The sequence below is a fragment of the Notolepis coatsorum genome (genome assembly GCF_963971535.1).
Source record: "Notolepis coatsorum genome assembly, chromosome: 3".
In the NCBI taxonomy this organism is placed as follows: Eukaryota; Metazoa; Chordata; class Actinopteri; order Aulopiformes; family Paralepididae; genus Notolepis; species Notolepis coatsorum.
In genome coordinates, this window is record NC_140167.1 from 56,515,924 (window position 1) to 56,588,012 (window position 72,089).

Sequence of the window (72,089 nt, forward strand, 5' to 3'; positions counted from 1 at the left end):
GGGTCTCACTCTATCTTTACGTTACCTCTAACCACCTGGGTCTCACTCTATCGTTACATTAGCTCTAACCACCTGGGTCTCACTCTATAACTCACAGCATTTTCAGCTGCCTTGGCTCCCACCTCCCTTCGTGCCACTAATGTAAATATACCGATAAGGACACATGGGGGGTCCAGGTGGCTTATCAAATGAAGGCCTTTGTTGCATGATGTCATCCCCTCTGTTTGTCCTGTTTCCTGTCACCCCATACTGCTAACTAATAAAGCAGAAATACCTTTATTAAAATCTTAATTTAAGGACACTTGCAGGGTTAAAAACAAGACTATGGCAAGCCTAGTTAAGCCGGAATGCGCTTTTCAACAACGGGGAGTCAGTCAGACACTCACTCACTCACTCACTCACTCACTCACTCACTCACTCACTCACTCACTCACTCACTCACTCACTCACTCACTCACTCACTCACTCACTCACTCACTCACTCAGTAACCAACATTGGCTTGTATTGGGCCGACCTAACCACAGCGGCTTGGACAGAAACTTGGGACTTTTAAAGAAGTCTGAATGTAAGTAGCTGGTCCTATTGTTTTTTTGGTCAATTGCTCCGTATGTGTTTGCAGAGGGAAGAATGTGTTTCTTCGTTGGAGGTGAGCTGGCACTGAAGCGGGATATCAGAGAGCTTTGCTTCACGGCAAAGCTTTCATTCTCCCTCTGAAGTGATGTGTTGACCCTTGAGAAGTTTATACTGATAAAGCCACACGGTCCACTCAGACTGAGATAGAGTGCATGCCACAGGCAGCAGGTCATGGAAAAGTCTTGAGTTTGACTAAGTGCACTTTCTTTTGCTCACTCTGCCTGTCTCTACCTCATTCACAACGCACACGCGCACACACAGTATGCACCCACATCACTGAATGCTGAGGTAATTTTTAACAGTAGAATGGCTCATAACTAACGGCAAAAAAAGACACATGCAAGGATTTACACTGCTTTAAACGGCTATGTTGAAGAACTCAGGTGGAGTCAGGTGGTATATCAAACATTATACTCAACATCTGAATGGATTCTAACTCGTCAACATAGTGGGCGCATAGTGGGCGCTGAAGAGGGCGAGGAAGATCATGGCCGACCCCTCCCATCCCGGTCACAGCCTCTTCACCCTGCTCCCCTCTGGGAGAAGGCTGAGGATCCCAAAGGCTGTGAAAGCTCGTCACAGACTGAGCTTCTTCCCCTCAGCCGCCAGGCTGATCAATGCCTCAGGTCCCCCCCCCCCCTCTGCCCCCAAGTGACACTGGCACAATGACACTGACTGCACTGCACTAGTCCTTACTGCAACTCTGCACTTTACACTTATATATATATATATATATATATAGCACTGTTTTTTGTCCTGTGTCTGTGTTGGTGTTTGTCGTTACTGTGAAAAAAGAAATGAAAAATGCATACACTAATGCTGCAACAATTACCAATGTGTTTTACACAAATGGCTTAATAAAGGAATCTGAATCTGAATCTGAATCTGAAGACATTCCTGTCAAGTGATAAAGTTTGAATATTTAAAACAGATGTTGTGGTAACAAGCCGGCTGCCAGTGCCAAGATGAATGATTGTGGAGAGATATAATTCTGTATTTAATTTGTATTTATTTTGATTTAACCTTTATCTATTCGGTGAAGACCAGTTATTCTAATAAAACATTTTACATTATCTATCTGTCCCACTTTGTCCCACCAAAATCTTACTGTTGTCCTGCTTTTGGACTTTTTGCATCTGGTCACCCTAGCTGTAGCTAGAAACAATTGCAATACCTCCAGTTTGCTAGGCATACGGTGAAGTTTAAACACATTTCATCCCACATGCAGGCTCGATACTTTTCACCAGTCTCATTCTCACCTCAAGGAACCTATACAAACAGCACCCCCTGTTGACGCGTGGGTGCAAGGACATATGAGGGTTAGAAGTTGAGAGGTCGAGTTAGCACAACGATATGGCGCGGCTACAATCTTGCCGTTACTCCTAATAATAACGTTAGCTTAATATATAGCTCATGTGGTGGTTATGGGTTTAACCAGCATTAGATAATTCCTTGCGAAATCAGGTGATTGCAAACGGGTTCCTCTATTTCCGTGGACCAAGTCAATTGCCCGACGTGAATGTTAGCTACCAGTAGCTACGAGACATTGTAAAGGTGAGCGATGTTGTCTGTTGTTTGTTGTGAAGCACGACATAGCTAACGTTACGTTACGTGTTTGACTGTATGAAGCACACTCTCATCATACAGAACCAAGCATGTCACCGTAAAGTACGTGCATTTTATTGTGATATTTAATAAACAAACTTGGAACTTGTTAGTTTCGCAAGACGGCTAGCTTTTGGCTAAAGTTGGTGCATAGTGGAGACTGAAAGACTGAAGACTGACAGTGTGACAGCAGCTTACATCGCCAGCAAGATAACGTTTCTATTTAGTTATTATCCCTAGCATTTGGGGTGTAACGTTACTCAAGATAATCCATATACACTCTGTTGCCGTTAACGGAAATGTATTTTACTGACTGTTTTATTTAATCTGAGTTTGCTACAAAATCCACTTCACTCCACCCAACGCCACAGGTCAGTTTAGATGAGATTACAATGTCAATGTATGTCATTATACAGCACAAGTACAGTACAGTACAACGTTGACAATATTTAGGATTGTAGGAGATCCGGGGCTTAGCCCAGATAGGTGCCCGCGAAAGCGGTCACGGATTTTTTTTTAATTCGACACCACAACCTATACCACCACCTTAAAGCGGACAAAAGGCACTAGAGAACACTTGAATGCACAATTGCACACCCTGTAATTAATGAAGCAAACTATAATAATAATAATAATAATAATAATAATAATAATAATAATAATAATAATAATAATAATAATAATAATAATAATAATAATACACTGTTTGTATAGCACCTTTCATACAAGAATTGCAGCTCAAAGTGCTTCACAGCAGTACAAAAAGACAGGCATAAAATGAGCACAACATTGGCAGATCAAGAGCAATGCATAAAGTGCAGACATAAAGCATAAAATAGATAGCAGCAAAATAGACAAAGTCAAGGTAAGACATAGAACATTAAATCACATCGTTTTTCATATTAGGATCTAAGATCTAGGGTTAACTCGCCGAACTTTGAGCGCCAGGACCCCCGAAAACCAGAGTATAGTTGGGTTTTCATCGTTGTTTCTTTTATTCGATATTTCCATTCATAAAGACATGCCGGCAGCCTGTGTTATCACTGGGGATGGGTCTGAGATCTCAAAAGTCCAATACCGCCGCCTAACACCTATTGCTATTGCACTCCATTTGAAACGATGTGGCTTGGTGTCTGTAATTTTGGAAATGACACCAGACCACCCTGAAACTACTCATATTCACGACGGTATAAAACGGAAATGTATGGATGGAAAAATTATCTGTTTTTTGCATCTGGACCGGAAGTAACTCAATGACAATCGACTATATTATTAGATCCATAGCTATAATATATAATATAGCTTTAGGCCTGCAAACACAGCCACGTATCCCCATGTTAAAAGGCGCTGGCCTTTCAACAGTAACAGTAAACAGCACCACCTGGCGCTGAAAGTGTTAACACTTTGATTGCCTAAGGCTAAATTCATGATATACCATCCGTTGCCAGCTCTATTTAACATGGAGAAGTTCCCCTTCTTTGCAGGGCTATAACTTTTTAAATTCTATTGCTAGATTGCCATTATTAGGGCCCATTCAAGGTCCTATATGTATTGTTCATTGTGTAGCAACGTTAAACTTTTTCATTCACATATTCATAGTAAAATATGGTCTAGTATAAGTATGTTTTCATCTCTTTCTGCAGCTTTCTTCAGAACGTGATTTATAGCCCCAAATGCATTATATTGATGATGAAATACAGTTTGATAGCGATCGGTGCCAGATGAAAAATTTCAAATGGACGTGCTTCTAGGAGTTTCTACGTATCATCTGATGATGACCGGATGGGCGGGGGATCGTTTATAATTCCGTGGGCAACGTTATACCATTCATCTAATGTGGGTCAAATGTTCATCATAGCAGTTAGTATCGAACACGGTAATAATAAACGCTAAAACTCACCCCAGTCTCCGCGGGCCGTTGGGCGATCAGCGTAGAGAAGACAGTTTTCAATTATGGGATGTCGAAATACCGGATCTATTTCCAGGTTGTATAATAGTATATACGTCCAAATAACGTTGTTTATTGAGTTAGGGCGAGCGATCTATTATCCAGTGTTTCAAGATGGAGTCGCGGGAGCTATAGAGAGTGCCCGGAAGTAATATGGGTGATCACCACTTCATCCACATGACTTCCTGTTTGGCGCTTCTGCCGATCGGCCACCAGATGGCGCTCTTGAACCGCTAGAGGGTTGAGAGGAGGCCAGCACTGTGTCTCAGGGCTGCGGAGGAAAAATATGATTTCGATCACAGATTTTTGAAATATTGATATTAAAGACGAGTTAGGGCGTCCTCTGCAACTTTAGCATGGCTAGGAAAGACGCCTAAACACGTTTTCGGCACTTAAAGTGTTAATAGGCGTCTTTGTTTAGGGTTTGATTATCACTGATACAAAGTAAAATAGTGCAGTGCAATAAAATAGTTAGTCAAATAGAATAAAATAATGCAATAGTGCATTGCAATAAAATAGTTATCATCGTATTTTTTCGGGAGGCCGGTAAGGAGTGCATTACAGTAGTCGAGTCGGCTTGAGATAAAGGCATGGATCTGGTTTTCAGCGTCCTTTTGATTTATAAATGTCCGTACTTTAGCTATGTTTCTAAGGTGGAAGAATTATGTTTTTGTCAACTTGTTGATTGTGATTTAAAGCTTAGGTCTGAGTCTACCATAACACCAAGACTTAACTCCCTCAAATACAGTTAGCAGCTGGATAGACTACAGATGGAAATGAGCTTCTGCTAAATCTGGTGCAAACATATTTTCATGTAACAATGATTAATTGTCTTTTTTTTTTTTTTTTTCTTTTTTTAAATAGATTCAGGGCTTTTCAGAAAACATTCGGGGCTTGAGCCCAAGTAGCTAGCCCCGCCCTAACCAGAGTGCAAATGTAACAGAAAAGTACAATGCACAAGTGATTAAAATGGAATATACACACACACACACACACACACACACACACACACACACACACACACACACACACACACACACACACACACACACACACACACACACACACACACACACACACTACTGAGTGGTATGCTACGGTCCATGACCCCACCCGTGCCACAGGTCCTGAAGTCTGATCTATTTGACAGTGGAGTGAAAATAGACGCACGTTACACAGCACCTAGGATTACAATTATAACGATAGCGCCGCCTAAGTGTGCGTAACATTTATCTGTATATATTTCCATACCTACTTTTATTCATTATACCACTGGCTAGTATGCTTTACTACTACCATAGTGTAGTCATACTTGTACCACTGTATATAATAATACTATACACATCAGCTTCCTCATACTGTAGCTAGCTATACTGTTAGTATGCACTTTACTGCTACTTTGCACTCTAGTTAGATGCCAACTTCATTTTTTTGTACTTGTGTACTTGAACCTAATCTAATATGCAGGAAGTTGATAACAAATAGGGCATGGCATAGATGACAACCCTTGTGTATCAGTCTACATTTGCAGTTTGTGTTTGATCAATTGACAATGTCATACAGTCGCAGATCAATCAGTAATGTTGCACATGTGTTTTTGTTTTGCAATCGGTTCAAATCTCTACTTTGCTGCTACGCCCTGTACTAAGACAATGATAAAATAATTGGTCACTTATTGTCATCTGCAAGTTTCAATTGCATCAACAATCCTCTTAAACTGATGCTTATTTTACTGTCACTTCGATGTGGTCACAAGGATTACCCAGAGCTAATGAATGAGCTCAGGCAGATGCCCTCTCTGTTCTCCTGCCTAAACACAAAGCTCCCCCAGTGGAAACATCCATTAGCAAATTGAGCGGCTGAGCAGGCAACATCCTGGTCCTATTCCAACCTCCTGGTCCCATTCCAACCCCCTGGTCCTATTCTAACCTCCTGGTCCTATTCTAACCTCCTGGTCCTGTTCTAACCTCCTAGTCCTATTCTGACCCCCTGGTCCTATTCTAACCTCCTGGTCCTATTCTAACCTCCTAGTCCTATTCTAACCTCCTGGTCCTATTCTAACCTCCTGGTCCTATTCTAACCTCCTAGTCCTATTCTAACCTCCTGGTCCTATTCCAACCTCCTGGTCCTATTCTAACCCCCTGGTCCAGGGACCGAAACTAAAGCCTGCCGCCCGCACGGTCCAATCACAGTAGAGTGACGTAACTGGTTTCATGAGAAAAAAAGCAAATGACCAATCGGAAGCTATCATTTGGCTTGTTTACTTCCATCTGCTCTAGTCTATATCGGACCTCCAAGAGCTAACGTTACTGTTTAAACAATGACCCAGTCAACTATTCACTTTTAGTTTAATACATGACGAGGCATTGTCTAACAGTATCTAGCTGGCTAGCTACTGATAGCTGCTGATATCAACAAATGCTCCAGCAATAGTCTACTCGAGTGCATAATACCTCCGGTCCCTCGTTAGCTAGCTTAGCTAGCTCACGTTGATCCATCTACGTTGATCCATCTGTCCCAGTAAACTAAATTGTCTTAACGTTATCTACCGGGCTAGCAGTAGCTACAGATAGCTCCTGATATCAATGTCTTATAACATTGATTGAATGCGTATTCTAGCTGAGGGCATGTTGAATGTGATTTGACAAAAGAACGGTAACGTAGCTGAATATAGGGTCTAGCTGCAGGGCCGGAGAATCCTTGCTGGAGCTGGAGGCTACTCAAGTATACACACAGACAGTGGAGCTGTTTGCAGATAGCAAGCAGACTTTTTGACTTATTGCGTGGTGGCGATGTCTCGCAGATAATACAACTACAAGTATGATTATATAATATATATTTTATTTAAATTTTTTTTTATATAAAATATATATATATATATATTTTTAATAAAAAAAAATGTGGCAGGTAAGAAATATGCTTGGCGGGTAGACTCTTCCCATCTACCCGCCACTGGCCGGTGAGTCAAAAAGTTAATTTCGCTCCCTGCCCTGGTCCTATTCTAACACCCTAGTCCTATTCTAACCTCCTGGTCATATTCTAACCTCCTGGTCCTATTCTAACCTCCGAGTCCTGGTCCTATTCCAACCTCCTGGTCCTATTCCAACCTCTGAGTCCTGGTACTATTCCAACCTCCTCCAACCTCCTCCTATTCTAACCTCCTGGTCCTGTTCCAACCTCCTGGTCCTATTCCAACTAGAGATGTTCCGATACCATTTTTCCCTTTCCGATCCGATTCCGATACCTAAGCTTTGGGTATCGGCCGATACCGATATTTATCCGATACCAGTGCATACATTTTTTTTTTAAATTATATAAATTATAATTTTTTTTTTTTTTTTTTTCAGATACTGTTATACTGTTTTTTAGTAATAACTAGAACGTATGGTATTTATTCAACAACAGGTGATTGTATAGATTTGTATTAGTATCATTAATCAATGAGTATGGGCTGCAGCACTGCAGATATACCCTACTCCAATGATCCACACGGACATTAAACGGTGTTGCACTCGCTACTCAGTGGCTCTGCAGATATACCCTATTCAGTCTGTAAGCTAGTGGCAGATAGAACGTTCATGTTGTGATTTTTGATGCAAAATAAATATTCAACATTCTCTTTTGAAACTCCGCCTCAGACTCTTATCCTTTGGCACTTGCTGTACTTTGCTTGCAGGTCTGCAGCCATTATTGCTGGATTATGTGAATAGCACCAACTTTAGACACGGTAACGTTATCAAGCTAAGCTAACTGACTAGCTCGTCTTCCCGCATTGACATTAAGATAACGTTAGTAATAGTCAGCTAACGCTAGTCCGTAGCTACTTAACTTAAATACAATTCACCGTGGGTGCATTATTGTTGATAGACGGTCACGGACAGTGTTAGGTCCTGGAGAAAGGACAGGCGATCATCTGATTTGATGTAACGTTAAAAGCGGATGTTGTTCCAACTAGCTATCTTTCCAGCTAATGCTATAATAACACCAGCCAAACACATCCCGATTCCCGTCCGAGCTCCCCGTCACACCGCACTGTCGGGGACAATGGAATTTAAGAAAGTGTATCTGCTGTTAAAATGACACAGCATCACACTTTAAAACATGTTCATTTTATAATCCTCACTCTCCGCAGGACTCGGCAGGAGATAAATTACATCATGGGATCGGAGGCTAGAATTTACGTGTACTCGCCGATACCGATACCAGCATTTTAGGCAGTATCGGCGGCATTTCCGATACTAGTATCGGTATCGGAACAACTCTAATTCCAACCTCCTGGTTCTGTTCCAACCTCCTGGTTCTGTTCCAACCTCCTGGTTATGTTCCAAGCTCATTCATATTAATCGACATGCTATTGTTGTTAACCTATCGGACATAAATTCCAACTATTCACAAATGACAAGTTGGATTAGGGGAGGCAGAGATTTACAGCCCTGGCTGGCTGCCCTGATGAGGTCCATGGCTGAACACATTATATGGAGACAGGCTCTACATTGGACCCATTCTCTTTATGTCCTCAGCCAAAAGGCTGGTCTGATGTAAGCCTTCTTGAAGTCTCATCTGAAAGGGAACTTTGTTTGAATGGTCTTGCTGACCCTCTGCAAAGGAATACTTTGGATAATTGTATAGGCTTTATCAGTGACAGTCAGAGATTATTTGTTCGATACATTGTTTGCCTGCCCATTGCGTCACTGTTAATATAGTTGAACTGTAAAGGAGATCCAATGGAAAACATGCAGGTAATGCCACCCATTTAAAATAATTCACATTATGTACTTCCTGTGTCCCAGGACAGGTCAGTTATTATGTGAACATGCACCACTCTCCTAAAGGTAGAAATCAGAGACTGAACCCTCTAACTGAATGTAAAGTCTGGGGCTGCTCCATAAACAATAAATATGGCTCTGACTTGATGAGGCCATAATATATTTGTGTGAGCTCTTAACACCCAACTGAGGTTTATAATCTAGCATTGCTAGATGGTCTGAACCAGAATTAAAAACCTAATTTGGGTGTAAGAGCTCACACAAACAATTGTATGGCCTCATAAAGTCAGAGCCCCAGTCATTGTCTATGGAGCATACCCAGATTTTAAATGCCAGCAGTGACATCACTGATTGGATAGTTCTCTCTTAGAAATCATTGTAGATCATCATTTAATTTCAAACCTTTATTTTAACTCGAAAATCAGTTTAGGTTGCCCTCATTTGCAATGTTGTTGAGTTACATGCCATTTAAAAATAAATCATTAAAACAGATTAACCCATCTTTCGCCAATGACGGATTCAGACGTCATTCCTCGCCATGCTTAACCCTTTAATCGCCAAGGACGAGTTAACACGTCATTCTCCGCCATGCGTAATCTGCCAATGACGCCGTAACACGTCATTGAGATCAATATTTCAAAAATCTGTGATGGCAATCATATTTCACCCGCGGAGACTTGAGATCTCCTGTTGATCTCCTCTCAACTCTCCAACGGTTCAAGAGCGCCATCTGGTGGCCGATCGGCGGATCGCCCAAACAGCAAACCGGAAACGGAAACTGGTGCTCATCCAAATTCGGTCCGGCCACTCGCTATAGCTCCCGGGGCTCCATCTCGACACACTGGATAATCAATCGCTCGCCCTAACTCAATAAACAACGTTATTTGGACGTATATAGTATTATACAACCTGGAAATGGTTCATCTAGATCAACATCCCACAATAGAAAACTGTCTACTCCAAGCTGATCGCCCAACGGCCCGAGGAGACTGGGGTAAGTTTCAGCGTTTATTATTACCGTGTTCGATACAAACTGATCTGATGATCATATCACCCACACTACATGAATCATCTAACGTTGGCCACGGAATTATAAACGACCCCCCCCCCCCCCATCCGGTCAACATCAGATGATGAGTAGTAACTTCTAGAAGCACGTACATTTGAAATTTTTTATCTGGCGCCGATCGCTATCAAACTGTATTTGATCATCAATATAATGCATTTAGGGCTATAAATCACGTTCTGCAGAATGCTGCAGAAAACGATAAAACATATTTATACTTTAGACCATATTTTAGTATGAATATGTGAATGAAAAAGTAGAACGTTGCTACATCCTAAACGATAGATACTTGACGTTGAATGAGCCATAGTAATGTCAATTTAGCAATACAATTTAAAAAGTTATAGCCCTGCAAAGAAGGGGAACATCTCCATAGACTTTCAACAGTGGCAGATAGGGGTATATGATCAGAATAATCCCTGGCAGATAAAGGGTTAATCTGCCAATGACGGATTACGACGTCATCGAGATCAATATTTAAAATTTCTGTCATGGTATTCATATTTCACCCACGGATCCTTGACTGGTGCTGTAGGACTCCGCTCAACTCTCCAGCGCTTCAATACCGCCACCTGGTGGCCGATCGGCGAGTTGCCAAACCGGAAGTGGGGCCGGAAGTGCTTGGTGTCACCCCTATTCCGTCCGCCACTCGCTATCGCTCGCGGGACTCCATCTGGACACACTGGATAATCGATCCGTTGCCATAACTCGATAAACAACATTATTTGGACGTATATAGTATTATACAACCTGAAAATGGTTTGCCTAGATCAACATCCCATAATAGCGATCTTTTTGCTCCAGTATCATCCCCCATCGCTACGAGGAAGCTGCGGTGAGTTTCAGCGTTTTTGATTATTATCTATACAAACTGCTATGATCTATATATCACCCATACTACATGAAACATTTAACGTCAGTCATTGCATTATAAACGTTATAAATATCTATATTTAAAAACATTTTAGTTATCAATAAAATTAGGCATCAATAAAAACATTTAAATAAATACAAGCAAAACACAGATATCAGAAATCAGTTAAAACAGTTACACATTGTACCATGCAGGGAGGTTAACACTTGCAATTCCAACGACGAGATATCTCGTTTGTTCATGCCGACCGTTCATTGCCAACGACGAGAGATCTAGTTTTTTTTTTTTTTTTTTTTTATATTAGCGATTTGAATTCATATTTCATCAATCTAGCCTCACGTTAGTGCTGCAAACTCTCTCTGAGCTCCATTGGGAAAATACCGCCCCCTATCATCTCTCCCTGTGGTACTGCACCCCTTTGGAATGGATTGAATGAAACACATGGGGGGAAAAAAATCCTGCTTCCTCATTTTACTTCTCAGACAAGTCACCCGAGACAATCGGATTCATTGCCGAGCCCCAGAACAGCGTGGAATACATATTTCCAGTACCCAGCGTTGGATCAATAAACGCAATCGATATTTGGAATGGCGATCAGGAATTGGAATAATCTTTTTGGAGAACATCTGATCTGAGGTAAGGAATCTATTTTACCAGTCTTAGGATAATCAGAGCTTTTTTCACAGAGATATCAACGTGTGCCCTGTGCGTGTGTGTGTGCTGATCAGGAAATGAGAGAATCGATTTTTCAGCCCGCTTCTCTAGCGTGCATAAGTACACATATACTATCGATAATCTAGCGTTTATTTGAAAAGATTCATAAATAGGCCGAAAAATGACAATGTTTTTTGTGTATTCCAGAATATTCCAGAAAGGGCGTTTATCACAGAATCTTTATATTTTCCTGAAACTTTAAAAAAACAAGCGTTTTTCAAAGTGGTATAAAACGGAAATGAACTGATTAAAAACAAAAAACAATATGTTTGGAAAATGTTGACTGCAAACAAGTCATTGATAAGCGACGGCCAGATTAGACACAGCCATAATTTAAGACATAGTTTATGCGTTTGCAAATGAGAGCTCTATCATTGAAGTGGGTGGTGGCATTCAAGGGGGGTAAGGCGCACCGCATGGCTGGCAATGAAAGTGTTAAAGATCATGGCCCTAAACTGATTATAGGTCATCAGAGAATCAATTTTCAGCTAATGCTGAACCATATTTCAGGAAGTTCGTGCACTAATACAAAAGGCTGACTTTCCAAGTCCAGACTGTGCACAAGGGACCTTAAGCATAAGCCAGTCATTTGAGCGGGTTAGATAAGGTCCAAAGTTCAAATCTAGCATTGTTGCAATATAAGGTGGTAGCTTTCTGATAATAGCGGAGAAAACTAAGCATACTGTACAATGGTGAGTGCCATAGTATCACCAGTAATAAATCTGAGGGCAGAATGATAGACCATGTCCAGGGGTTTAAGAGTGAAAGGAACAGTATTTCTATAAATGACATCCCATAATCGAACACTGATGGGGAAACTGCTTCAACAATAATTTTTCAACTAAAGATGGGGCCAGTTTTTTGTTGCAGTTTGCTGACAAGATCATCTAGGCCAGGGGTTCCCAAACTTTTCAGGCCGCGGCCCAATGCACATCGTCAGGCTTTTTTATTTTTGCCAGGTGACCGATTTTTTAAGCCAAATATCACTTCAATCCTATTAAGTTAGTTCAAGTTAGTTATTAATTTATATGTGCTATTTATGAGAGGGCTAACTTGTTGCAAAATAATAATGATAATAATAATAATAGCCTCATTAAAATACTATTGTTGCTTCGGTTGTTTTCAGCATTTTTTTTTTTTTTAAACTTTGACCAGTCAGCTGGTTCTTTTAGCGTTTATCGCTTTTTCTGGTCAAGCATGACCGACAGAAACAGGTTGAATGGGGTATAGATCGGGGGAAAGACACTCTGAGTAAATACGGCGAGTCCGGGAGTCGAACTCGTGTACCCCAGATCCGTGACGCGCACGGTTGTCCCCGACGCCGAAATAGCGTCCGAGGTACGCGGTGAGCTACTGGAGCTCCCCCTGTTTTCAGCGTTTTATGTGCATAATCTGTTATTTAGTTTGAAATGTTCGTTGAAATAAGTAGATTTTTAATTTTTGTTTATTTATTAAGTTAATATAAAACCATATAGTCACATTTTAGAATACAATAGAATAGAATTTTAGAATACAACTAGAAACACTGTCCTGGCCTGCTTCTAAGTTCAGTGGCCTGAATTTATTTATTTATTTTTTATTTTTTTTTGGAAATCATCTCGCAGCCCTCCCGCGGCTGCTCGCGGCCCACCTTTGGGTCGCGACCCCGACTTTGGGAACCACTGATCTAGGCTATGGTATGATTTAAACGTAAACTTCTCATCAAGCCAGATGCCAAGATATTTATATTCAGTAACTCTCAATGATCCATTTCTAGTGGATATATGCATACTATCATAATCAATATTGCTGGCTCTAGTAAACAGCATAAACTTTGTTTTATCTGCATTAATCACCAATTTAAGACTAATAAGTGCATCCTGTAGTGTAGAGCATAAAAGGAGAGCTGCAGGTTCTCAATGGCTAGCTATACAGAATCGGTAATACAATACACAATAGTGTCGTCAGCATAAAGATGGACTTGACACCCACTCGATGAAGAGACAATATTTTGTGAAAAGTACAGGACCTAAATGTATCCCTGTGGACAGGGCTGTACGTTAACTTTTTTTGCACATAGATAGCACTGGTGCTACAGAGGTTGATAGTTTTGTAGCACAGGCCAAAATCTTGTAGCACAAGTATAAAACGTGTTATATTTGTAACAGTCACAAATGTGCCTATTGTATTTGTGTTATTTAGTTGCAGTGCCATGTTTGGCTGTCATTTTCATGCTGACAAGTTGACGTCACACAGCCAGACATGTTACATGTAAGGAATTATGGGATTTGGTGTTGGATGTATGGACTCTACTAGGGGTGGGAATCACCAGTTTCATCACGATACGATACGATATTGATTCTTTGGACAACGATACAATATTTGCCGATATCTGCCACGATACGATACGATGCAGACTGTGCCTGCAATCGATATGAGACGATATCATAAGCCCATTTAACACATTTAGATCAACTCAAAAAAGGTAACGAAAATATCACTTGAAAATTATTTAGCTCACACACACACACACCAGGGTTTCCGTTAGAAAAAATTGTTGCCGGTCTCAGGGTCCGGTAGATTTAAATCTACCGGTCAAATAAGAGAAATTCCGGTCAGAGTTTATTGAGCTTAAAAACAATTGATAGGTAGGCTATATAAAGAATGACATCCTCAAGATTTATAATATTTTAACTTAAAACTAGGCTACTTTTGCGTATAGTCCCGAGACTCCGTGCTGCTGCAGACTTTAAATCAAATAGGTGTCTGTGGGCAGTCGCCCGACATTAATAAACAGCAGTCTGTTATAATCACATTTTTATGAGTTAACGAATTCCGTTATATTGGACATTTGTATTAATTATATCAAGCGAAGAACTGAGAAATTTGGCAGAGAGAGACGGCAACATTATCGTGGTTGCGTGATGACTCTCTCCACCTCCCAACAACTTATTTGCGGGAGTATGGCGCTGCAGAGCAGCAGATTCAGCTGTATTCAGGCTCTATCTTGGGACCGCTCAACAGCGCCCCCCACCCAACAGCTGAATTGGAGTACTGCACTCTGCCGGTACAGATGGGTGGGTTATGGTGGATTCTGCGGCTCTGCAGCTGCATGCAGTCGCAAATCTAGCAGGAAGTTCCCGCTCTATCTTGGGACCGCTCAACAGCGCCCCCCACCCAACAGCTGAATTGCCAATGGCTGAATTGGAGTACTGCACTCTGCCGGTACAGATGGGTGGGTTATGGTGGATTCTGCGGCTCTGCAGCTGCATGCAGTCGCAAATCTAGCAGCAAGTTCCCGCTGACACAGCGGTGTCATTATTATACCTGCTTGGTGAAGCAACGATGAAACAAATGTAATGATTGTTTCTTCATCGCATAGGCTATTTAATTTTAGCCTATTTTAATAAAATTCAAATAATCAAATTGTGCTTAGAGGGAATTATTTTAACCGGACATTAAGACCGGAGAGATTAAATATGTCGGACTTCAACAGATTTTGCCGGTCAAATACCGGTAATTACCGGCTAACGGAAACGCTGACACACACACAGTCAGAAGCACGGACTGGGCGGATATGACTCGACGAGTTGCCACGGGATTTTCAAAATAAGAGTATCGATATGAACCGAACGTTGCTAGCTGCCGGAGCCATAGATATTATAGCTGGAGCTGCGCTTGGGGCGGAAATTAGACCCGCCACAGGATTTTCAAAATAAGAGTATCGATATGAACCGAATGCCTATCGCACCAGTGCTACTGAAGTAAATCCATTCATCGCACAGATCGATGTTGCTGTACATGGCACATGCAACATATATCTCGCACTGTACAGCCCTACCTGTGGAACACCCTTTGTTACCAACAAGTTCAGAGTTCAGACTGGGCACTCCCGGACTTCACACACTGAAGTCTCTCAAATAAATTATTCTGAAACCAATCACAGGCCTTTCCATCTAACAGGGCTGTACGCTAAGCTTTTTCACTAGGGGCACACTTGCCCCTAAATGAGAAATTTAGGGGCAAAGAATATTTTTTAGGTGCAAATTTTTAAAATAACTATTTTACCATTATAGTAGGGCTGGGTGATATGGCCTCTAAATGATATCGCAATATTTTTTGGCCATATCACGATACACGATATATATCGCAATATTTTGACATTTCCTCTAAAGCACTTAAAAAATGCTTGATTTAACCCTTTGATGCATACAGTCACGCCAATATGATGATTATAATAAGTCCCTGCAACATATGTTTGCATTATTAAACCATGAAGATGCTTTAATGAAATTTAATGAAAATGTACTAAGAGTAGTCTACTGACACACTAATAAAAAATGTATTTACATCTAAGACCATTTATATAAAAACTTTTGGGTGCCTTTTTTTTGCACAGTACTGTGTTTTCTATCCACTTTAGCCAAACACACACACACACATATATATATATATATATATATATATATATATATATATATATATATATATATATATATATATATACACACACACTACTGTGAGAAAATAATAATCACACACACAAAGGGATAATGGCTTATAGCAGACTTAATGATTTTAGAATATTTTAGATAATGAAATTAAATGTTTATATCATCAACTATCCAGTTAGTATTTATACTGTCTGTAACGTTTGGCTACTTTAAATCATTGAATGTAGAGAGAGCTGTACTGTATTGTACCCATTCTGCAATCTGTTAATAAAGTTTTCAATCAATCAGAGCGAGAGAGAGAGAGAGAGAGAGGGGGCGAGAACGAATGAGAGAGCCAGCCCCCCCCCCGGGTTTTGTTCTAGGTTCGCGTTTTGATCGTCTAAGCTGCCGTAGGTGATGACGTCACACTCGAATGTAAACCGGAAGCGTTTAACAGACGGAGATGGAAAGTGGATGATATACAGTAACAGAAACGAATAACCAATAAATATGAAGTTATGTTTAAACTTCTGTTGTCAAGCGTTGTCAATATAACCCACCCCCTTTCCTCCCGAATGGAACTAGTGTTGTGGAGTCCGCTTTGACTGGTGTCCAGGGTTAGCAGCAGCTAACGCTAGTTAGCTTAGCATAATCCTAATGGATACCGTGGATAGCAGCTAACGTTAGCCCATTGCTCGTGTCAATCAAATTGCATGTTATTAAAGGTCCGCGCTGGTCTGTCTAATGAAATTACAACCGCAACATTATGCCCTGGTTGTAGGCTAATGTTTTATCCAATTTGTATGGATTAATTTAGGAGTGAAATGCGAATGAAGGGTTGCAATCACTACTCGCAAGCTTGCCCCCAGATGATATTTTCCACTCGCACCGGCCAGATTAGGGGGCAATTTGCGACGAGATGATCGCAGTGTACAGCCCTGTAATATTACATAACCATAACCTACTTATATTATTTGTAACCAGTGTAATTGCTGAAATAGTGCTTTGATTGGCTCTGAAACCAGATTGGTGCAGACTTAAAACAGAGTGACTAGAAAGAAATGCCTTGAGTTTGTTGTTTAGTAAATCTTAAAAAATACACGCACATCCCAATACCCAATATAGGATGGATGGGTGATGGATACAAATATATATGTTAAGATAGGAACAAGTAGATCCGCACACTAAATAGCTCCTATTGAAGGCATTTTTTTGTTTGCAGTAACATGGAAGTGCCTTGTTGCTCCGAACAATACTGCAAAATAAAAAGTATTAGGTGTGTGGATGTGGATCTACTTGTTCCTATCTTGAGTTAGTTGTTTACTAGAGATTCCAGGATTTTAGCTAGGCAAGATAAGAAATGGGTCTCTGTAATTATTTAGATCATTTCTATCACCACCTTCATGTAATGGAAATATGTGTGCAGGGAATATGCTTGATAGAAAGCTTGAATATGTGTTAAATGCTCTGTGATAAATGGAGCAGCCAGTTTTAAAAAAATAAATAAATAAAAAGCTTCCAATTTATCCTCTCCAGTTGAGCTCCTGGAATCGCTTTATACATCACTAGTAGAAAATGGCTGAAAGGTAAACTAAGCCAGTGTATTCCTTGTCAAATGAATGCCCAGCATTGACAAATTGTTAGTTGAAAGCTAAGCAAACCTCCTTCTGATCAGAAATTAAGCAGTCCCCACAATTAATGTGTGTAGGTAGGCAAAGGGTAGTTTTGTTTTAATTCGTTTGTTTTATTATTATTTGCTTAACTAAAAGGGGTTGGAACATGGAAGTCTTATCGTTCTTTCCACTCATGGTCGCTCAGCTCCTCTTTCGTCGATTAGGGACGCGTCACGCATACATATTTATATCTATTATAGTATATCATTATAGTTCTATGGATGTGTCTCAAATAGTTTTATGGAGCGTCCTTCCTTCCTCTTTCTATTCCCGTCTCCGCCTCCAGGCGGATATGGTGTTAAGTGCCTGGTTGCTCTCGGCATAATTGATAGGCGCAGGTTAGGGGGAAGTGAGTGATGAGGTTGCTTATTCTAAGTTCATTGAGATGCACCAGTCTCCTCCCCAGTGTTTTTTCTTTCTTGGCAGGGTGGAAAAGCCACTGAAGAAACATAATACTCTCATAATACTAAAAGTCGCCATTGAAACCGGTACAAATGGCATTCTTTCAGGCGGGGGTGAAGCCTTTTAGGTCGTATGATTTACCCTGCTTATTCATAGGGGAAACTCTAACTGAGGTGCATCTATGGTCTTAAAAGTTTGTCACACATTAGTAATTTTTTTAATAAATGTCCACAGAGCCCCCTAACACACGCACGCAGAGCTTGAGCTGAATGTTTTGCCTGGACATGGTGACCTCTAAACTCAGCGTTGCTCTGTGTTGATGTCTGGTCTTGCCTTGCAGGAAGGAATGCAGGAGGGATTGCCAGAGAATGCTGTCTCGGACTTAAGAGCACGAATACTTGCATTGCGGTTTTGGATAATGTTTTGGTGAAATGCTTTTGTGATCGTCATTACTATGGTGATTTCAATAAATGTTTAATCGACCCCAACGTTCGAGACTAAATCACATTCTCTAGTTGTACTACTTGCATTCTGTATGAAAACAAGCATGTTTCCATTGAACAGCACTCTAAATAGTATCCTGGGCTGGTTGGAAGAAAAACAGTGTCATCATAATGGTAAATTAATTCATAATTCCATTTACTTTTCATCTCGTCTCTAGGTGTGTCTGTCCCATTGGCATGTATGCTTTCTACAACGCAGTTGCGTTTCCGGGTTGCTCTGATTGGCCGCTGACCCCACGTGACCCTACGCTATTACGCCCCCCTTATCTGACGCTCTACAGCTCTCCGTAACTTCCTCGCAGAACAGCTGCTTCCGTATTTATAATATTGGAAACGCTGCGCTGTGATAACAACATTAACGACTGCTGTGATAACAACATTAACGAGACTCGTGTCTATTCTGCTAACGCTAACGTTACCTCTCATTGTGTTTATTCTACAAGCTTTAACGTTACCTAGGCTCTCGCGTCTATCTGCTAACGTTAGCAGCATTAGGTAATAACTAGTGATGCACGATATATCGGCCGCCGATATAATATCGGCCGATATGGCCGTTTTTTTACACATCGGTATCGGTCCGATATCAAGATGGGGCCGATATCCGATATAAAAAAAAAAAAGAAAAATATTAATATTTTTTTTTCTTTTTACATGTTTTGGCCTTAAATAGTTTCAAAAATGAGTCATTTCTGAAAATAAGTTACAAAAGTAAAAAAATTATGCGTTTTGGAAAATAGCTCTTTATTTGATTATCATAAAAAAGTGTTTTCTATACAGAGATATCGACATCGGTAAATATCGGTATCGGCCAGAACAGCAATATTAATATCGGTTATCGGTATCGGCCACAATTTTCACATCGGTGCATCACTAGTAATAACCGGTTTAAAATGGATGGTGATTACCTCACGTTGTGTCTATTCTACTAGCATTAACGTTACTAGTACAAACAATCAAACCAAAACATTGACATCTAACTTATCTTTAGATATTTACTCAACCTCTATTATGTCTAACTATGAATGAACACAACACTCTAACTTAACATCTTTAGCTAATAAAGTACTCAACCTCTACTGTCTTTAACTATGAATGAACACAACACTCTAACTCACCATCTAGATAATAAAGTACTCAACCTCTACTGTCTTTAACTAGAGTTGTTCCGATACCGATACCAGTATCGGAAATGCCGCCGATACTGCCTAAAATGCTGGTATCGGTATCGGCGAGTACCCTCTAATGTTGCGCTCCGATACCATATGACGTAATTTATCAACAACACTGCGGACGTTGGGCTCTGTAGATATACCTTACTCGCTGAGTGAGCATTATAAAACAAATGTGTGCTTAATCAATTGCCATTTGTCATTTTAACAGCAGAGCAGATACTTTCTTAAAATGCCATCGTCCCGACAGAGCGCTGTTGACGGGGAGCTCTGATGAGTTCGCTTGGTGGCTGGTGTTATTAGCATTGAACAGCTAACCGAAAGCTAGCTTTGCCTTTGACGTTACCTTGGCTAAAGTTGGGGCTATTCATAATCCAGCAATAATGGCTGCAGACCTGCAAGCAAGTACAGCAAGTTGGCAAAGGAGTATTCCAAGTTAAATCACAATGTCACCAGTAACGTTAGTCTTTCCATATACCGGTAGCTCATGCTAGCTAACCTAGCTCACGGTAACGTCGTCATTGCACAATTGCACATCGCGTACACAATTAATGACATGTTGCGGACAGCCATATCGGCGACAATGTTTAGCTTTTAGTGCCAAATGATAAGAGTCTGAGGCGGAGTCTCAAAAGAGAATGTTGAATATTTATTGTGCAAAAATCACAACAACAGATCCTCTGCTAGTTAAACGGAGCCTTCTTGTGGAAGCAAGTGCAGCAACGAATAATGTCCGTGTGGAACTAATGTGCCAACAACCTTTCCGTGGGTGAACTCATTGAGAGAGTTTTCCATTACTGATACTAATACTAATCTATACAATCACCTGTTGTTGAATAAATACCATTACTTTATAGTTATTACTACAAAACAGTATATATAAAACAGTAGCTGTATTAAAAAAAAAAAAATTATAATTTATATAATATTTTTTTTATTTTTTTATTTTTTTAATGTATGCACTGGTATCGGATAAGTATCGGTATCGGCCGATACCCAAAGCTTAGGTATCGGAATCGGATTGGAAAAAGGAAAAAATGGTATCGGAACATCTCTATCTTTAACTATGAACAAACACAACACTATAACTTACCATCTTTAGATAATAAAGTACTCAACCTCTACTGTCTTTAACTATGAACAATAAAGGAATATCTTATCTTATCTTATCTTTCACTACCACACTACAGAAGGTTAACCTTTCACTACCACACTAGACGGTTTAGTGAAAGCAAAGGGTTAACGTCTACTCTAGTGGTTATGAAAGGGTTAACACCTTTGTTGTGTGGCAGTGAAAGGGTTAACCTGGATTGTCACAGTGAAAGGGTTAACCACTTGGTAGTGAAAGGGTTAACCTGTATTGTCGCAGTGAAAGGGTTAACCCTTTGGTAGTGAAAAAAGGGTTAAAGGAATGTTCTCCCAGCAGAATGCCAGCAGGAGCTGCAGCCTCAGTAAGAGACTCTGGGACTGTTCTGCAGAGCTGAGTGATGTTTATGGTGGACATTTAGAATATCATATTCTTTCCTTCAGAAATTGCTGTACAAGTAGAGGTTGAGTACTTTATTAGCTAAAGATGTTAAGTTCGAGTGTTGTGTTCATTCATAGTTAGACATTAGAGGTTGAGTAAATATCTAAAGATAAGTTAGATGTCAATGTTTTGGTTTGATTGTTTGTACTAGTAACGTTAATGCTAGTAGAATAGACGCAACGTGAGGTAATCAGTACCATCCATTTTAAACCGGTTATTACCTAATGCTAACGTTAGCAGATAGACGCGAGAACGTTAGCAGATAGACACGAGAGCCTAGGTAACGTTGAAGCTTGTAGAATAGACACAATGAGAGGTAACGTTAGCGTTAACGTTAACGTTAGCGTTAGCAGAATAGACACAACGAGAGTCTCGTTAATGTTATCACAGCGCTCGTTAATGTTGTTATCACAGCGCAGCGTTTCCAATATTATAAATACGGAAGCAGCTGTTCTGCGAGGAAGTTACGGAGAGCTGTAGAGCGTCAGATAAGGGGGGCGTAATAGCGTAGGGTCACGTGGGGTCAGCGGCCAATCGGAGCAACCCGGAAACGCAACTCCGTTGTAGAAAGCATACACGCGTCCCATTGCCGTGTGTGTATGTGTGGGAGAGAGTGCTCATCAGCTTGTTCCAGCAGACACCCAGGGGTGTGTTTGTTTTGTGTGCGTTCTGCGTTGGTGGGGCATAATTGTGACAATTGCGCTGAGCCAGCGTGTTCCTCACCTCATCATGCCTCACATTTTCCGTTGTTAAAATCAACAACCCTTGAACCCCTATCTCTCTCTCTCTTTCACCCCCCCCCCCATCTCTCTCACACACACACACACACCACACCTGTGTTTTAAATGCACCTTCAGCTAGTTGGTTTGCATGCTGCAGTAATGTTGTGTCATGGTGCTGCGGTTGCCAAGCGTGTCACTCGTCGTCATGACTACATGGTGAGGGAGAGCGGGCCAAGCTAAAAGGCTTAGTGCAAAAAATGACAGCACTAATTAACACTTTGATTGCCACGCAGTATACCCATCCTTATACCCAATGTCTGCCACCACTGTAAGCCTATGGAGAATGGAGATGTTTACCTTCTTTTCAGGGCTATAACTTTTTAAATAGTATAGCTATATTGACATTACTATGGCCCATTCAACATCGGGTATCTTTCGTTTCGGATGTGGGAACGTTATATTTTTTCATTGTTGTGTTAATACCGTCGAGAATATAATGTTTTTACAGTAAGCTTTTCTGCTGTAATTCCAAAAACGCAAGTTATAGGCCCTGAAGCATATGATAGATTATCGATTGGCGTATCTTTCCTATACACGCTATATTAAAAATGTTTAATGTATATGATCGGTATACATTATGCTTCATCATGCGTGAAGGAAAGGGGGGGGGGGGTCGTTTATAATTCCTTGATCGTCAGTAATGGCTTTATTTAGTATGGGTTGATATGTTGACCAGATGGATTGCAAACAAAGAAATGGACAATCAAGCTGAAAATAACGTTATATTCCTCTTACCGTTCGCCGATGAGGCTGGAGGAAAAATATTCCAATTATTTGACGTCGATCTGCTAGATCCATTTCCCGTTTGTATGACGCAATAAACGCCAAAATCATATAGATTATTGCATTTAGAAGATATTACTGCCGGAGGGATTTCCTCGATGCACCAGCGCCACTTCCGGTTTGGTGTAGAGTGTAACTCGCCCGATCATCCACCAGGCGGCGGTATTGAGGCGTTGCAATATCAGACAGGGTGCCACTGCAGTCCCGCAGGGAGGCTGGATGAATTCAGATTCAGATTCAGATTCCTTTATTGAGCCATTTGTGTAAAACACATTGGTAATTGTTGCAGCAATACAGTGTATGCATTCTTTCTTTTTTTCACAGTAAACAAACACCAACACAGACAAGAAACGAAAACAGTGCAGTGGGGGATTAATCAATAAAAAAAAAAAAAAAAAAAAAAAAATTATGAATGCCATGGCGAAAAAATTAAATATTGATCCCAACAACGAATTATCACATTGTTGGCGTTCACCGCATGGCGGGCAATAATGAATTATGATGTTGTTGGCGACCAATGTGTTAATAGGAGTGAGGGGGGGGGGGGGGGGGTTGATACAGCAATATATTGCGATATTTTGCCTGCCAATATTATATCTATACAAGTATCGATATTTAAAAAGAAATACATTATTTATTTTAGCTTGACTCCCATTTTACTGCAATAAAAATGAAGTTACATTTACATTTTGTCATTTAGCTGACGCTTTTATCCAAAGCGACTTACAAGTTCTGCTGAGTAACAATGTTCATCAAAGTGTTGAGTGCTACAGTGTAGGTTAGTATATTAGTGCATGACAAGGTTAGTTAGGGTTAGATTCTTTTATTAAAACTTTTTTCATTTCAGATAGTGGTTGAAGAAGTTTAGTCGAAGTGAGGTGAACAACAGACTGAAAACGTAATCTTATTAGATAAAACCGATGCCGTATATATATATTTTATTGCAGATGTTAACAAACTTTTCCATTAGGGATATTTGCAGTTCAAAAAGGTAATCACAATATTACAATACCGTGACTCTAGTATCGTGATAATATCGTGTCGTGGGGCCTCTGGTGATTCCCACCCCTAACACACAGCCTCCTTATCCCAATCTCTTTATCCTCGCCCACACACACACACACACACACACACCCCCATGCCTGTGTTTTAAATGCTGCTGTGAGGCCTGTGTCACAGGGCTGTGGTTGCCAGGCGTGTCACTCGTCATCATGACTACAGGGTGAAGGAGGGAGCGGCCCAAGCCGAAGGCTCAGTGCCATCAATCACAGCACTAATTAAGGTGGATGAGCGTGGATCTGAGTTAATTTGAGGGGCGATCAAAACACCTGCTGGATGGAGCAGCTCCCTGTGGCTCCAGCTCCTAATCCGCACGTCAGCAAGACCAGGGCCCTAATCAAATCTAACATAACCGGATCTCCCTTGTTACCCACTCTACACATCATGGGGCTTGTTAGTAAGATGATGATTCTAGACTTTAGGTTAAGTTTGTTGGTAGCATACTGTTTCGTAAAGTTTCTAAAATTGTTGGTTGACTGCATCAAAATAAAAATGTTCTCTGAATTTCACTACCAATTCCCAGTACTAAACTTGGTATCGACCAATCTAATCGATCAGTTTTACAGAATAGTATAGGCTAGATTTAGACCATCAGTTTGGGGTCATTGGACATTTATTCTCAAAGATTATTGAGGAAAAATGTTTCTCTATTCAAAAGATCTTTTATAATTATTACCCATTCTCACTGTAGAAACTATTCAAATGCTGACATGTTTGTTTTACCTCTGGTATCTATGTAGGCTTTGAAATGAGGTTCTACCTCGACAGGCGAGGATGTTTGAAGAGCTAGATAGATATGAGCGAGGATGTTTGAAGAGCTAGATAGATATGAGCGAGGCTGTTTGAAGAGCTAGATAGATATGAGCGAGGATGTTTGAAGAGCTAGATAGATATGAGCGAGGATGTTTGAAGAGCTAGATAGATATGAGCGAGGATGTTTGAAGAGCTAGATAGATATGAGCGAGGATGTTTGAAGAGCTAGATAGATATGAGCGAGGATGTGGAAGAGCTACATAGATATATGAGCGAGGATGTTTGAAGAGCTAGATAGATATGAGTAGGGAATGCACCAATATGAAAATTTGCCACCGATACCGATTGTTCAACTAACACACTCGGCCGATACCGATATTTGTGGCAAAAAAAAATATATATATAATTTCGTTTTTTTTGTTATATAATATATATATATATTTCTTTTATGAAACTACTGTATATTTGTATGTCTCTAAATGTTTTGATGAATTGAAAATGGAGGACCCTTATGTAAAAAAGCCGAAAGTCATTTTTTGGTCTTCATCCTCCAGTCCACTGAGCTGTACTGTATTGTACTCATTCTGCAATCTGTTAATAACGTTTTCAATCAATCAATCAAACAAATGTATAGAAAAGCGAGGACGTGGAAGAGCTACATAGATATGAGCGAGGATGTGGAAGAGCTAGATTCACAGGAAACAAATTTTACTTTTTGACTTACCAGCCATTTGGCTGGTAGATTTTAAAAACTACCAGCCAGGCAGATTTTTTACCAGCCAAAAATTATAAATAGCTTTTTAGTATATCGCCATGTGTTATTATTACTATATAATACTCTCATATGCTATTTTCAATTAATATAAACAACATAAGGAATATTAGCATAATTTTGAGTGGACTGAAGGAATGAGTCAGCGTTAATAGTTTTAAATGCAAATAATTTATTGAAACAGAAGTGGGGTCGGGACCAGTGATGGGAATAACGGCACTATAAGTAACAACGTTACTAACGGCGTTAGTTTTTTCAGTAACGAGTAATCTAACGGATTACTCTTCCAATCTTAATAACGGCGTTACCGTTAATTCAAAAAAATGCTGCACGTTACTAGGGCTGACCTTCAAAGCTTTTTTTGGCAATCGAAGCTTCGGGCCGAGCTTCGATTTTAATTCGAAGCTTCAAGATTTTTTTTTTTTTTTTTTTTTTTATTATTATTTTTTCTTATGTTGTGGGACTTGTACAGCACTTTGGTAAACTTTGTTGTTTTTAAATGTGCTCTATAAATAAAGTGGATTGGATTAATGAATTAAGTAGCCCCTTTCGTGACTGTGACGCAGCCAACAAGGTTTCACTCTGCTGTGTGATTTAATTCAAGGTGGATCGCTGTTGTCGTTTGAACAACTTCAGATTTCATGGGAACTACCAATCCCCCAAATCAAGAATGTTTAAGATTAATGAAGTAAGATTTTGATTATTTGAAATATGGCCTGTGTAGATGTAGACTAAACTATGCACAGAATTATGTCCGTCTACAAGGTCCGGATTCTACATGGTCCGGCAATGTAGACCTTGTAGACTACAGACCAATTATCAGTGAATGTTCATGCATTTTTAAGAAGGGCTACTTCCACAAAAAAACAAAGAACTCACCAAAACATCTCAGTAGCACCTTATCTAAATGTTCTATTTCATATATGGAGATTCATATTTATTTATGTATTGCATGCATTTCTAAATTTTATTTCCTATTTTGTTTATTCATCCCAGTATCTTTCTTTCTTATGTGTGGAATTCTACAGGGCATGTAGGTGTATGTGTTTGAGGATGATATCCTTCAAACAGGCAATAGTGATGATATAATTTGGGCAGTGCTGAGCTGGGTTACTTTCCTCCAGTGTATTTGTCCCCCGGCCCCACACACACACACACACACACACACACACACACACACACACACACACACACACACACACACACACGCACACACACACCGAAGTAAAAAAGAAAATTGAAAATTTTAAACTTCGATTTTTTTTTTGATGTTCGAAGCTTGTGCCATCGAACGAAGATTCGAAGTATTTAAGACAGCCCTACATGTTACTATGAATGAACCTGTTTTTTTTCATCAGACAGATATCTGCGCTGAGAGGGATCTGTTCTTCCTTGTTTAGTGGGCAGTGCGCGAGACAAGCACAAACATGCTGACGATTGGCTGAGGTTGAGTAAAATGTCATGGTAAGCCAATCAGAGGTAGAGGTGGGCGGGTGCCTCCAGAGTCTGACACACAGCCACAACACGAGCGATTCAGTCAGCGTGAGACTGCGGGTCCGTGTAGTGTACGTTTTGAGCCCAAATAATCCAAAACGAATCCAACGGAACAACACAAGCGAGCAATCAGTGTGAGACCGCGGGTCCATGAGCGTTTTTTGTTCACTCTTGTTGTGTTGCAGCGCAGGGCACTATACAGTAGTGGAGGCTACTGCTGACGGGCTCAACATAGTGCTGCACTTCCTGGTTTAATAGCACAGTCTGGTGCGCAGAGATATATATCTGTATGTCATGCATGTCTTAAATGTCATGATTAGATTAGTTTAGATGATTCGATTAGATTCTTATATCTGTATGTTGTGTATGTCATGAATTGAAAATGGGGGACCCTGATGTAAACAAGACGAAAGTCTTTCTCTGATCTGCATCCCCTTAACAATTGTGTGTATTGAGCCGTACTGTATTGTACCCATTCTGCAATCTGTTAATTAAAATGTTCAATCAATCAGTATATATTTGTTATTTATTTTTGGTATAGTGCTTAACAAGCATAATTTAATGTTGCCCAGTTGTGGCCTGTTGAGGGGCAATACATATCAAAAGTTCCAAAACATCTATTGTATTTGTATGATCCACTATATAAACATAGTAATTATAATATCTACATACATGGCATTTGATTGGAGGCTAGTCTCACTTTGTCCCACAGCAACATTAAAATAGTTTAGATTTGTGTATGTTGTTTATGTAAAAAAAAATATATTGAAAGTAACGGAATAGTTACTTTCTGAAGTAACTAGTTACTTTTATAATTTGTAACTGAGTAAGTAATTTAGTTACTTTTTGGAAGAAGTAACTAGTAACTGTAACTATTTACTTTTTAAAAGTAACTTGCCCAACACTGGTCGGGACGCCTATATTCTTTTGTATTTTATTTTTTTATTATTTTTTAAACAAACATATAAACAAACATGACAACACACGATAAGATATACAAGCATTAATTGTCAGGGCACATCCAATGAGATCACCTTTTAGTTAGTTGTCTTATATAAGATATACCCATAATACCTGTTATCTAAAAAAAAAAACCTACACACATATGCTCAGCTCGAACCCCCCCCTCCCGGACCCCACCTTGAGAAGTACCTCCACTATCCCTCGCACCTAACCAGACACTACCATTATAAGCTAGCTTTTATTCTCTCCACCACTTCTAACCACATTGACATTTTGGATTCATTGAGACCCAGAATTCTTGCTGTAGATATTTCATGGTAAATTACATCGAGATATGTAAGAAACCAAACTTTACGGCAAATTTTTTCCGGTTGAAACCAGCGTGATGCGATCAGCTTTTTGGCTACTGTGATACCCGATAAAACCAATCTCTTTAGCTGTGGATTCACTGCAAACTCAAAAACATCATTCAACAGCAATACCGAGGGGTGTACAGGTATATTCCAAGATACGAGTTTTGATATTTGTTGGGTCACATCTTTCCAGAATGCCTTAACTGGTGAGCAGTCCCAATACATGTGCATAAATGTCCCTTCGTCCCCATTTGTACATTGGGTGCATTTGGAATCTTGTTTGAGCCCCATTCGGCACAGTCTTATAGGAGTCAAGTATGTCCTGTGAATATAGTTAAGATTGATTTGTTGATGATCCGGGTTCCTTGATGTAAGTCGGACATTTGCCCAGGCTCCTTGCCAATCAAAGTCATTTTCCAGGTCTGGTATATCCCTCCTCCAGACGGAGTCAAGTTGGAGGGTTTCATACGAGGACGTTAGTAATTGATGATAAAATTCTGAAACAAAACCTCTCGATGTCTCTCTTGCGTAGAAGAATTTGTGGTATCTGTGGTGTTCAATTGGTCTGTCTAATGGAACACCGTGAGACTTCAAACATAGCTCTAACTGTTTGTGAAAAAGCCATGTGGACTTGGTGAGATAAATTTTTTTGCGTATTTCTTTATCACTACAAAAACCCTGTTTGTTAAAAACATCCCCTAATGAGTGTATGCCTTGCTCTTCCCATATAGGGAATCTTATAGGTCGTTTTAGGGACGCCTATATTCTAATACCAACGCAGTTGTGCGTTTTGCTAATCTGATTGGCCACTGACGTTTCTGGTCATGTGACATGTGCACCAATCGTGTGACGGCAAGTTCTTTCGACGGTTAAGCTTAGGCACTCTTTCGAAGTTGGTTAAGGTTAGAGTTTGTCTTAGAGCGTGACGGCAAGTTCTTTCGACGGTTAAGCTTAGGCACTCTTTCGAAGTTGGTTAAGGTTAGAGTTTGTCTTAGAGCGTTTGATTGATTGATTGAAAACTTTATTAACAGATTGCAGAATGGGTACAGTACAGTACAGCTCAATACATACAATTGTTAAGGGGATGCAGACCAGAGAAAGACTTTCGTCTTGTTTACATCAGGGTCCCCCATTTTCAATTAATCGTAACATATATGACATACAGATAGACAGTACTGCTACATCTATATATTTATGACATACCATTATTTGTAAATACTAGGGATGTACCGAAATTTCGGCACCGAAAGTTTTCGGCCGAAGATGGCAAAAAATTTCCTTTCGGCTTCCAGCCGAAAGAGTTTTTTCACCGAAACAGAAACAACCTAACAACCTCGCGTGTTGTTGTGATGCTGTCGGGAGTCGCGCTGTTTCTATGCAAACTGCGCGCAATGCTTCCAATAAATGCGTCTTTAACATGCTTTATATCCTTATTTGCTATATGCCGCGGTTAATCACTGAGTGATCTAATATGCATATTATTCGCGTGTTGTTGTGATGATGTCGCGCTGTCGGGAGTCGTGCTGTTTCTATGTAAACTGTGCGCAACGCATCCAATAAATGCGTCTCTTTAACATGCTTTATATCCTTATTTACTATGCTGCGGTTAATCACTGAGTGATCTAATATGCATATTATTCAGAGCGAGAGGGGGGGATTGTGTTTCTGCCTATGTTATGTAGTTACCCTCCCTCGTCCCCGCTGTTTTACAGTCTTCGTCCCTATGTTTGATAACGTAATGTTAATGTCTCCATATATAGGGCTCTACGCTAACCTTTTTCCCAAGGAGCACATGTGCTCCTTGTAAGAGCCGAAGCTATATATATTTCGGTTATTGTGTAATATTGATTGGATTTAGATAAAGTCATTGAACCGTCGTATTTGTCATAATAGGGCATTTTGGAACCTAGAACCTTCTAGAGCGTTGTGGTGATGTCGTAATAGACTTTCTAGAACATAGAACATTCTGGAACCCTAGCGTGACATCATGATAGAACGTTCTGGAACATTCGTGATGTAGCTGTATGATGTCATAACCGAACATTCTAGAACGTTTGGGTCTCTATATATAGCCACGATTCTCTCTCTGTGGCAGTTGCATTTTCGACCAGACTGGATGGACCCGAAAGGATGGACTCAACAAGGACCTGAAGTCAGAATCCAGCAAGTAGATTTACGGCTGGCGCACTACGAATAAAATGTTAATAAATAAAATCTAAATACAAATTTAGGAGCACACAAAGAAATTTAGGAGCACAGTGACAATTGTTCAAGTAACACACACACGATGTGTGACATGGCTTGGTTTCATGTTTTGAGGTACCTTCAATTATCTAAATAATACATACATACTCTTATCTAAATAGATTAAATATGATTGTCCCTGAGGGCAAGTTGTGTTGTTGTCTTTATATATCTACAAATAGCAGACGAATAGCCGGTTGCCTCTGGATCAATGAATGTCTAATATTGAATAATATTATTAGCTATTTTATTTTTAACATCCCTAATTCCAACAGTCAAGAGGCTTGTTTCAAATTGATACATGTTTGGATTAAAATCATCCCGAAGACAGCACTGGAACGTTTGAGTATAGGCTCTGGCCAGATCTATCAATGAAATACGTTGCGCGCCCAGCGCTGTGGAATGAAGGAAATGAGCATCGGGATCGGATTTGGATGTTATTCTTTGAAGTTGTGTTACAAATGGAACGGTCTTTCCCCGCCGAACACAAGTTACTTAACGTTACACAGGTCGCGCTATGCAGATGCTTAGCTTGCTAACGTTAAGATATCAGTGTAATGCTTGATGAAAGCAGAGCTCTCCCCCTGTCTGCGTTGCACCTCTCAAGCACCCTGTAACACGCAGCGGGCCCCGCCTCCCTCCCTCCTTGCATTCCACCCAAAAACTGAATTTCAGTCCAGTTTCTGAACTATTAACAGCGGAGCTGTTTTGTAATCTTCACTCGTCTCGCACACTGCAAGTAAATTATTTTTCCGGTTCGCACACACACATATTATTAGGGGCAAATACGAGGGAAATGCTCGCACTGTAGAGCATATATACAATTATATATATAATTAGTAAACTGTCAGGGGCTTTTCTTGCCCCCCTTAACTGATTTTCGAGGGCATTTGGTAAATTTTCGAGGGCATTTTGCCCCAAGCCCCCGTTAATTTCGAACCCTGGCTGGACCTGTACTTTGTGACGTTATGTTATTTCGGGCATTCATAACATTATTTCGCGCGACTGTACATTGTAACGTTAACACAGCCCAGCTGTCAACTGTACTTTGTAATGCTATGTTATTTCGGGCATTCATAACGTTATTTCGCGCGACTGTACATTGTAACGTTAACACAGCCCAGCTGTCAACTGTACTTTGTAATGCTATGTTATTTCGGGCATTCATAACATTATTTCGCGCGACTGTACATTGTAACGTTAACACAGCCCAGCTGTCAACTGTACTTTGTAATGCTATGTTATTTCGGGCATTCATAATTCATAACAGATGTCCGGTGCGCAGCCAGAGAAAAGATGGAATTAATGTACTGTATGCATTCAGAAGTGCTGAATAAATGTTTTATGGACCCATAATAGTGATTATTTATTATTTAAGTAAAGTTTTGCCATAATCATATATTTTTCCATAATCATAATGTTCCACAACATTGGTAAAAAAAAATTCTATTCTATGAATCATTTTCGGCCTTTCGGTTTTCGGCCAACTGTTTTCTATTTTCGGTATCGGTTTCGGCCAAGAATTTCCCATTCGGTGCATCCCTAGTAAATACAGTACTGTTTGTGATACAAAGAGAGCCCAGAAAAAGAAAAAGAAAAAGTATATACATTTGCCGTAGACACTGTACATTGGATTGGGTGGGGGGGGGGGGGGACTGTACATCGGAGGTGGTTGGGTGGGGGGGGGGGGGGGGGTTGGGTAGGAGTGTGGGGAGGGGGCCACTGTACAACTGTACAAACAAAACTGTACATTGGAATATTGACAAGACCATACTTGGTAATTTACTGTACATTGGAGGGGGTTGTGTTAGGACATTTACAGGGGCCAGTTTCGAATTGCAGTCTCCCGTAGGTGTTTTTTGAGAGTGTTGACGGCAAGTTCTTTCAACGGTTAAGCTTAGGCACTCTTTCGAAGTTGGTTAAGGTTAGAGTTTGTCTTAGAGCATGGCGATAGAACGCCAGGTAGTTTGCAGGCTGTTCGACGTGGAAATGGGCAAAGACACAGCTCGTCACGCGATTGGGCGCACATGTCACATGACCAGAAACGTCAGTGGCCAACTGCGTTGGTATTCGCATAGACGCAGTCGGGACGCACACACACTGTTTCAACTCACCACCCCCGCATCATATTGTAGTCTAGTCTGTCTTCAAACTTCCACTCCTCTCGAAACTTTTTTATATTTGAATATCAACATTATCTGTCCATCCTCAGTAATCCTCAGTTTACTATAATATACTCCTGTCCTGAGTCCTGTAGGGCTGTCTTAAATACTTCGAAGCTTCGAAGCTTCGTTCGATGGCACAAGCTTCGAACATAAAAAAAAATTCGAAGTTTAAAAAAAAAAGAAATATTCAAATTTTCAATTTTTTTTTTTTTACTTCGATTTGTGTGTGTGTGTGTGAACTACCCATCCCAGTTAGGACAGCCGAATCCTGTCCAATCTTTCGCCGTCGACTAAAGACTCACTTCTTCAACCATTATCTGAAATGATAAAAAAAAAAAAAAAAAAATCTAACCATGACTAACCTTACTGTCATGCACTTGTCCTAATAAACTAACCTACACTGTAACACGCAACACTTTGATGAACATTGTTACTCAGCTGATAGAGTTGTACCCTTCTTGCTGTCTTGTCGTACAGAACTTGTAAGTCGCTTTGGATAAAAGCGTCAGCTAAATGACTAAATGTAAGTGTGTAGGTGTGTGTGTGTGTGCGCGCGCGCGCACCTTGTAGAATTCCACACATAAGAAAGAAAGATACTGGGATGAATAAACAAAATAGGAAATAAAATTTAGAAATGCATGCAATACATAAATAAATATGAATCTCCATATATGAAATATAACATTTAGATAAGGAGCTACTGAGATGTTTTGGTGAGTTCTTTGTTTTTTTGTGGAAGTTGCCCTTCTTAAAAATGCATGAACATTCACTTATTGGTCTGTAGTGGAGTCTACATTGCCGGACCATGTAGAATCCGGACCTTGTAGACTGACATAATTCTGTGCATAGTTTAGTCTACACAGGCCATATTTCAAATAATCAAAATCTTACTTCATTCATCTTAAACATTCTTGATTTGGGGGATTGGTAGTTCCCATGAAATCTGAAGTTGTTCAAACGACAACAGCGATCTACCTTGAATTAAATCACACAGCCGAGTGAAACCTTGTTGGATGCGTCACAGTCACGAAAGGGGCTACTTAATGAATTAATCCAACCCACTTTATTTATAGAGCACATTTAAAAACAACAAAGTTTACGAAAGTGCTGTACAAGTCCCACAACATAAGATAAAAAAAATAAAAAATATTAAAAAAAAAAATTCGGAGCTTCGAATTAAAATCGAAGCTCGGCCCCGAAGCTTCGATTGCCAAAAAAAGCTTTGAAGGTCAGCCCTAGAGTCCTGACTAGTGACTTCATCGTCTTTCCAAACGCACGCACACACACACCCCCCCCCCCATTTCCCTTTCCCCAGTCCACACTGTCTGCTGTTCTCTATGGCTCTGCCGCTGATCAGGATTAGCTTGTTGGCTTACGCTAACGTAACGTTAATTTCGGGCGATGTGGGCATAAAGGAATGGCGACGATGCAAAGCATGTTAGATGCATTTGACCCGTTGTGAGAAAAAAACACCACAGACTTATTTCGGGTAGCAAAATAGGCGCACTGCTGTGTAGCCCTGCTCCTCTGCTTGACCGCCCTGCGCCACACAGACATTAGCACGGACTGGGCGGATATGACTCGTCGAGTTGCAACAGGGTTTTTCCAAATAAGAGTATCGATATGAACCGAACATTGTTAGCTGCCGGAGCCATAGATATTATGACTGGAGCTGCGCTTGGGGCGGAAAGGAGACCTGCCACGGATTTTCTAAATAAGAGTATCGATATGAACTATTTTGTTACACGCCAGGTGGCGGGCAGACCTCTCATTGTTACTCGCCAAACCTTAAATCTGCCCACCATTGGCGGTTGGCGGGTACTTATTTTGTTCCCTGGCTAGATAGATATGAGCAAAGACATGGAAGAGCTTGATGGATAAGATAGTAGGAGTGGCAATCGCCAGAGATCTCGCGATACGATACTATCGCGATACTTGAGCCGCGATACGATAGTATCGCGATACTCGATATATCGCGAATATTGCGATATATATATATATATTTTATCAAAAAAAAATTGTTTTACTGCAAAGTAAAACTCAGCATGTTTTAGCTAATAAAATAAAGTTCAGTCTGTTCATCTCACTTCAATCATTTTTATTGCAGAACATGGTATTTTCTCAAGCAGACAGATGTAAACACTGTAATCTGTGTTGCATGTACCTGACAAACTAAACTGTTTGTATTACAGTCATATTCCAACTTAACTGAATGCACATGTGTGTGTGGACTACTGTACTATTACAGGTATTGAAATGAACAATGCAACTTCCTTATACAATTTTTTTTTATATAATTAAATATCGATACTTGACGTCCCTGTATCGATACAGTATCACCACGCAAAGTATCGCGATACTACTACGTATCGACTTTTTTCCCCACCCCTATAAGATAGGTGCAGATCTTGTTTTTCCACTACTCTTTCTCGTGAGAATGTCGATGTGTCACTGAACGGGCTCGGCCCTGACCTTTTGTGAATTACATTTAAGCCACTCTCCTTCAAACTGTTGATTCAGTGACTGCTCACCCACAATATGTCACCGGCAGTCAGTAACATTCCCCTATTTACATTCCGCACCTTGGAATGTCTGCCTAGATTTTTCCACTGTTTGTGGGGAAATTCTTTCGGGAGTGTACAACCGAACACCACAGGCTACGCTACGCTATTGATGAGAATTGAGAACCATTGATAATTCTGTTCGTCTCACGTTACCTAGCCTCCCCGAGTCCCCACCTCATGAGACCCTTGAATTCCTCAAATGATCACCCCCTCACATCACGTCTTCAATTCAAGCTACTGAAGTCACAGTTAAAATACTGTTTATTTCATTTAGCCTATGTCCTATCCATACCATTCCATTACATCATCACCCCAGACATCTCGGGTGGTTGGTTGTGATCAAATTACAGGTGATACTCATTAAATGAGAACCGGGGCCAATGAGTTGGATCGTGCACACACTACTTACACACTGTGGTCACTGTATTACAATTCTAATGAGCTAATTCTAATGAGATATTTGTGCATATACGATACACTCACTGTGAATATTGTATTATTAACACATTCAGAGCCACGCCCTTATGACCATATTAGGGCTAGCGTGCCAACACTGAAGTCAATGGGAGGACGGGGAAATTTTAGAATGCTTAAACTATATCTTAAATTATGGCTGTGTCTAATACACAACCGTCGCTTATCAATGACTTGCTTGCAGTCAACATGTACGAAACGGATTGTTTTTTCATTGGTACATTTCCGTTTTATACCGTTTTGAATACGAGTATAGTTTTGGAGATGTCTAGTAATTCCAGAGAAATTCCGCGATAATAGCTCTTTAGTGGAATACACAACATGTTGTCATTTTTCGGCTGATTTATGAATCGTTTTCAAATAAATGCTAGATTATCGATAGTATGTGTACTTATGCACGCTAGAGAAGCGGGCTGAAAAATCGATTATTCATGTCGTCAGTGCTAACGTTACGCGCGCACACACACGCTGCGATGGCGGAGAAAAAAACATCTGATTAACCCAAGACTGGTAACATAGAGTCCTTACCTCACATCAGATGTTCTGCAAAAAGATTAATCCAATTCCTGATCGCAATTCCAAATATTGATCGCGTTTATTGATCCAACGTTATAGTCTAAAACACATAATCGAAAGCTGCTCCCAGCCTCCCCAGTGAATGTGGTAACAGCTACTGCTTGCCCGAGAAGGGAAACCCCGGGGCCGGAGTTTTTTTCTGATGCACAGTCCCACCCAATCCAATCCAATGATGTGCAATACCATCCGGGAGACGATAGGCGGCGGTATTTTCCCTTTTCGAGCTCAGACCCATTCCCAATGATAACGTCAGGCTGGATGGATGAAAAATGAATGGATATTGCTAATAAAAGAAATAACGATTAAAACCCGAGTTTTCTCTGGTCTTGGCACTCAACGCATGGCGAGTTAACCCGACTAATCTCGTGGTTGGCACTGAATGGGTTAATGATAATAATACACTTTATGGGGCGCCCTCATGGCGCATACCATAGTGCCTCGCGCACCTACGCGGGCGACCCGGGTTCGATCCCAGCTCCCGTCGTTATTTGTCGCATGTCCTCTCCACCTCTCCTCCCGTTCGCCCTCTCCTCTGTCGGTCCTGCGTGACCAATAAAGCTGTAAAAATGCTAAAAAAAAGAACTAAAAAAAATATATAATACACTTTGTATTGCACCTTTCATACAAGAGTTGCAGACCAAAGTAAGTGCTACACCGCAGTAAAATGGACATAAAACAGACATAGGCATAAAATGAGCATAGAATTTACAGAATGAAAGCAATGCAGAGAGTAAGAAAAGGGTAAAAACAATGGAGATTAGTTACTTCTTCACACCCAAGCCTGATATGGAATTCTATTTATTTTATTTAGCCTTTATTTCAACATACACACATAGACATTACAGATAAAAGTAACGTTACAAAATGGTCAGATAAAACATTTGCACACAGAAAACGTGGTTACAATAGGCTTCACCATAGCCTTAAATACATTCAGTGTTACCAAACTTTTAATCTTCAGCTCGGACTGGAGATTGTTCCATGCAGTAGGTGCGGAAAACCTAAAAGCTTTCTTTCCCATTTTCTGTTCGGACATTGGGAACAGCAAAGTGCATAAAATCCTTCAAACGGAGATTGTAATTTCCACCATTCAACTTTAAAAGAGAATAATGAAAAGCCGCTTCATTCTATTATAATGAGATACTATTGGAGCCCCCTGTAGTATTATTGAGTCACTTTATTGTCTTGCCCAGCTGCTATTCTATGCCATTAAATATTTAATATCATTAGATTAGATTAAAATTTATTGTCAACAACATACAGCACAAGTAGAATACACCAAAAAGAAGTTGGCATCTAACCAGAGTGCAAATGTAACAGTAGTAGTGCAATGGCAATATGCAATGTACAGGTGATTCAACTGGAGTATGTATGAGTACTACAGAGTAATAATGCTAATCAGATGCATGTACAGTGATACAGGTATAAAGACACTATTGTAGTCTGTATACCGGTCATACTGACCAGCAGTATAACTAGTAGGTAAGGGATGTACAGGTGCAGCTCAATAAATTAGAATATCGTGGAAAAGTCAATATATTTCGCTGTATTGATGCAGTAATTTGTGCAAAAGGAGCCCCAACCAGTACTGAGTCATACATGAAATTTTTTTGGTTTGGCTAATATTCAAACTTTCGGGCTTTAAGCCATAATCATCTAAATTAAAACAAATAAAGTCTTGAAATATTTCACTTTGTGTGTAATGAATCTATAATCTATGAGAGTTTCACTTTTTGAATTGAATGACTGAAATAAAATAACTTTTCCACCATATTCTAATTTATTGAGCTGCACCTGTATACAGATATAGATAGATAGATAGATAGATAGATAGATAGATAGATAGATAGATAGATGGATAGATATATACTTTGCTCCCCTTGGGGAAATTCAGGTAGCTCATCAGTTGACACACATTAAAATAGACATAAAGGGACACAATAAAATAGTCAAATTAGTAAAACAATGTGTGGTGAACAAACAATAAAGTAAAACATTTGAAAAAGATAGCGTCAGTAAAATAGTAAATGAGAGCACTACTTATTGCATATTGTGTTAAAAATTGCACATTAACTATTGCACATTGTCCAATGGGGGGGGGTGTTGGATGGCTATGGGGACATCATATACTATATATATGTATAGTACTGTATATACAGGTATGTAAAAAGGATTATATGCAGGTATATTTGCTAAATATATATATACTTATACGGTGTATACAGTATTATGTTGCCGCTGCAGGGTGGAGCAGAAGCCAAAGGGTCTCCTTCTCTGTGCTGCATCGTGTCATATGGGTAGGAAAGGCCAGACTGCTGAGCGCTTGACCCTAACGCCCTGTCCTTCCTCCAGCTCCTCTCCCCAGACATGGCTGTGTCGGTGCGGGGCCTGTACTTCGTGGTGACTCTGTTCCTGGGGAGTTTCTTTGGCAGCATCTTCATGCTGGGTCCCTTCCTGCCTCTCATGCTGCTGTCTCCCGCCTGGTACCGCTGGATCACAGACCGCGTCGTCGCCACCTGGCTCACCCTGCCCGTGGTACGTACGACAGGGGGTCGTTTTGAAAAGCGTCTTATTGAACCTGAATTCCAGCATGGAATCTGCTTATCAAAATCCCAATCCATTCAAATCCTTTTCTTGAAACTTTTTAGGTAATTATTTGAAGGGGGGTAGATTTCACGAGAGGATTTGTTTTACTAATTTGGAACCGGTTCCAAAATTTACCAGGTCAACAGAACCCTATGTATGTCAGTTTGACCGGCAACATCACCTCCTGGTTTGGGAATAGCACTGCACAAGACCAAAGCAGACTACAAAGAGTGACACGTTCAGCCGAACGCACAATTGGAGGGGGGCTCCCCACCCTCCAGAACATTTACTACAAGCGTTGCAAGGGCAAGGCTAAGAGAATCATTAAAGACTCCAGTCACCCGAACAACTGCCTCTTTGAACTGCTGCGGTCAGGCAAGCGATACAGGAGTCTCAAGGCGAGCACAGAAAGACTCAGAAGAAGCTTCTATCCCCAGGCCATCAGGCTGCTAAACGAACAATGAATGAACACTACACAACAACAACCACCAAACGCACATAGCACACACATCCACACGCACACACTCACTTTAAACAAACACACTGTAGCACCCACTCCACACACTTATAGCACACACCCACTTTAAACAAACACACTGTAGCACCCACTCCCCACACTTTATATTTATGGATGAAGGATTGCACTACAACTCGTACACCTTACTGTAAATTGTACCTAAAATTGTACCTCATCCCATTTCTGCTTTGCACTAGATAGTACTGTACATTAGTACACTGCATAGTATTGTGTATTGTATATTATATGGTAACTCAGAACATTGTACATATGTCTATACCGAACACTGTGACCTCATTTTCTTCTTCTAAATTCATGCTATATTATGTTATTATGTTATTTGATACTATCTTGTCTAGCACAGTCTCTGGAGCGTAACAGTAAGAAGCATTTTGTATGAAAGTATTCTGTACTTCTGTATGACAACTATTAAAGAACTTGAACTTGAACTTGAGTTCAGCAATCAATCTTCATCCCCTTAGCCTACTTGAAGTCTGTTTATACAGTCCTCAGTTCATTGATCAGTGATCTAGGCTACTTTGTTTCATCCCATCATGCAGATTCAGAGAGTTTTATTTGCCACATGGAAGTAATATAAATCATACAGTTCTCATACAAACACATCAATCCAGTTCTATCATGGGCAAAAGGAGCAGGAAGAAGAAAAAATCTTATAATTACCTGCCCCCTATTCCTGAACTAAACAAGTAATACTTGATGGTCGGCATACAACCTAATTTACACAAAATAATAATTTAAGAAACAAACAATTCACAGATTAAACAAGAAAAAAAGGAAAGAAAGAAAATATCTCACTATTCAGATTCATATTTGATAATGACTAAATATTTTATTTTTATAATTCTTTTTTAATTGACATATTATTACACCCTTAACTCATTGACCGCCGGGAATTAGACGTGTCCCGTTCTAGCACTGCCACGCTTTAAAAGATAGGAGTGCGTCACCTTGTTTGTAGAGCTATAACTATATTCTATATTATAGCTATGGATACAATACTATGGCCCATTTGACATAAATCAAATCAAATTTATTTGTAAGGCCCGACAACACACGTTAATGTCCCCATGGGCTGTACACTTCTTCTTTAAACAAGTCAAGTCTCTCTCTCATTCTCGCTCTCTCTTTCTTTTCCCTCCTTCCTCTCTGGCCAGGCGCTGCTGGAGCTGGTGTTTGGTGTGAAGGTGGTGATCACGGGCGATGGCTTCATCCCCGGGGAGCGCAGTGTGATCATTATGAACCACAGGACACGTCTGGACTGGATGTTTCTGTGGTGCTGCCTGCTCCGCTACAGCTACCTGCGCATGGAGAAGATCTGCCTCAAGGCCGCCCTCAAGGCCGTGCCTGGCTTTGGTGTGTATAGGCACACACACACAGACACACCATCATAGTAGGGAGGAGTCCTGGAATTGGCAGTTACAATGCCCCTGTTAGTGACAGGGACGGCGTACAGTTGCTAGTGCCGTCCTTTGGATGAGACATTAAAACCGACTCACAATGGTCGTTAAAGAACCCAGATTCCCATTCAGGTCTGTGAACTGAGGGGTCATCCCTCTCTGTAATTGGCTAATATCAATCCTATGTGGAACCCAGGAAGACATAGTGGCTACCTCGGTAGCAACTAATGGGATTACAATAAACAAATAAATAAACAAACCTGACTGCCACACGGATCTATACACAGCCAAAAGAAAAGAGGAAAGCTGTTCTCGTATTAACTTGTTGTTCTTGTTAGTTGTCTCTTTCTGTCTCCTCCACATGGCTATGGTCTTAAGTGCCTGCTTGATAATTGATAATTGATAGGAGCAGGCTGAGAGGAAGTGAGTGATGAGGTTGCTTATTTAGCTGCACCAGTCCTTGCCCCAAAAGCCACTTAGGTCCCAATTGCATTTTGTTTTCAGAATAGACTAGAGGACGTTGGGCTTTACTTCAGGATCATCGATGGTGCTCGTCGGTCTGTGCTACATTAAAAGCGTCCCTTTCAAGTAAATCAAGTACACATGTGAATTTTCCAGGCTGGGCCATGCAGGTGGCCTGCTTCGTCTTCATCCACCGCCGCTGGGAGGACGACAGGAGCCACCTGGAGAACATGCTGGAGTACTTCTGTGACATCAGGGAGCCCCTGCAGCTCCTGCTCTTCCCCGAGGGCACAGACCTCACCGGTGAGTAACACCGTCCCCAGGTGGAATGTATGCCACAAGAATGTTTAATGCTAAGCAAAAGAAGAGCCTGGGACAGGCCCGGACTGGCCATCGGGAGCACCGGGAGTTTTCCTGGTGGCCTGGCCTGCACAGATTAAAAAATAATAATAATAATAATAATAATATAAATTTTTTTTTTTTTTTGCCAGGCCGTTGTTTCTAGTTGTGGCGGCGGCGCGGCGCGATAGTTAGATAACCTAGGTGGGTGGGGAACAACCAGGATTTCACTGTCTGCGACAGAGTTGGAGAACTATCTGACTCTCTCCCTCGGATCACACACACACAATGGAGCCGTGCTGCCGCTTGTGATTGGTGGAGGCGGGACCAGGCGATACAACTGATTGACAGTGGAGGCGGTGAATGGAATGGCAGATGGCACTCTGCAGAATACTGTAACAGCCAGGCAGTGAGCCAGGTCGTTTTGTAATAATGAAAGGTCTGTTATTTAATGTTTGTGTAAAGGGCTATTTTAACTGTTGATGGGTAGTGCATCAGTAAAGTGAATATGGTATTGTGCTCTTGCTCTGTTTGAATAGGTGGAGAGAGTGGTTAACTGTATTATAATAGTAAATAGAAAAATATGTTGTGCTCTTGCTTTTTTCTTTTTGAAGGTGGAGAGAGTAGCATTGCTAGTGCCACAACAGTTTTATTTGAGGTTCATAACAGTACATTGTACTAAGCAATTGTTGGCTCATTAGTTTGTGATTCACATGCACTAAAATTCACCAGAATGCAGGAAATTAAGTCTTTGTAACAAACAATTTCCTGGTGGGGGACCCCCAGACCCCCCGCTTAAAAAGTGGCCTGACTGGGGCTATATTTCACGCTATATCTCCCGGTATGAATTATTTCCCCAGTCCGGCCCTGGCCTGGGAGGTATAGTAACCATAATGGCATTGGCCCACATCCCAAATAGAATGTTTCCCAGATATGCTTCTGAGTCTCGTGCATGAGTAAACATTGCCCTGAGTCTTGTGCATGAGTAAACATTGCCCTGAGTCTCGTGCATGAGTAAACATTGTCCTGAGTCTCGTGCATGAGTAAACATTGCCCTGAGTCTTGTGCATGAGTAAACATTGCCCTGAGTCTTGTGCATGAGTAAACATTGCCCTGAGTCTCGTGCATGAGTAAACATTGTCTTGAGTCTCGTGCATGAGTAAACATTGTCCTGAGTCTTGTGCATGAGTAAACATTGCCCTGAGTCTCGTGCATGAGTAAACATTTGGGTCTCATTCACCAATGGACTTAAGACAAAAGATCAGACAAAAGACATTTTCTGGCCGATTTTGGGATTCACGAACGGTCCCTTCTCCTGGATTCGGTCTTAACTAGGAGCAGGATTTAGGAGCACTGAAGAGCAGTCGTAAGTTGGACAGACTGGTATTCACCGTGTTCTAACAGATCTTGCGCCAACAACGAGTTTACTCGTTTTTATGATCGTTATTTCCTTTATTCGCTATTGGCATTCATAATTCATCCAGGAAGGCTCCGGGAGCCAGCTGGACCCTGACTGATATTTCAACGCCTCAATACCGCCGCCTGGTGGATTTCGGGTGAGTTGCACTCCACTCTAAACCGGATGTGGCACTCTGTGCATCGGGGAAAATCCTCCGGCAGAGATATCTTGTAACGTGGATCAAGATACACACTCGAGTGCATGGGATCGCTTTCGAGACGCAAGAATCAATATGCTTTCGGCGTTTATTGCATCATACAAACGGAAAATGGATCTAGCAGATCGACATCAAATAATTGGAAAATAAATTCTCCAGACGCATCGGCCACAGGTAAGCGGAATCTAACGTTAATTCCAGCTCGATTGTCCATTTATTTCATTGCAATCTATCCGATCAACGTATGGTGTCGTACTAAAGAAAGCCGTTAGTGACAATCAAGGAATCATAAACGACCCCCCCCCCCCCCCCCCTTTCCTTCACGCATGATGGAGCATAATGTATAGCGATCATATGCATTTCAATTTTCTAATATAGCGTGTATAGGAACGAAACGCCATCGATTATGTATAATACGCATCAGGGCCTATAACGCGCATTCTAGGAATTACTGCTATCCACTCTAAAAACATACTTATATTCACGACGGTACTAACACGACAATGTATGAATGGAAAAATATAACGTTCCCACATCCGGAACGATAGATACCCGATGTTGAATGGGCCATAGTAATGTCGATATAGCTATAATATTTAAAAAGAAGAACTAAACCTAATTGGATATAGTGGAATAGACATAGACTGTATTAATATTCCATATTTATACCGTCTTGTTGCGTGCTCCTGGCCAACTGTTCAGCACGCACACTGTATAGCCTACGTGTGTAATGAATAGGGTTGGGCATCATTTGGATTTGAACGATTCCGATTCTCCATTTCGATTCCTGTTATTTTTTTTTTATTTTTTTTTAATCTTTTTCCCCCTCCTTTTTCCTCCGATTTTCTCCCATCCCAATGTTAGTCGTTATGCCAATTCCCAATCCCCTTCCTGGTCGCTGCGCACTTACCCCCCACAGTCGGTCTGGGAGAGTGGAGGCTACCACGTGCTTCCTCCGACACACGTCCAGCCAATCAACCGCTTCTTTTCACCTGGCAGCGCGGATTCTCACTGAGAGGGCGTAGCGTGTGGAAGGATCACACTATCCCACTTAGATCCTATCCGCGCTTAGCAGGCGCCCCGACCGAACTGTAGGAGTCGCTGTTTACAACGACCCGGACCCACCCCGCCAGCTTCTCCCACCCTCTAATACTGCCAATTGTATTAGTGTGAACGGCCAGCCAAGCTGGTGACAACCCGGAGCTGTGAGCTAAATTCTAACAGGCGAATCCAGCTGCTCCGGGGTTGGTGACGAACGCAATCTCCGTTACGCCACCTGACCGCCTCGATTCCTGTTCTAAACGATTCTCGATTCCGATTCTTTGAGGTGCAGGTCAAAACAGGTCACAGCTTATTTTGCAGGAGATTTTTTTTTTTTTTTTTTTAAATCCTTTTTTTCCATACTATTCACTATCAGTTGACTTGATACAGTTTAATTTGGTTGCTGTACTATAACTAGGGTATTCAATTACGTAACTTCAAACTTCAATAACTAACTGTAAAACTGAAAAGGCACATAATTGAAACTCTTAACTTAATACTTAATAAACTGAAACCTGCTGAAATAACATTGCAAGTTGGCAGCAGTCTAAAAAACAAAGAGCTGCAGCCCAGGTGGGTGTTGAGATATGAAACAAAATAAAACAAAGTCATGTGACAAATTAATTAAAGATTTAAATAAATAAATAAAAATACAAATTCGGTTCCGGAACCAGAACCGGTTCTCGCTGCCCAACCCTAGTAATGAATGAACAGTAGGCTTATATTATTCTAATTACTTGTTTCATTAGGAGATGGTAGATACTGTACGCGCTGCCCTATAGTAGTAAGTACAGTAACAGTAGCATGACCTCTTAACTCATTCAGCGCCAAACACGAGAGAGTGCCAAACCTGAGATCCTTTTTTCGATTTTCCCATTCTAAACACTCGTGCGGACCTGCCTGTGTCTCCCTGGCACCGCTCCCTATGTTATAATTGCAATGGCGATCGAATCCCGACAGGTAGCAGTATCGCCTACATTTTTAACTGGATCTCTCAGTGCCTCAGTGTCTCCGGCTGCAGGAATCGCCTCCCCCTCAAAGTGAAGCAGCACACAGCCATCTGTCGCTGATTTGCTCGCCTGAAACCTATTGTTTTCCGTATTATAGCCAGGCCCAATGCACACCAGTAATGGCGATCGCGATGGAACTACTGGGATTATTCATTTTGAGTACCTTCTGACAAAGGTGAGGTCTATTTTACCGAACCTAAAACATGCTTTTGTATTGATCACAGCGCCGTATTTTACCGAACCAAAAACATGCTTTTCGTGACTTTGTGAAGAAACATCTATATGGTATAGGGTTGTCCCTGACTAAGGATTTGGATAGTCGACTATGATAGGCCAAAATTTGCCATTAGTCTACTATTAGTCGACAAAAAAATTATAATAATAATAAAGTATAATATATATATATTTTTTTTTATCATTCCATTTGGGCTGTGGGGGTGCTTAATGTCTGAAGGAGTCGACTGAAGGCTTCTTGTCCTCTGCAAAAGCATGCAATTGGTCCACTGATGGATACATCTTGATATTTGTCTAGTCTAGTGTGTTCATTAGATGGGTGAAATCCTCTTTCAGTGCCTCTGTGCCTGTTTTCTTAGGCAGTTAGCCTCTGGTATGCGTGCCATTTAGCGTTAGCCACGCTTCTAGGCCTCTTTTCTTTTGGAAAGAATGATAAAAAATAACGATTTACGCATAATGCACATAACACGTCATAAAGATTGAAAAACAGCGTGGCAGTAAAAGAGTTAAGGCCGCCACACAGTTGGGCGTACTGTGAGCGGACCGGACTCTGCGCGGCATGTCCACAATCGTTTGAGTTTTCATAGTCATGCGTACCACCGCTTACCAATTTTCTACATTTCTCATGCCAGTTTACATTTAATGCAGGTCGATGTCAACCAACACGCCGAGCAGCCTTTTGTGTTACACCGGTGCGCAACGCGGAGTCCACGTGTACTGTAGTAGAACTACTATAGGGCAGCGCAGTATCTGCGATCTCCTAATAAAACAAGTAATTAGAATAATATAAGCCCTACTGTTCATTCATTACGCACGTAGACTATACAGAGTGTGTGTGCGCACGCTGCGGCAGGTGGCCAGGAGTGCGCAACAAGACGGTATAAATATGGAATATTAATACAGTCTATTCCACTATAGCTATAGTGTGCTGTATGATGACAATACATTTGAATCAAATTTTTATCAGTCGCAAAGCGCTTCCGCGCTACCGTTGATTACGGGGATCAGCACATGCAATGCAGACCCTTGTTTTGCACACGGCCCTCGCATTATAATGAGCTGAAGGGGCGTGTCTGCAAATTAAGTATACAAGAATGCGCACCCGGGGGTTCGCAGCTGTGATCATTTGGCAAGTTAAGATAACCTCTCCACCTGTTGGTGAATCCGGGGGTAATTGTCGTCTGCTTTCTCTTACAACCTTCCAAGGAGGTTGTCGTAAGAGAAAACTTAAGACAATGTTGGTGTATGAGGTCCATTGCCCTGAGTCTCGTGCATGAGTAAACAAGCCAGATTCCAGAGATCATTATGGTTATTGGGCCCAACAGTTTGACCTACACCTGCCTTGGGCTTTTGCACCAGCAGTGATACAAACTGATTCAAAGTAATGGGGTGTAGTCGTCAAATCACCACCAGGTAATTTCCAAAAGAATAACCCTCTGATCTTTCAATCTAAGCAGGAGTGAAACCAGCATCCAAATCCTTCTATAGATCCCAGCTAAGCCAGCCAATGCCTCGGAGTGGTCTTATCTATATAGGGGCCAACTCCTCTTTAGCTAGTATGACGTCGGGTGTAGCCAATCATTGATGTTATGTCACAAAGGGCAGCGGTTCACACTTCTTTTTATTTTTTCCAAGGGCTTTGTCGCTCTGGGGACTGTATGTATGTGTGTGTGTGTTTGGGTCTTAGATGGTTATTATTTCTTCATCAGAGAAATATACCTCTTCTCCGCACAAAACCTCAGGGTTCACTTAATCCCTTTCCCCTAAGGATTTCCTCGACCATGGCCCTTGTGGATCAGGGGAAGCCTTATGAAATGGTGGGGGATTAGGCGTGTGAGACAGAGTGATGGGTCCTTGCTAGAGCAGGTGGAGACCCCCCCCCATGGCCCTCTGTTCTGCGAGTCTGTTACATAATATGACTGAGTTATGATATAGTTTTCATGTTCCTACAACAAGTACCTGAAGAATGTTTGGTACATAAACAGACATCTCTCCTGTGTCCCGCGGTGCGAGTGTTGTTTCATAAGTGTCATCCTCGTCCAGTGTTAGTAATCCTTAACCAACATCCGAGATGTTCTCGGGATGAGTTTCCAGGTTGAACCGTCTGTGACTTTGGAAAATAACTCTGTACTTATTACTGGTCGGACTGAGGCTTAATCCAAAAAGGCATACTATAAGCCAGTGGTTCTCAAACTGTGGTACGCGTACCACTAGTGGTACTTGGTGGTACTGCTGGTGGTACTTGAAAACATTTCCAAAAAAGCTAAAAAAGAAAAGAAAAAAAAAAGAAAAATGTTTGCAGTCAGGCCACTGAACTTAGAAGCAGGCCAGGCCAGTGTTTCTGGTTGCGGCGGCGCGATAGTTAGATAATCTAAGTGGGGAACAACCAGAAGATCACTGTGACAGAGAGTAATGCAGTCTAAACAGTCATAAATCTTTAATTCAACTTCAGCCCTGATCATAACTATTTAATTTTAGATTTCTTGTAATGTCAGATAAAACATTAAATACTCCCACTTTTCTGAAAAGAGTTGGTGTTAAATCTGACATTACAAAAAATCCATCAAAATATGTGTTGCTGCTAATCATTGACACATGCCTAGCCTGTAATAATCCCCCCCAGAAAAATGTACTTTGCATTTGATATATTGAAAATATTTTACTTTTTGTGTTTTTTTTAACAATAATTTGTGATGCCATCACACAAACTGGCATTTAAAGGCTAAACATTCAAAAATTTATTGAATATGTGTTTTCTTTTCTTTTTTACAATAATTTGTGATGCCCATCACAAACACTGGCATTTAAAGGGTAAAATTTCAAAAATTCCTGCACCAGAATGCACGAAATTAAGTTTTTGTAACAAAATAATTGTGTGTGAGAGAGAGAGAATGACGGACAATTGCTTGCTGTGTGAGAGAGAGAGAGAGAGAGAGAGAGAGTGTGAGAGAGAGAGAGAGATAGATAGAGAGAATTAAGTACATTTGCTGAAATACAGTTGTTCTTAATTTTCTCACTTGCTATGTGAGAATGTTAGTTATTATGTTCTCAATGCCCCTTGCATTGTATGAGTTGTGTGGAAGCGTTTGCTAGTTCTAGTGCTATCCCTTTGTACATTGTGGCTGTGTCTGACTAAAGTTAACAATAAATAATGGTATTAGGAATACATTTGCCTCCTGCGTGAACTGTGCATAGCTGAATAGACTGTATTTTATTCATTCATATGGTGGTACTTGGAGAGCCAGCTACGTTCTCAGGTGGTACTTGGTGTAAAAAGTTTGAGAACCACTGCTATAAGCTATCCAATGGAAATAGTTTAAATTGTTTAAGAGTTGATTGGATAAAAGCTGATTTATATAAGACTAAATACTACGTTATTCAGTAGGGCTGTCTCCTCTTAGTCAATCGGATCAATCAGTCGGTTCTGTCTTAGTCGAGTCCACTGAGACCTTGTTAGTCGATAGGTAGATTTTCTTTTATGCTTTTTCCCCCCCTGAAAGAGATCCTAGGCTAGAAGAGGTCCATCCATTGCATGTGAAAAACTAAAACTTTACAGATTTGTGGTTTAAATCTATGACTGTTAGTTGACAGTGAGAGTAGCCACCTGCCACACGTACATGTGACACAGTTCACTAGTTCTCAGATGACTTACGCCAGCAGTCTAGCTGCCAGATTGTTATCCTGTTCCTTTGTCTGTTGCAGAAAACACCAGGGCAAGGAGCGACGACTTTGCCGACAAGAACAACATGCCCAAATACCAGTACGTGCTGCACCCCCGCACCACCGGGTTCACCTTCATCGTGGACAAGCTGCGACAAGGTCAGGGGTCACCCAGATAAGTGGGCGCTTCACCAGCCTCTGTGGATTGTCTTCTCTTTATTGTTTTTAACAGGAAGAGTGTTCCCTAGTTAGAATCCTCTTGATCCATGTGCATTTTCATTGCTTCATCAATTAATGACATTTTGCCACTATTGTGTTGCTTATTCATTTGTAATATCATCATTCTTGGAGCTCAAACTAAAGAACATTACCAAACATTTAACATTAACAAACGGAGCGCATCGTCCATCACAGAAACGTAACGCTCACCAGGGAACAATGGTTGTCCAAGCATGATGATGTTGGTTATTCCTATGACGGCTTTATTTGGGCGGACAGGATCATGCCATGTTATTCTCCAAAGTCTCAGACAAGTGCTTCATCCCACTGCCTGCCATTACATTACAGCAACCCATCGCCAGTGGGGCTCATGTTGCTTCTGTGAGCTAATCCTGGCCACCTTCCAGAGGTCTTAAGTACCACCTCTGGCCCTGCTGCCCTGCTGCCGCACCACACCGCACCACCCTTCCCCGGGGGCTCGCGGCGAGCATTGGCACTAACTCTCCGAGCAGGTGCTGTGAATCAAAGTGATGTCACCGGACTGTTCCCCCTGTCGCGCTGTGATGACTTGTTATACAGGTGGTCCTTCTCTTGAGTGTTGTGTGCCCCTCTCTCTCTCTCTCTCTCTCTCTCTCTCTCTCTCTCTCTCTCTCTCTCTCTCTCTCTGGCTCTATTTATACCTGAGTATACACAGTAGGGTTGTACAGGAGAGCCATCCGGCCAGCTTGATATGTCACTCAGCTGCCATTGTGTTCCGTAAGGACACGGAGGCCAGGATTATGTAAGGCGGGCCAACAATGATGATGATGGTGTTGATGATGTAGGGGCTCCGGGTGGTACAGATGATTCATGCAGCACTAAAGCCCCTGGTTAAATTAAATGTGTAATGGAGTTGAGAGTTGAGGTTTTGAACAGGCGCATGAGATAATCCCCATTGCTGCGTTTGGGTCATGGAAAAGTGATACGACTACCTGATGTCTCAACGTCTCTCATTGTACCTCAGGCTATACTGTACTGTGAGTTAGTACATTTCATATATTGGAGTTTTAATAATTCAAAAGTTGTTTCCCCCTCTGTCTTACTTGCTGACATCATCCTGTTGCATTATTTCATCAGCTTGTACGAGTCCTTGCTCACTTCTCCCCTCTGACCCAACAGGAGACAACCTGGACGCAGTCCATGACATCACAGTAGCCTACCCCCAGAACATCCCTCAGACGGAGCGCCACCTGATCCTGGGCCTGTTCCCGCGTGAGATCCACTTCCACGTGCGCCGCTACCCGGCCGCATCCCTGCCCGGCTCCTCGGCCGCCCTACAGGTCTGGTGCCAGGAGCGCTGGGCCGAGAAGGAAACCCGCCTGCGGGACTTCTACTCCAGCCAGCCCCGGGCCTTCGACCGGGAGGGCCTGTCCCGCGTGCCGCCCTGCAAGACGGAGCTGCGAGTGGCTCTGATCAAGGCCGCCTCGCTGCTCTACTGGAGCGGCTTCATCGCGCTGTGCTTCGTCGGCCTCTGGCTGTGGACGCCACTCAGGCTCTACTTCGTGGCCATGGTGGCGGTGTTTGTGTGCGGCCAGCAGAAGCAGGTCGGGGGGCTGGAGGTGCTGGAGCTGGCCTGCCACCGCTACTGGAAGTCCGTAGCCGTCGGCGATGCAGACGAGAAGAACAAGTCGCCGGAGGGGAAGATGCAGTGAAGATGGCGGGGGGACATCGCCGCTGGACGACCTCGACCTGTGTCCACCGGTTCTCAACGGAGACGCTGAGGACCAGTGGCTGGGGCTCAGTCCAGAAGGGTCCGCTGCCCGGACCCCATCCTCCTCGTCCCCCAACACAGGGAGGAGAGAGGCCACCTGCTAGCAGTGTGCATGACTTCAGCGAGAGAGGAGCTTAACCTTGCTGTGGAAGAAGCTGGGAGAATGTGGAGGAAAGAAGGATGAATGTTCCGCTCTCACATGGGCCTGGACAGAATGGCTGAGCTGGGTTCAACCCATCAGTTATCTGTGCTGGTTCCCTTCTGTATGTGACACGCTGTCCGTAGTTAAAGATAGGAACACTGTTTATGTTGTTTTCAATGTTTTAGTTTATCGTTTGTTTACTCGCATACCACATTTCATGTCATAGGACATAATATTTCGTCCAAATTGATTTCATCGTCATATGTTTCTCTTGGGTTTCTGTGTATTTTAAGTGATGGAACAGAGCCATATTTGCAAAGCACTTATACATATGACGTGACGACATTTCAGTACAATATCGTAGCCAGTACTGTGTTTAGCCAATCTAGACCATTGACTAGTCCAGCCAAATGAATCACCATTTCCACTAGCAATCTTTTCACAAGATGTTAGAATGAAATGCATTTCAGTCCATGAGCATAGTCAAGATGTGTCTATTGTTTACCTGCACTGCGTCCCAATACCCTCTCACGATACACTATGGCAACTATTAACTTTTATGTTTTAGTCCTTAAGAGATGATTTATGCAGAGTTTATTTGAGTTTTTAGCTCCTGTAGATTTATTTTTTATTTGTATGCATATGCTCGCTCCTGAAGTACCTTTTGCACATGAAAAGCCAAAGGTGAGAAAAGCTATTTGAGATGTAAACAAGTAACCAAACAGAATGTAGTCTGTCTCGTTAGGACAGGGCAGCTTCATACATCACTGGTGCCAAGGGTGCTGCTTGCAATCCGGAATGAAGCAACTCTTGTAAATCATCCACTCCCCACAAAACGGATCAAACGCCTGACTTGAGATATTACTATAGGAATAGATGAGCTTTCTGCCCTTTTCTGGGAACGAAGGGATGTGGGTGGTGCGGGGGGGGGGGGTTTGGGGAGGGGGGGGGTGGAAGAATGTCCTGTTGGGACAACATCACCCCTCGTGTGCAGGGTGGCACACAGGACCAGACTTGGAGTGGAAAACTGGCCCTGAACTCGACCTAATCCGAAAAAGCCCTGCAATGCCCACCTCTCCCCGTCTCTCTCTCTCGCTCTCTGGGAACTGGCATTGATGCGCCTGCTAAACTCTTTAATTGGAGAATGACAGCTGAGAAAGCTGCACCGATTGTGCCAAAAAAGAAGACGAGAAATGTAACCGTTAGATTGGAGCCACTGAACCTCCCTGCCGCTGCTCCACTGAACCCTCCCTGCCGCTGCTCAGTGCCGCCTGGAAGAAACCACGCCATATTCAGAGAGACGCCAACACAGTCTCCGCCTCTCTCGGGACAATCGACAACTGTTTTTATTTAATAGGACACCGTGTGTCTCCATCTCACTGACCACCTCAACGGCTGCAGGTCAGGGTGATCCTGTTGTGGAAAAGGAAAGTAGTCTTTGTCCCAGTCGGCCGCAGTAGAGGACCGGCTGAAGTGTCTTCTGTTCAATAGGAATCCGAGGCCCCTGGAGTTAAAGTGTAAACGAGGGACTTGTTCTAGTTGGTCACTGAGGAGCCGTGTTAAACATTATCTGATCAGCACGTCAATAGTTTACTAAACATAACTTCTTACCCCCCCCCTCTCTCTGTTTGTGTTGTCTCTCTCTCTCTGTATGTCTGTGTGTGTATCTCTGTCTTTCTTTCTCCATCTGTGTGTCTCTGTCTATCTGTGTGTGTGTCTCTTTCTCTTCCCACATTGCATTGTCACAACATCACAATCACCTGCTGATGCTGGAGCTCTTTACAGTCAATGTCCTCAGGTAAACACACTGTTATCACTCACTCTTAAAAGGAAATGGCTCTCAATAAATACATTGTTTCAATCCAAGTTGTCTGTGATTTTTGTTGTTGGTACGAGTGTGAGATGTTGACTTGTTGTTATGACCGATTACGGTAGACTGCTCCCTGTATGCCACTTAGCTTTGTAGACGGTCAACCTTGACTTTGGTCATATTAAAGCGAACACTGCAGTGAAAGATTTCTCTTGAAGTGCTGCTAGCACGGCCCCTAATCTGGGGCTGCTCATATTATAGCATTCAAGACACTGCAGTGAATGAGTCAACAAGACCCTGAATACTCATGTTACACGACATCACTTCATAGTTTGCTCTGGTTTTTACACACACACACAGAATCATCCTCGTCTGCTACACACAGACATAGAGGTCGGAAGATTTGAAGGTGAAGTAGCGTTGCCATAGCAACAAATGTTGACTCCCCCGTCTCCCAGCAACGGGATGTGGAGTGATGTCAATGGAAAGCATGCTATTTTCTATCTCCCGCCGACAGAATTCTGTCATTCCTTTGTTTGTGTGTGTGTGGTCGGAAGGGTTTATTCCGATGAGCTATATATCTGCTTGTGAATCTGGCCTGATGATTTAAAATCACAAAGCTCCTGAAGGGACAGCTCTGGTGTAACGTGGACGGGGGGGGGGGGGAGACAGACAGACAGACGAGGGACCGTGTATAAACTCAAGGTTGATAAGAGGCTCTAAAAAAAGAAAACTACCTGGGAATTGTGAATCATTGGCAAATTATAGATTCAATTATGCTGCATTTTCTCTTCTCTCGACATCCTCTACATCTGAATGGAGCTTCAAGATCACTGACAGGTTTGACGGTGGGTGGGCGGGGCGCCAGGGAGAGTGATGCATACAGATTACATTTGTCTCTAGGCTGTAAGAAACGCAACATGTCTGTATGACTTATCCACAGAGCTTCTCTTTCTATTATTAGATGGGTTCCTAAAAAGACTGACCGCTGAGCAATTATTGACCATATTCACATGGTGACCATTTTGCTCTTGTCATGCTCAGGTTGGGTTCCTTCTTTGGATTTTTGTTTGTTTTATTAAGTGTTGCTCTTATGTGATGCTCAGGTTGGGTTCCAAAGGAGCAACCTGGCCACCGTGTGATTATGAGCAATGGGATGGACCTTCCGTCAGAAGGTCAGACAGACAGATGGATGTGATTAGTGGCCTTACCCCTAAAACAGACTGGGAGTGGAGGCAGGATGGTCGGACGTGAGAGGCATATTCTGGTGCTAGAGCAAACACACCAAGCACCCCCCACACTCGTATATTTCTATGGAGTCAGAGAATAGCCTGTGTTTCAGCAGTTAAGCAGCTCCAGTCTATTCTTGTTCAATTAACAGTCTTAACAATAGCAACACAGAAGCTTCACACACACACACGATCTAGCTACATCTAAATGCGCACCATGTCTATTCCACTGCATGCAGACTAAGGGGATGAGCAGCAAGGTGGTGTCATTAAACTTCTCTAGCCAGATGGCCTTTTCAGTAAAGATAGGCACCGTAGCCGCGCAGACCCGGGGTGACTCTGGGACAAAGTCAGACACTGACATGAAATGAAAAGAAGACTGTATGGACTCTGAAGATAAGAGTCACGTTGACCCTTTTGTAACTGTTGTTTGACATTCATAAGCTTCTCTAGAAGATATGAGCCAACAATCACACTCAAATCTAACAAACGTCCCAGGATATCTCAGAAGAAAACAAAAACAGGTTAAATGGAAATATATATAAATGAATGAAAAATGTATTTAACAGATTGCAGAATGGGTACAATACAGTACGGCTCAATACACACAATTGTTAAGGGGATGCAGACCAGAGACAGACGTTTGTCTTGTTTACATCAGGGTCCCCCATTTTCAATTAATAGACATTTATGACATACACAACATACAGTACATGACATGACCTTTATGGCATAGGGATATACATGATATACAGGTATATACTTGTAGCAGGGTGGATTATCCCTGCTTCGTGGGAACAGGTGGGCACAATCACTGGGTAGACACAGTAGAGCTCTGTCTGACTGCACCTCCGTCTTTGAGTCTGGAGCTTCAACTGGAGGCTGGCAGTGTGAGTGGATGGGGCCCGGGATTTACCAAACTTGTCTGGTACTCTGGTCTTCCTCCCCGGCAGCAGGGCGGTCAGCAGTACTCCCCAACACGCTCCCACTTCCCCCAATTACTCCTGTAACCCTCCCACACCTAGTGACTGAATTGTAAATAAATAACTTGGTTCCCCCCGCAAACAGTACCCTCCCTCAGTGACACTAGAAACCTTACAATAAAAAGGGAAAGGTGGAATAGGAAGGGGTTCATTGTATTAACGTTACCCACACCAAAAGAGTTGTTAAACGGCTCATGAATGGACACGCACACAGAACTCCCATCTAATTCTTTAATGCTAATTATACTGGTCCGTTACAATGATTTAATAAGAGTGGTCAAATGGACTGAAGTCCCACTATAGTTCCGTTTGTAACTCAATACCTCATAAACACGTATATTATACACCCACCTCTGGGTTAGTATCAGGGATAATATACTTCAATGTGTTTGACTCATCACCCACGTCTGGGTCAGCACCCTGTATAATACCTCTGACAGGCTTTAATTATACGGCAAGAATAATACCTCTCTAGGCTTTACTTATGATGCACCAGGTCTGTAACCTCCCCACAGGGAAAGGGTTAATTAGATGGGAAAATATTATTAAAGAACAAACACGTTATCACACTTAAAGGAAACCAAAAATATGGGCCCACTTTACCAAACAAAAGTCCTATGCTAATGCCGGCATGTAATGTTTGGGGTACCCCTTATGAACTGTAGTTAGCAACCATTAGCTTTGCCCGCAGGCTGCACCACACTGTGTACTGTGTAATAGATCCGGAGCATTGATGCTCGATTGTACTCAACCAAAATGGCGGCCGCGCCGCACCACCACCGTCCGGGTGGCAAGATGGCGTCGAACGCTCTCGTCGCGGGTGCTAGCAAGCGGGGCTGGAGCAGAGGGGCAGTAGTGAGCTGAGAGCGTGTGCTGGGTGTTGGCGACCTCTGCCGGTCGGGACGACCTCCCGTGTTGGCCTGAAGACAGCCGGTGCAGAACGGTTGTAGACAGCCGGTGCAGAGTCGACGCGCATCCACTTGCCCTCACTCACACTGAAGCTACACTCTGGGTCCCAAACAGCCCACCTGCTACACGGTTATACTGTGGCGCAACGTGGTTGACTATACCACCGGTCTTCTTCAGCGCCTCGCGCTCGGCGTGCACTGGAGTCGATATAGCCGTTAGCAGCATGCTAGTTATACCGTCACGCTGCTACTATAACCCGATAACTATGGACGTCAGTCCTGGGGCTCAGTCTCTCTTACTCACGCACTATCACGGATAGTCCTAGGATAACCCGTTGCTCGCTCCGGCGGGGCTCTCTGGTGGTTCTTTAACGGGGCTATAACAAAGCACCTCCCGTTGTAGCTGCGACCGTTCGCGGCTCCATCCCAAGCTGAAGAGGACTTCCGGTTCCTCCCTCCTCCAGGTGATTCCCTCTGCCTCGTTGCCTGCCTCTCTCCCATACACTCTCTGCCTGCCACCGCCCCCTGCTGGTACCGCCTACTAGTCACACAGGGAAAAGGATGGTGAATATGATCCAGCGATACTGTGTATAATCCATATTCCAGCCGATAGAAGAAAGAGAAGCTTGCGTCATTGTTCGTGAGAATATCAATGGAAACTAGTCAACATGTCTTTGTGCACAAAGGGGAGATAAAAGACAAGTCAGCACTTCTGAATAATAGGCATATTTTCAGGGTGCTACATACTGTTACATTTGTGACATATACGATATGCAAATATACAGTACTGTTACCCATAGATCCTAACAGAGAATATATACATATGATGGGGAGGAGACTGTACATTAGGAGGGGGTGGGTTGGTGGGAGAAAAAATATACATACGGTGGGGAGAGAATACATACATACATACATACGGTGGGGAGGAGACTGTCTAATAGGGGGGGGGGGTGGACATTTATGGTGGCCAGTTTCGAATTGCAGCCTCCCGTAGGTGCTCTTTAAGAGCGGTTTTGAATGTGGGTAGGGATTCACATCTTTTTACGGCTGTGGGTAGGGCGTTCCACATTGTTGTGGCATAGTTGCGAAATGTGTTTAGTCTCTTGTTTGTGCCGAATCTGGGTTGCACAAGATTTGTGGAACTCCTGGTGTTGTCGGCGTGGTATTCACTGACCTTTGGGAAGTATTTCGACATGTACATGGGTACCTGTGTGGTGTAGTGTATCTTGTAGACCAGGCCCATTGCAAGTTCCTGTACTCTGTCATCTACTCTAAGCCATCCTAGGTAGTCAAAGTGGGCAGGGGTGAGATGGGTTCTAGGAGTAAGGTCAAGTAGTAGTCTGACCAGTTTGTTTTGTGATGTTTGTAATCTTGTTTTTATCGCCTTTGAGGTGCTTTGGTACCATGAGGTGCAAGCATAGTCGTAGTACCCTTTGTTAACAGAAATGGCTATGGGGCGACAATAATATGTACATGAGGCATGGTTTCCGTCTGTGGCCTTGCTCTGCTGGCAGCGTTTTATTCACATTGACTCATACACAACAGCTCATGTGTGTTCCTCTCCGGGAGAGGCATTTGTAGGAAGAAGGAAAAATAGGAGGGAGCCAAGTCTTATATACTCCCAACCTGGCGTAGACTGTAGAAGCTCCGCCTATAGTGCCCTCCAGTGGACACAGATATATATGCAGTCATGGGAGCAGTAGAGGACAGTTACAGTTAGTTACAACCATACATACACCCTCTAGATTCAACACTCCCACTTATGGTTACTTAGTACACTGTATGAACTCTTCAAAACAATTTACAAAGAAAATAATAGTCTTAGAACATCAAAAAGAGTATGGCAGTCAATATTTACACACCAAACATGACCTCTGCAAATCTCCTCTTGGAGCAGGCTTCGTCATAGCGTCTGCTACCATGTCATCTGTTGGACAATAAACCAGTGTCATCCTTTCTTCTCTGATGACAGATCTTATGAAATGGTACTTTATATCCATATGCTTACACCTCTGTCGACATACAGGGTTTCTCGCAATGGCAATAGTACCCTGGTTGTCCTCATAAACAACAGTTTTCTTATATACATAGTTATCCATCCCTCCGAGCAGTTGTTCTAGATAAATACACTCCTGTATCGTCATGGCCAGAGCCATGTATTCGGCTTCACAAGTTGACAGTGCCACTGTGGGCTGCTTCTTTGTTTTCCATGAAACCAGTGAGCTGTTTGTGTTTAAACTAACACAGTATGTCAAGTCAAGTCAAGTAATTTATTTATATAGCACATTTAAAAGCACAAGAGCCAACCAAAGTGCTGTACAATCAAAGCTTAAAATCAATGTCCTAATATAAAATACACAAATACAAAAATACAAAAAGGCACAGCAGGACAAGACAGTACATTCAGAGAATAGGACAGTAGGACAACACACGGATAGGGGAACACAAAGTACAGTAGCACACAGGGGACAGAGGAGCATAAGAAGAGATACAAGAGGGAGGGGGCAGGATAAAATTACATGGGAGTGTGTGAGTTAGGGTGTGGGAGAATCAGGGTTTATTGAAGGCCAGGGAATAGAAGTGGGTTTTTAGACGGGTATCCAGTTGTACTCCTTCTATCTGTGATGTCAGCAGCCCAGTCTGCATCACTGTAGGCTTTAAGCCCTAAGCCTCCGCTGCTCTTTCTGAAACAAAGTAGTTTATCTACTGTACCTTTGAGATAACGAAAAACATGTTTTACCGTGATCCAGTGTTCCTCTGTGGGATCAGCAAAGTGCTGTGACAACTTACTCACTACAAAACATAGGTCAGGGCGGGTACATGTTGTTAAGTAGATGAGGCTACCCACGGCTTCCCTGTACATTTTTACATCTGTCAGTTTCTGAGCATCCTCCTGATAATCAAGTTTCTGATCACATGGTGTTTCCCTTGTTCTACATTCCTGCATGTCAAAACGTTTCAGGATCTTTTCCACATATCTCTTCTGGGATACAGTTACACAATTTTCTGACTGCTCAAAGTCCATGCCTAGGAAATGCTTTAACCTGCCAAGGTCTTTCATTTTGAATCTGGTGGAGAGCATACCTTTCACCTGATCTAGGTTCCTAGAGTTGTCTGCTGCGATGATCAAATCATCCACCCAAATGACTATTATCACTTTTCCTGACTCTTTTGACTCCCTTGAGTAAACACAGGGGTCTACTGGATTCTGTAGGAAGTGATCCTCGATGAGGCATGTGTGAAGCATCTCGTTCCAATTTCGCCCAGACTGTTTCAGGCCGTAAATGGATTTTTCTAGGTTGCACACTAGCTTTCCCCCTTTCTTTTCGTAACCTTCAGGTTGTTCCATATATATCTCCCTATCTATGGGTGCGTGCAGATAGGCTGTCTTCACATCCATCTGATGTAAAATCAGATTGTCCTCAGCTGCTTTCTGAACCACTACCCTTACACTGGTCAGGTTGGCTGTGGGGGAGAATGTTTCACCATAGTCTATCCCCTCCCTCTGACTGAAACCCTTAGCTACAAATCTCGCTTTGTACTTTTCGTGGCCTTCGATCCCTTCCTTGATTGAGTACACCCACTTCCCTCCCACTGTCTGTCTGCCCTCTGGCAATTTTGTGAGGGTAAAGGTGTGGTTGTCCTCTAAGGACCTCATCTCCTCGTCCATCGCTCTCTCCCACTTACTCGACTCTGGGGACACTATGGCTTCCTTAAAGGACTGAGGCACGCCACACACCACTCGGTAGCAGTAATCAATACTGGCGAGTGTACTGTCATCCTCGTCACTACCCCTCCGGGCATAATCTTTCAGATATCTTGGGGGTTTGTGTTCCCTTGAGGGATATCTCCCACTGCATGGGGCACTTGACGTCACCCTCGGGTGCTCCTCGTCATCGCCCTCTGGGGGTGTCTGGACGTCTGCCTGCACGCCTGTGCTCAGTACACTAGGCTGTGGTGTCTCTGTCGCTCCATACCTTACCCCGGAGTCCAGCCATGGCTCCTCTGTCTGTGTCTCGATTTCGCACGTTGTCTTGGTGACAAATTTCACTAGTCTGTGCTTTTGCACCTTCCCTTTACAGGGATAGTAGACTAGGAGTGCGGGGCTCCCTCTGTCGTGTCCTACAAAGAGTCCTTTTTCACATCTGGACTCAAGCTTGCCTCTGTCCTGCTGGTAAGCATAGCACACTGATCCGAATTTGTGCATTCTGGCTAGATTACATCTTTTCCCTGTCATTGCTGTATATGGGGTGGTGCCTGTATGTTTGTTAAAACACCTGTTTCTGGTGTAGGCGGCTTCTTGTACCGCATAATGCCACAGGCTCTTCGGTATGTTACTATCGTCTAGCTTACACCTGGCCATTTCAAAAAGAGTGCGCCATTCCCTCTCGGCTACCCCGTTCTGATGTGGGGAGTAGGGACATGATGTCTCATGTCTGATCCTGTTTTTTCTCAACAGTGATTGGAACTCTCTGTTTGTAAACTCGGTCCCGTTGTCTGACCTCAAACATTTTACGTCCCCATAGGGGGCGACATCGGCAAGGAACTTCTCCGTGGCTTGGAGTGCATCACTCTTTGCTTTAAGGAAATAGACGAACACTACGCCTGTACCCACATCTGTAAAGGACTGTACATAGTTAAAGCCACCTATGGACTTGTTCCTTACTGGACCGGCTAGGTCGGTGTTAACTAGCTCCAGTGGTCTCTTTACCTTCTCTGTAGGGTCCCTGTTCCTTGTTTGAGTAAACTTCCCCCTTATGCAAACTTCACATTCTTTGTCAGGTCTATGCTTTTCACCCTTAATGTGCATACCGTCTGTTACTGCTTGTAGCTTTAGTAAATCCTCGTGATTACAATGACCCACGTCTGGATGTCATGACTAACAGTCACATTACATTTATTATTATTATTACACTCCGTTTGTAGGTAATACATTCTTCCATATACGTCAATGTTAAAACCTGTACCATCTTTTTCTACAAGAACATCTTTACCTTCACTGAAGAACACTTCGGCACCGTTAGCAGTAGCGGATTTTACAGAGAATAGTTCTTGTGGGAACGAGGGTATGTAGAGAGCGTTCTTTAACGTCACTGTACACCGGCGCCCCCCACTGTCTATGAGGCATACCTGTGCGTCTCCTCTCCCCTGCGCCAACCCGTAGGTGCGTTTCCCATCCGCCAGCTCCATGCTGTGTCCCTCCGGCTCGAAGGACTTATCAAAGTTCTTGAAACTATTCCTGTCGTTGATGATGTGGGACGACGCACCTGTGTCCACGATCAGTCCCCTCCTCGGGAACAGCTGGTGCTGCGTTGGCCGGGCGACGACCGTAGTCCGCGACCCGAAAACGAAGTCCTCTCGTCCTGCCGCTCTCCGGGCGTCATCTCGACTCGCCTCACGGTTACCGTCGCCGCCATCTCGACCATAGCCGCGATCTCGTCCATCGCCGCCATCTTGTTTGTGGCCGCGACCTCATCCGTCGCTGCCATCTTGTCCATAGGCGCCGCCTCGTCTCTGGCCGACATCTTGCCCATGTGCGTATCGGGCGCTCTGGTCTCGTTTCTTTCGGCACTCTTTGTCTGTGTGCCTCGATGATCTGCAGAAGTTGCACCAGACCGTCTTGTTGCAGTTATCCCTCCGATGCCCATTCTCTCCGCATCGCCAACACATCAGCTCCGTCGTGGGCCTGGCCTTCTCCCTCGGTGTCACTCTGGCTTTCAGTGCTATCCCCCCCGCTTCCGCTGCGTCTGGGTGGATATCCTCTGAGGCCTCAAAGTTCCGCAGCTTGGCTTTGAACTGCCCCAATGTCATGTCCGTTGAACCGTGGGTAACCAGTAGCGCAAACGGCCTGTACAACTCCGGTAGTCCTCATCACCATTGCCATCATTAACCCCTCGCCGGGTGCCTCTCCCGCACTCTTGAGCGCCGTCATGATCTGCTCCAGCTCGGATGATGTATTCTGTCATCGTCTCTGTGTGCCCCTTCTTCAGGGACGTCAACGTTACGTAGAGGGACACTACTCTGGGCCTTCCCCATCCGATGTAATGCTCCCTCAACACTCCCAGGCTTTCTCGGCCTTTGTCCTTCGTGTCGCGGAATATCAGCCCCAAGCTTGTATCGTCGAGCAGCGGCGCCAACTCACAGTATGCGTCCGCAATCGCATTAAGCTTGTCGTCTTGGGCTTGTTCCTCCGCCGTCAGCGGTCCCGCGGGGGCCGCCAAGATCACCGCCTTGAGTCCCGCGCCGTGCATGCAACATAGCATGTGCTCTTCCCAGAGCTCATATCCCTCCGCTTTCCCATTAAATGAGGGCCATTTGCTTCTTCCCTTGGTCGCCATCCTCTTTCTTGGTGGTTGGTGTAGCTTAAGCTTCGTTGGCCTAGTACGCTAGCCACGCGGTACTCCCGGTGCTACTCTGGCCTACACGTCAGCTAAGCTAGCTACCCTTATTATTTCGCCCCTGCGAGATCTGAGCCCATAACCTGTTAACAGAAATGGCTATGGGGCGACAATAATATGTACATGAGGCATGGTTTCCGTCTGTGGCCTTGCTCTGCTGGCAGCGTTTTATTCACATTGACTCATACCACAACAGCTCATGTGTGTTCCTCTCCGGGAGAGGCATTTGTGGGAAGGAAAAATAGGAGGGAGCCAAGTCTTATATACTCCCAACCTGGCGTAGACTGTAGAAGCTCCGCCTATAGTGCCCTCCAGTGGACACAGATATATATGCAGTCATGGGAGCAGTAGAGGACAGTTACAGTTAGTTACAACCATACATACACCCTCTAGATCAGTGGTTCCCAACCTTTTTCCCCCCAGGGACCCCCAAACATCTCTGATGAAATTCGCGGACCCCCTCCTAATAAGATACCATAAAATATTTTTTTTTTTTCATTTTAATAACAAACTGCTTATACACAGGCATATGCATCACAATTAGACCCACTATGCTTCTTTGACTTGTGCCTTCAATCAACAAATCTCATCTTGCACCATATGCATTTCAAAATGTTTGGCCAATATTCAAATGCTGTATTCATCCTCTCAAATCAGGCCCTAATGGTGAACGGTTTGCATTTATGGAACAAATCAATGCAACAAATTAAACTAAATATGAGACAGGAAATTCCAATCAGTAGCAGAGAGAATCTGTCCTAGCTGGGTTTAATACCTTTTTTTTGTCATTTTAATAACAAACTGCTTATACACAGGCATATGCATCACAATTAGACCCACTATGCTTCTTTAACTTGTGCCTTCAATCAACAAATCTCATCTTGCACCATATGCATTTCAAAATGTTTGGCCAATATTCAAATCCTGTATTCATCCTCTCAAATCAGGCCCTAATGGTGAACGGTTTGCATTTATGTTGAATGAAGTAAGAATCCACTGCAGTAAAAATATCCTCACCTCGAGTGGTGGTAGTAAGGTTGACTGACATGAGAATGTCCTGCTTCAGATCCTCATTTTCGATATATTGCACATAAACGATGAGCACAGCCTCGTCTGCGACAGTTGTAGTTTCATCAAGTTGTATGGCAAATGGACCCTTTCTAAGCTTTTCTGACAGCTGCTGCTCGCAATCACTTGACATCTTATCAATTCGGTCTTTCACTACATTGTTCGAGAGTGGTACTGATTTTAGTTTATCCGCCACCTGTGGGCCGCACAGTTTCTAAACCATTTTGATGCAGGCTGGTTTGATGAGCTGCTCGCCAATATTGTGCGGTTTCTTTGCTTTTGCAATTAAAAGCGAACACTCAAAGGAGGCTTCGGTAGCCTTCTGTAAATCACTGCCACCCCTGCTCCACGCTACTCTAACATCAACAGGCTTGTTCGCCTTGAGAGACTGTTCTTTCCTCCGAAAAAAGTCTGGATCCTTCCCAACGGTTTCTGGGTGCTTAGATGCCTGATGTCTCTTCAGCTTGCTGGGCTTCAGGCTCGAGTTTGCCAACTTTTCTCCACAAATCACACACTCAGGTCGTTTGTCTGGTCCCTCAGTGAAGCCCATGGTGATGTAATTTTCGTGATTGCTGTAGGTCCTAACTTTTTTTGCAGATGAGCTGCCGTCATCTCCTTTTCGTTTGTCACACATTTTCGCCTCTGGCGGCTGACTGCAGACGAGCCGAGAAAGTTAACTAGCGTGCTAGGCTAGCTACAGAAAGTGATACAGTCAACTGATTCGCGTTTTAGCGGCTACCCGGTAGCCTACTGTTAACGTTCAAAAATCATGTCTAGATGTTTATTTATTTATCTTTATTTTTTATTGTAGTGGAGAGACTATTCATGCTTCTGATGATAAAAATATAAAAAAAAAAAAAAAAAAATCAAATCATCTGTGGTCTGGCGGACCCCCTGCGCCCCCTGGCGGACCCCCAGGGGGTCCGCGGACCCCAGGTTGGGAATCACTGCTCTAGATTCAACACCCTTGAATGAGTGCTCCTGCCAGAGTCTTCAGGGTATTCTTGTTTACCAGAGAGGAGATACAGTACAAGAATCTAGTTCGTGGGTTGACTTTTTTTATTACATTGGATGCCATTTTGTCACAGGAAAGATTTGCCTCTAGGATGGAACCCAGGTATGTAATTTCATCTTTCCTTGTGACAATATTGTCACCCACTGTAACTGAGAAGCCGTCGCCTTATATATATATATACACACACAGTATATTAATTCTGTTCAACAACCTTATTGATGTCATGTCTAATGTGTTTTGTGGTCAGAGTGACTGCAGCAGGACAAACCTCTTGTTGATTCCACCACTGTGACTAAGAGACACTTAAAGAAGCCGGACCAACAGGACCAGCGCTATAAATAACTCCACGCCCCAACACTGCAATATTAATAGGTGGATTAAGGAGTGCTTTGTCATTCCCTCTTAATGAGCCAATATCACACATAGCCAGATGTCCTCATAATGGGGAACCGGTGGCCCTTCCTGGTGAGTCAAAATAAAATTGTGCATGTCTTTGTCTTTTGTCCGCACTGCGTGACTTGCTCACTTGTAACCAGATTACCAGAATGTCATCCACACAATACAAGTGTGTTTAATTGTAAGTTATCTGTGAGTGCATTTCTTTTCTCTGCTGAAGAATAAAACATTTAAAAAAAGATTCATGATACGGATTTCCAAACAGTAGTGAAGCCATTCTCTTCGGTTCAAATAACAAACTCAGCAAGGCCGACGGCTTCTCAGTTACAGTGGGTGACAATATTGTCACAAGGAAAGACCACCTCCAATGTACAGTCCCCCCACCGCACCTACCCAACCTCCTCCAATGTAGTTTCTACGTCAAATGTATATACTCTTTGTTACTCTTTTTGTATCACAAACAGTACTGTATTTGTAAATCTGGTATGTCATAAATGTATAGATGTAGCAGTACTGTCTATCTGTATGTGGTGTATGTCATATATGTTATGATGAATAAAAAATGGGGGACCCTGATGTAAACAAGACGAAAGTCTTTCTCTGGTCTGCATCCCCTTAACAATTGTGTGTATTGAGCTGTACTGTATTGTACCCATTCTGTAATCTGTTAATAAAGTTTTCAATCAATCAATCAATTAAATCATCCCAGGAAATCAGATGAGCAATGGACTCTATGGAAGCTTGCTTTCTATGGAAGTCTCTCAGCGCTCATGCTATGATTAATATACTGCTGCCACCTACAGGTCACAGACTTAAACTGCACCCCAAGGCTGCCCTGTACAGCATAGTCTCTAGTCCAGTGGTTCTCCCCATTTAGGGTATATGTAAACGTTCCCTCTGTCCACTTAACCACACACACTAATATATATATATATACACACACACACACACACACAGTATATTCTATATATATATACACACAATACTTTATAGATGTAAGTTATGTATGTATCATCTAGCAATTCCTCTATGTAAATATTCTTAGAGTAAGTGTATGCATCTCTGGCTCATAAAATTGTACTTGGTGGTGGTTATGGTGATTCTCATGTAATCTCCAGAATGACACAACAGGGACAAGTGTTCACCAAGACTACAGCTTTATTCAGAAATGATCACACAACAGAGAAAATCCTGCTAAAGCCGATAAAGGAAAAACAAATCACTCATTTTATTATAATTTTTTTTTATACCTCGTATCAAGAAATATATCATAGAATAAGATGAACAAATAAGTCAATAAAATAATAATCCAATAATGATAACATGTAGCCCATCAATAAAACTGAATAATATAATGACAATATGATAATCTGTCTTGTCCATCTATTGCACGTTGACCTGGGCATATCATCAGTGTCCTGCAAAATCTGCAAATTCCAAACTCTTAAGTTAGCATTTAAAAAATGTATATAGACATATATTTTACTGTAATTAACAGCTGACACTGCCCAACAAACACGGGTCCAACCGGAGGCCAAGCCAACTGATGCAGTGTCTCAACGTTGACTACATTTCATTCACCCCGAATATAAATTGTGAAGGCTTTCCCTCAAACCTTTGACGCCGTTAGCAGTGTTTACTGTATTCTTACTGCCCAGCTCCACTATAGCCATCAGGAGAACGCTTCCTTTCAAAGCAATTAACGCTGCTCCACAGCCTGCATTGCGGCACATCCAAACTCGTTAATCATCATTAATTACATTGAAATAGAGAGAATTAATGTTGATATAGATTGTTTCATGGTGTATTGACTCGCATGAAAAATCATTTAATGAATTTCAAATCCACAGAGGTCACGATGTTCAGTTGAAAAAGGCCAGTAAATTGTTTTCAAAGTGACATATACTCCACAAAAAGAATATACTGTAATTATTGTAACTTCACCATCTGGGTGTAATTAGTGGCTGCACTATAGCTTGTTTCAGCTCAGTGGATTACTGAGTGACTGTTCAATACTTCTATTTGAGATGCACTGTCACTCTTCCACTCATAGCCCTAGACTGGCTGATAGTCGATACGATACATTGCATGTATTCCATATACAGCTATAGATCACTCAATGCAATTCCTTGGGGGGGGGGGGATCACCCCTGCGGCATTCTAATTTGTCATGCTCTGTGTATATAGAATCAATATAGAATGAAATTCCCATGAAAGTTCTGACAGAAAACGATAGGCTATTTAGTCAAATATCTCCACTTTTCCAAAGGATTCACAGATTTGTGATTAACTCATTGGACGCCACCGCTTAGTGCGCCAGAGGGCGGTAGAACGCCATCGCGTTAATCAATGGGAGGAGTGGGAGATTTGTGAGTGCTTAAAATATATCATAAATTATGGCTATGGGTCTAATACACCCGTCGCTTATCAACGAGTTGCTTGCAGTCAACATGTACAAAACGGATTGTTTTTTCATCTGTACATTTCCGTTTTATACCGTTTTGAATAAGAGTATAGTTTTGGTGATTTCTAGTAATTCCAGAAAAAGACGCGATAATAGCCCTTTATTGGAATACACAAAACATGTTGTCATTTTTCAGCTGATTTATTAATCGTTTTCAAATAAACGCTAGATTATCAATAGTATGTGTCCTCATGCACGGTACAGAAGCGGGCTGAAAAACCACTTATCCGTGCATTGGTCGGCGCCAACGGCACACACACACACGTGATCGCTGTGAAATAAACATCTGATTAACATCTGAAGATTGGTAACATAGAGTCCTTTCCTCACATCTGATGTCCTGCAAAAAGATTAATCCAATTCCTGATTGCCATTCCAAATATTGATCGTGTTTATTGATCAAACGTTATATATCCAAAACACATAATCCACGCTGCTCAGAGTGTCCCCAGTCAATGTGGTATAATATACTGCATGCCCGATAAGGAAAACCTGGACCGGACTTTATTTTTGATGCAGAGTCCCAGCCAATCCAATGATGTGCAATACCATCCGGGAGACGATAGGCGGCGGTATTTGCCCTTTTGCGAGCTCAGACCCATTCCCAACGATAACATCAGATTGGATGGATGAAAATGAATATCGATAATAAAAGAAATAACGATTAAAACCCGACTATACTTGTGATTGCCGCTCAAGCGTCGGCGAGTTAACCCGACTATACTTGTGACTGGCGTCCAATGAGTTAACAGATGTTTTCACGTGTTTCATGCTGCTGTGTTTGCTGTTCCTGTTATGTTCACAGAATATGGTGTGAATCTTGCGGGAAAATATTCTTACTAAATATAAGTTTTCCTGCCAGAACGTTCAAAAGAATTTGATTCTATATGACAAGAGCAGCAGTGAATTATTGTGAGTTCACACAGAGCGCCACCAGTTAGAATGACGTGGGGGTGAATCCCCCCAAGGATTTGACTTGATCTACGGCTGTATATGGAATACATGCAATGTATGGAATATCAGCCATTCCAGGGCTATCTTCCCCCCTGTTCTCCCCTCTTCCTCGGTCAAAACAACACATTCTGTGGAGCAGGCAGAACGGCAAACTGCTGTGACGCTGATGGCAAGTTAGTTACTTTGATTTTTACACCTTTTTGAAGCGTTGTTTTGGATGTTGCGGCCAATGGACATCATGGTGTTTGCTGGGTGACTTGTGTAGAAATCGGTGATACCATGAAGAATCCCAAATTCCAAAATGTCAAATAAATAAAATGCCCGGGAGTCAGATGGAAAATCAACCAAGTCTTTAACACAGTTAAAGTTGACCATTTGGATAAGAGAGGAATTTGAGGACACAGGTGATAGTATGGACAATCTGACCCAGTCATAGAAAGAGACAGACAGCTTTAATTGAAAGAGTAAACACTGGCTTGGGTTTGGATCTGGAGTAAGTTCATCTTAAGGCCAAAATGTGCCTTAATAAGCCAGCAGTCAGCCAGACAAGGGGCATGTCTCTTACGCCAGCCTCAACCATATTCCTCCCTCATACATCGCGAGACAAGGGTACTTATGGCTGGAAGATAAGCGATCCTGTGAGTCGCAATAGTGACATGGCGGTCCTCACAAAGTATGCACGCACGGACAGGCAAAGCATCCACACTGACGGATAGAGAGAGTGGTAGGATAGTACCGGAACGTGGGAAGCACAACACAGTACCAGGAGGGAGAATAGAAACACAGTCCAAATTAAAATAGTAACGATGGAATACATAAGTTACTTTGTACACTATTTTAAGAATGACATTTCAATCTAAATAAAAGGATAAGGTAACACTTTATAATAACACTCCTTTAAGACCTTTATAAGGTATTTGTAGATAATGAACTAATCATGAACAAATCATTTATATACATTCGTAAATTATTAGTAAATCATGTATAACTATATTTGTATACCATTTACAAATTAGTTCTAACTCATTATCAACATTGTTTGTACTTGATTTGTTCATCATTAAATAATGTTGTTTAATGTGTAGTAACACATTTGTAGATGCTTTGAAAAATGGATATGAAAAAACTACTATACTCTACCTCCATTTATTTGTTCATGTTCAACAAATGATTTGTTAAGACATTCATAATATCGGCGCCTATACAGCCTGAAAATACAAATAATTATTACCCTTGTGTCTTCATCACATATACTGAGCACACATTAGGAACAAACACATGATTCAAATGTAACATTAGCGCCCACCACATCAAGTACGTCTACACAACATAAGAGTTGTAGGTCGGAAATGATGGAATAGATTTACCAACAAAAAAGGTGTTTAGCCTGCTCATACCTTAAAAGCGTGGGGCAGCACGAATAACTTGGCTCTGCTAATGTATCGTGCTTCCATTCAACAGACGGCAACACACGCAAAGGTCAAGTCTCACTTGCGTGATACTTCCTCCACATACTCTGTCAATACCTGGCCAGGGTACTCCTTGGTCCTAGTGCCCCCCACGTTGCACTATATGTTATGCACATGTATTTTATATGTTAATAAAATTGCATTTATCTATAGTCCTAATTCTGTCACTGTTTGATGTCACAAAGAAGGGTGTATCCGAAAGCTGTCTACAACAATTGTAACAGGTGAGGAAAAAGTAAACAAATAATTAACTGTATTAGACATTAATGAAGAATAGGCTTCACTTCAGATTAGGGCACACAATAGCATCTGCAAATGATTTATAGATGTTTTATGAATGTCTTAACAAATCATTTGTTAAACATGAAAAGACAAGTCTGGTAATTGCTTCTTGTGTATTCATAAAAGTCCACAAATAAACAAACCATTAGACATTTGTTAATGATGAATAGTAGGGATGTCCGATATTATCGGCCTACCGATATTATCGGCCGATATCGGCATTAAAATGTGATATCGGAAAATATCGGTATCGGTTTTAAAAAAAAACATTTCTATAACCTTTATTTACCCAGGCAAGCAAGTAAGAACAAATTCTGATTTTATTTATTGTCAAAAGTATGCATAATGTTGTGTTAATTCCACAACAAGAGATATGTAATGTTAACACTTTCAGTGCCACCAGGGGGCGCACGACTTAGTGCTTGAATGCCACCATCGGCGCCAATGTTAACGTTAATATCGCCTAATCTATGTTTTAAATTATGGCTATGTGTCTAATCTGCCTGTCGCTTATCAAAGAATAATTTTCCAGTCAGTGTTGTCAAGGCAGATTGGTTTTTTATCGCTTCATTTCCGTTTGAGAGTATTTTGAAAAGCGCCCGTTTTCAGGTGAAAAACAGCCCATTCTGTGATAATCGCCTTTTACTGGAATATTCCAGAACGTTGATATTTGTCTGCCTATTTATGAATTGTTTTCAAATAAACGCTAGATGATCAATAGTATACGTGCACGCATGCACGTTCGAGCCGCGCGCTGATAATAGCCGCTTTCATTTCCTCATGGATTTTACAGTGAAACCGATAAGAGCACATATCACAAAAAAGCTTATATCTCGTCGAAAACGAGTCTGATTATCCTAACACTGATAACATAGATTCCTTACCTGACATCAGATGGTATCCAAATGGTATATTCCAATTCCTGATCACCATTCGAAAAAATCGATAAGTGTATAGATCTAACGTGTATACAGTAGAACTCATGATCCGCGGGGCTCAGAGGATCCAGAATGAACTCTGGTAACCCCGGCTGCATCAGTGGACTGGAAAATGTGGACTGGAATATTTTTTTCCCCCATCCATTTTCATTGAGTCATTGAGTCCATTGAGTCATTGAGTCATTGAGTCCATTCCATTTACCATCTGGGAGACGATAGGGGGCGCTTTTTTCACATCTGATCACCGTAGGCTAGGGTAGGCTCGCGTGATGCAATATGATTTCAGATCGCTAAAAAATAATAATAATAATAATTCCGAGAAATCTCGTGGGTGGCTTTCAACGTAACTATCGTAAACACGAGATTAGCCGTGAATGGCTCTCAAAGTGTTAATTACCTGAAATTATTCCGTTTTGGGGGGGGGGGGGGGGGGGGGGGACCCTGCATATATCGGTGTCGGTTGATATCGGTATCGGAAATTAAGAGTTGGACAATATCGGTGTATCGGTAAAAAAGCCAATATCGAGCATCCCTAATGAATAGGCTTCACTTTAGATTAGGGCACACAATAGCATCTGCAAATGATTTATAGATGCTTTATGAATGTCTTAACAAATCATTTGTTGAACATGAACAAATAAATGGAGGTACAGTATAGTCGTTTTTTCATATCCATTTTTCAAAGCATCTACAAATGTGTGACTACACATTAAACAACATTATTTAATGATGAACAAATCAAGTACAAACAATGTTGATAATGAGTTATAAATAATGTAGAACTGATTTGTAAATGTTATACAAATATAGTTATAAATGATTTAATAATAATTTACGAATGTATATAAATGGTTTGTTCATGATTAGTTCATTATCTACAAATACCTTATAAAAGTCTTATAACT

At 42.0% G+C, this 72,089-nt stretch overlaps 2 protein-coding genes across 3 annotated transcripts in view; one reads left to right on the top strand and one right to left on the bottom strand.

Moving 5' to 3' along the window:
* Positions 1–1,966: 1,966 nt before the first annotated feature.
* lclat1 (lysocardiolipin acyltransferase 1) lies at positions 1,967–53,136 on the top strand. Its single transcript, XM_084311004.1, has 6 exons — positions 1,967–2,188; positions 38,629–38,811; positions 40,555–40,753; positions 41,416–41,562; positions 49,202–49,318; positions 50,537–53,136. Exons 2-6 carry the CDS (start codon positions 38,644–38,646, stop codon positions 51,067–51,069), a joined length of 1,164 nt encoding a protein of 387 aa, XP_084167130.1. The 5' UTR covers positions 1,967–2,188; positions 38,629–38,643; the 3' UTR covers positions 51,070–53,136.
* A 16,467-nt stretch (positions 53,137–69,603) lies between these two features.
* LOC311225223 (protein yippee-like 5) overlaps positions 69,604–72,089 on the bottom strand; it is a 7,668-nt gene continuing 5,182 nt past the window's right edge. For both annotated transcript variants that reach the window (XM_084310434.1, XM_084310435.1), the window contains exon 3: positions 69,604–72,089. This exon is cut by the window's right edge and continues 1,113 nt beyond it. The gene's annotated coding sequence lies outside the window, so the exon portion shown is untranslated.

What these genes read in the sequence shown, in the direction of transcription:
- lclat1 (XM_084311004.1), top strand. Translation starts at nt 38,644, where the DNA reads ATGGCTGTGTCGGTGCGGGGCCTGTACTTCGTGGTGACTCTGTTCCTG. An exon ending in CCTGGCTCACCCTGCCCGTG is followed by an intron (nt 38,812 to 40,554) that starts GTACGTACGACA and finishes CTCTCTGGCCAG; the next exon opens with GCGCTGCTGGAGCTGGTGTT. An exon ending in CAAGGCCGTGCCTGGCTTTG is followed by an intron (nt 40,754 to 41,415) that starts GTGTGTATAGGC and finishes TGAATTTTCCAG; the next exon opens with GCTGGGCCATGCAGGTGGCC.